Source organism: Moschus berezovskii, chromosome 5 (assembly GCF_049115385.1).
Source record: "Moschus berezovskii isolate FMDL1 chromosome 5, NW_MosBer_1.0, whole genome shotgun sequence".
NCBI classification, from domain to species: domain Eukaryota; kingdom Metazoa; phylum Chordata; class Mammalia; order Artiodactyla; family Moschidae; genus Moschus; species Moschus berezovskii.
In genome coordinates this window covers 94,624,169-94,696,257 of record NC_142464.1, presented here as the reverse complement: position 1 = coordinate 94,696,257, position 72,089 = coordinate 94,624,169, and the positions used below count along the sequence as shown (strand labels likewise).

At 39.2% G+C, this 72,089-nt stretch overlaps 2 protein-coding genes across 3 annotated transcripts in view; both read left to right on the top strand.

Annotated features, from left to right (window-relative positions):
* LOC129561917 (sulfotransferase 1E1) overlaps window positions 1-5,144 on the top strand; it is a 20,325-nt gene extending 15,181 nt beyond the window's left edge. Inside the window, exons 6-7 of the mRNA XM_055434776.2 lie at window positions 1,704-1,884; window positions 5,032-5,144. Coding sequence (XP_055290751.2) covers window positions 1,704-1,884; window positions 5,032-5,144 — 294 coding nt within the window. The remainder of the gene's footprint in view (window positions 1-1,703; window positions 1,885-5,031) is intronic.
* A 38,459-nt stretch (window positions 5,145-43,603) lies between these two features.
* LOC129561867 (sulfotransferase 1 family member D1) lies at window positions 43,604-71,624 on the top strand. Of its 2 annotated transcripts, none has more exons than XM_055434693.2 (7): window positions 43,604-43,751; window positions 53,364-53,489; window positions 54,714-54,811; window positions 60,506-60,632; window positions 62,584-62,678; window positions 68,536-68,716; window positions 71,512-71,624. In XM_055434693.2, the coding sequence occupies exons 1-7, from the start codon at window positions 43,604-43,606 to the stop codon at window positions 71,622-71,624; spliced, it is 888 nt and encodes a 295-aa protein (XP_055290668.2). The 2 variants fall into 2 exon arrangements, with proteins under 2 accessions (XP_055290668.2, XP_088692209.1); XM_088836083.1 differs by having other exon boundaries at window positions 43,697-43,751; window positions 53,364-53,492; window positions 54,702-54,811.
* The last annotated feature ends 465 nt before the right edge of the window (window positions 71,625-72,089 follow it).

Genomic DNA, 72,089 nt, shown 5'->3' with positions numbered 1-72,089 from the left:
ATTTACTCCCTTTTTTGATCAATAATGGCCGGGTTTATATTTCTTCTATATTTACATGAATGAGGAGCAAAAAGAATAAATGTTTTCTCTTGTTTCTGCAATACATCAAGTAAGAGTAAAAGACTTTAACTGTGTATATAGAAATACTATCCTTTTGTGGAAACAAGTAAATAAAAAATACATGAGAATACATATATGATACAATAGATTTATATGGAATTTATGGAGCAAAAATAAAGTTCAGTTCAGTTCAGTTGCTCAGTCGTGTCCGATTCTCTGCGACCCCATGAATCACAGCATGCCAGGCCTCCCTGTCCATCACCAACTCCTGGAGTTCACTCAAACTCATGTCCACAGAGTTGGTGATGCCATCCAGCCGTCTGATTCTCGGTCGTCTCCTTCTCCTCCCGCCCCCAACCTTTCCCAGCATCAGACTGTTTTCCAGTGAGTCAACTCGTCACGTGAGGTGGCCAAAGTATTGGAGTTTCAGCTTCAGCATCAGTCCTTCCAATGAACACCCAGGATTGATTCCTTTAGAATGGACTGGTTGGATCTCCTTGCAGTATAAGGGACTCTCAAGAGTCTTCTCCAGCACCACAGTTCAAAAACATCAATTCTTCGGCGATCAGCTTTCTTCACAGTCCAACTCTCACATGCATACATAACCACGGGAAAAACCATAGCCTTGACTAGACGGACTTTGGTTGGCAAAGTAATGTCTCTGCTTTTTAATATACTATAAAGGTTGGTCATAACTTTCCTTCCAAGGAGTGAGAGTCTTTTAATTTCATGGCTGCAATCAGCATCCGCAGTGATTTTGGAGCCCCAAAAAATAAAGTTTGACACTGTTTCCACTGTTTTTCCATCTATTTCCCATGAAGTGATGGGACCAGATGCCATGATCTTAGTTCTCTGAATGTTGAGCTTCAAGCCAACCTTTTCACTCTCCAAGGAGTAAGCGTCTTCTAATTTCATGGCTACAATCAGCATCTGCAGCGATTTTGGAGCCCCCCAAAATAAAGTCTGACACTGTTTCCACTCTTTCCCCATCTATTTGCCATGAAGTGATGGGACCAGATGCCATGATCTTTGTTTTCTGAATGTTGAGCTTCAAGCCAACCTTTTCACTCTCCTCTTTCACTTTCATCAAGAGGCTTTTGAGTTCCTCTTCATTTTCTGCCATAAGGGTGGTGTCATCTGCATATCTTAGGTGATTGATATTTCTCCCAGCAATCTTGATTCCAGCTTGTGCTTCTTTCAGCCCAGCGTTCCTCATGATGTACTCTGCATATAAGTTAAATAAGCAGGGTGACAATATACACCCTTGACATACTCCTTTTCCTATTTGGAACCAGTCTGTTGTTCCATGTCCAGTTCTAACTGTTGCTTCCTGACCTGCATATGTGTTTCTCAAGAGGCAGGTCAGGTGGTCTGGTATTCCCATCTCTTTCAGAATTTTCCACAGTTTATTGTGATCCACACAGTCAAAAGCTTTGGCATAGTCAATGAAGCAGAAATAGATTCCAACTTAAATTGGAATAGTCAAGGAAAGAATCCCAAAGAAGGTTATACTTAAGCTGAAGTTTAACGGGTAAATCGCTCATTGGAAGCCTACTTTCCAATATCATTGGGGAGGAGAGGGGAAAAATGATTTTCTTATTGTGTCCTTTTTTTTCTGAAACAAAATATGTTTTTCTTCTTAGAATATCAGAAAAGAGGTGAAGAAATTGTTAGAATTTCTGGGAAGGAAGATATCATTTGAGACTCTGGACAAGATTATAAAACATACTTCATTCCAGGAGATGAAGAACAATCCATCGACCAATTATACAACAGTACCAGATGAAGTCATGAACCAAAAAATATCTCCCTTCATGAGAAAAGGTGAGATAGTCATGTTATTTGCCTCCATTGTTACAGGAAGGCCTGAGTTTAAACAGTTACAGGCAAACATCTATTAAAGTCTATTCATGCCTGTGGACCCCACTTGTTTTCTTCAGAGCTGTTTCCATATTTGAGTGATCAGTTCTGCAGAAGTATAAAATATTAATATTACTATTAAAAATTACTATTAGAAACATTACTAGTAGTAATTGACTAGTTTTTCAGAAGCATAAAATACTAGTACTACTACTAATAAATTGCTATTATTACATGTTGATTATTTGGTGCATACAACAAATTACATTAAGAACCACCAGCAGTCACCCCAGCCTCAGTATTAGCACTAATAACACACCCTACTAGCTGTTATTTGTTAAGTCTTTATGCCTTGGTGCTACACACATACATTATACAAATTGTAAATTCTATTTTTTTAAATTCTAATACAAGAGTTAGGAAAAAACTTTGATTATCTCATTTTGAGATGAGGAAACAACCTTAGAACAGTTAGTCAGCTCTTCCCTAGCTAAGTGGCAGGCGTTTGTCAAGACTAAATGTCAAATGTCCAAACATCAAATGGTACACATTGAATATGTACATTTTCTGTGTATTAATTATACTTCTACAAAGCTGCTAGAAAAGCACTAAGTTGAAAAGCACTAAGTTTCAAAGTACTAAGCAGAAAATACTGCTCAACTTGATAAAAATATTAAAATACAATAAGGTGACATCTACTGGGAGGAGGCATGTTCTTGATGAGACACAGTCAGTTTATAAATACATAGGCATATAGGATATGCAAAGTATTGGGACATCCAGTGTTACTTGCATAATCTTCCTCCTGGAAGAAAATAATTAAATTATAAAATAAAAGAATAATCTTCCTCTTGGAACCAGATTGTCAGTGAGAGGGTTAAGGATTTTTTAAACAATTAGATTAACAAACCTGCAACTGGGTTAAAACAGGGCACCCCCAATAGGGAATAACATGCAGATTAAATTTAGGTTACTTATACTCAGATTAGCAGAAGTCCTTCCAATGAACACCCAGGATTGATCTCCTTTAGAATGGACTGGTTGGATCTCCTTGCAGTCCAAGGGACTCTCAACAGTCTTCTCCAGCACCACAGTTCAAAAGCATCGATTCTTCGGCGATCAGCTTTCTTCACAGTCCAACTCTCACATCCATACATGACCACGGGAAAAACCATAGCCTTGACTAGACGGACCTTGGTTGGGAAAGTAATGTCTCTGCTTTTTAATATGCTATCTAGGCTGGTCATAACTTTCCTTCCAAGGATAAGCGTCTTTTAATTTCCTGGCTGCAATCAGCATCTGCAGTGATTTTGGAGCCCCCCAAAAATAAAGTTTGACATTGTTTCCACTGTTTCCCCATCTATTTCCCATGAAGTGATGGGACCAGATGCCATGATCTTCGTTTTCTGAATGTTGAGCTTCAAGCCAACCTTTTCACTCTCCTCTTTCACTTTCATCAAGAGGCCTTTGAGTTCCTCTTCACTTTCTGCCATAAGGGTGGTGTCATCTGCATATCTGAGGTGATTGATATTTCTCCCGGCAATCTTGATTCCAGCTTGTGCTTCTTCCAGCCCAGCGTTCCTCATGATGTACTCTGCATATAAGTTAAATAAGCAGGGTGACAATATACAACCTTGACGTACTCCTTTTCCTATTTGGAACGAGTCTGTTGTTCCATGTCCAGTTCTAACTGTTGCTTCCTGACCTGCATACAGATTTCTCAAGAGGCAGTTTAGATGGTCTGGTATTCCTATCTCTTTCAGAATTTTCCACAGTTTATTGTGATCCACACAGTCAAAGGCCTTGGCATAGTCAATGAGGCAGAAATAGATGCTCTTCTGGAACTCTCTTGCTTTCTCCATAATCCAGCGGATGTTGGCAATTTGATCTCTGGTGCCTCTGCCTTTTCTAAAACCTGCTTGAACATTTGGAATTTCACGATTCACATATTGCTGAAGCCTAACTTGGAGCGATTGGGGGTAGGAGGAGACAGGGACGACAGAGAATGAGGTGGCTGGATGGCATCACCGACTCTATGGACATGAGTTTGAGTGAACTCCGGGAGTTGGTGATGGACAGGGAGGCCTTTTGTGTTGTGGTTCATGGGGTCGCTAAGAGTCGGACACGACTGAGTGACTGAACTGAACTGAACTGATACTCAGATTATCTCAGTTTCTTTCCCCATAATGTCTTCATATATTTTAAAGATAAAACAACAAACTAAAAATAATTTCCATGCTTGTAAAATGTTTCATACTATTGTGTCCTCAGACAGAATCTGATTTTCAAGACACATTTTCTGTCTTATGCTTTTTGGATTATTTCATTGGGAAGGTTTAGAGTTCCGTGGATTAAGAGGACAAGTGAACTACTGATTAACTTAAAGTACTAGTGACTTCTTCCTTTCAGAGGAGAGTTGGATGTGATGAAAAGCAAAGAAGAGCCTGCTAGACTTTTGTAACAGCACAGGTGGTAAATATTTAGGAGCTTCTCTAACTGTTGGTGGCAGTAAAAATGGGGAGGAGGCAATAGCTATGAAGAAAGTCTGAATGTATATAAAGAATTAGATAATCTGGCCTAAAGACAACAGCCAAGCTTATGCAATCGATATCTGCATTCAATTAACCAGGTTATGGAAAATGACTCAAAGAAAATGCAATCTGGTGGGGAAGAAAATGAATTTATTTTTAAACTGGGTGAATTTGAGATGTTCCTATGGAATACAGGTGGCAACATCAGGTAGGCACTTGGGTATGAAGACATAAGTCTGGATTTTAATGTTATCAACATGAAGATGATATTAATACCACAGGAGAGGTAAAACATGGATCATGAATATTTCAAAGGAAATTGGAGAAGAAAGAAAGAAAGGTCAGAGAAATAAATGTGCTGGGGTTTTTTGTATGTTTATTTGTTTTATAATTTTTCAACAAACAGGATAAATCCTTGTTTGCCTTTTCAAATATATAGTATTTATGGGATATACTTATAATTAAGGGTTGCAAAAATAAAATTTGATTAAGTGTTAATGAAAGTGATAGATATTAGAAAATTTCACTATTCTGACTGGAAGACATAATGTTTACTGCTTTCTTTTCGTTTCTGTTACAGGAGTTGTAGGAGACTGGAAGAATTACTTTACAGTAGCCCTGAATGAGAAATTTGACAAGCACTATGAGCAGCAAATGAAGGGGTCCACACTGAAGTTCCAAACTGAGATCTAGGAAGGATTTCTTAATATCTGAGATTAAAGTGTTCTTTCATCCTTCCTCACCTTCTTCATTTTAACTAGTAGAGAATGAATCATACAAAAGATCATGATCAGGTTCACGTGATTATTGAGATCTTAGTATGAAAGAGCAAGAAAGATTTTTTTTTTCTGTGACATTTTCATTATCTCTTTAATATTTTCTTTCCTTTTTTTCTTTATTATAAATATTACACAAAGCTATAACCTATGAGAATGATGTAGGTACACAGAAATTGTTCAAGTTGTTACAGCCTCAGTAAAAATAATCAGACATTCCAAATTCTTCAACTTTGTGTTCACTTTTTTCCCATTTACTATTATATTTGGTATATACATTTAGATTTAAATACATATATGGATAAATATATATTAATAACTGTACATGGAATTTGAAAACCTTGACAAAAAGAACTGAAAAGAATAAACATGAGTATATAACTAGATGTATTATTTCTTGGCTGATATTATCTTTCATTTACTGCAAAATAGCTTTACTTGGAATTTACATTTAGTTCAGTCACTCAGTTGTGACTGACTCTTTGCGACCCCATGAATCACAGCACGCCAGGCCTCCCAGTATATCACCAACTCCCGGAGTTCACTCAAACTCATGTCCATGGAGGCGGTGATGCCATCCAGCCATCTCATTCTCTGTCGTCCCCTTCTCCTCCCACCCCCAATCTTTCCCAGCATCAGACTCTTCTCCAGTGAGTCAACTCGTCGCATGAGGTGGCCAAAGTATTGGAGTTTCAGCTTTAGCATCAGTCCTTCCAATGAACACCCAGGATCAATCTCCTTTAAAATGGACTGGTTGGATCTCCTTGCAGTCCAAGGGACTCTCAAGAGTCTTCTCCAACACTACAGTTCAAAAGCATCAACTCTTCGGCGATCAGCTTTCTTCACAGTCCAACTCTCACATCCATACATGACCATGGGAAAAACCATAGCCTTGACTAGATGGACCTTGGTTGGCAAAGTAATGTCTCTGCTTTTTAATATGCTGCCTAGGTTGATCATAACTTTCCTTCCAAGGAGTAAGCATCTTTTAATTTCATGGCTGCAATCAGCATCCGCTGTGATTTTGGAGCCCAAGAAAATAAAGTCTGACACTGTTTCCACTGTTTCCCCATCTATTTCCCATGAAGTGATGGAACCAGATGCCATGATCTTTGTTTTCTGAATGTTGAGTTTCAAGCCAACCTTTTCACTCTCCTCTTTCACTTTCATCAAGAGGCTTTTGAGTTCCTCTTCACTTTCTACCATGAGGGTGGTGTCATCTGCATATCTGAGGTGATTGATATTTCTCCCGGCAATCTTGATTCCAACTTGTGCTTCCTCCAGCCCAGCGTTCCTCCTGATACACTCTGCATGTAAGTTAAATAAGCAGGGTGACAATATACACCCTTGACATACTCCTTTTCCTATTTGGAACCAGTCTGTTGTTCCATGTCCAGTTCTCACTGTTGCTTCCTAATCTGCATACAGGTTTCTCAAGAGGCAGGTCAGGTGGTCTGGTATTCCCATCTCTTTCAGAATGTTCCACAGTTTATTGTGATCCACACAGTCAAAGGCTTTGGCATAGTCAATGAAGCAGAAATAGATATTTTTCTGGAACTCTCTTGCTTTTTCCATGATCCAGTGGATGTTGGCAATTTGATCTCTGGTGCCTCTGCCTTTTCTAAAACCTGCTTGAACATCTGGAAGTTCATGGTTCATGTATTGCTGAAGCCTGGCTTGGAGAATTTTGAGCATGACTTTACTAGCGTGGGAGATGAGTGCAATTGTGCGGTAGTTTGAGCATTCTTTGGCATTGCCTTTCTTTGGGATTGGACTGAAGACTGACCTTTTCCAGTCCTGTGGCCACTGCTGAGTTTTCCAAATTTGCTGGCATATTGAGTGCAGCACTTTCACAGCATCATCTTTCAAGATTTGAAATAGCTCAACTGGAATTCCATCACCACCACTAGCTTTGTTTGTAGTGATCCTCTCTAAGGCACACTTGACTTCACATTCCAAGATGTCTGGAGTTTAGTGTAAATTTTCAGCATTTTCAGAACTGATTTCCAGATGTCTATAAATAATTCCAATGAGTACTATTTATGTTTGAATATCTTTAGGTAATTTTAAATATTTATGCTTTAAGGTTCCTTCTATCCTCTACACAATGTAATGAAAGTAAGGTCTGTAAACCAAAATTTTAAAGAATGGGACATATACCAATAAAATACAACAAAAACGAAAGTTAAAGAAGAAAAATTGTTTTTTATTTAAACAATATTATTTTGACTTACATCTCTTATTTTTCTATATTCTATTGATCATCTTTTTCCTATAGTGTTTTTATTTTAACAGTCATTACTCCCTTTCTCTGAATCAGAAGACACACAAGATGAAAAAAATCACTATGGGTCTCCAGTAGAATACAACATCATTAATTTCTAAATTTCTAAACACCATTATTAATTTCTAATTTCTAAATACAACATCATTAATTCCAGTAGAATACAACATCATTATTCAATTCCAGAGAGAAATTGATATATGTTTTCTTATTCTTTGAAGAAAAGACTAGGAGTTTCCTAGCCCCTTGTTTAATAATTTTGATTTTTAAGAATCAAAGCTATATTTAGTGTAATATTGCTATAAATTACACAAAAATTGAAGAATCTTGAAACTTTTTAAGAATTTATTGGGTTGGGGTGGCAATTAGAATCTCAGTTTCTGGAGGGAACAATTGTTAATGCATACATACACACAGGTATGTATGAATTATAGCAAATATAAGGGGAAAAAGTGGAAACAGTGACATTTTCTTTTCTTGGGCTCCAAAATCACTGCAGATGGTGACTGCAGCCATGAAATTAAAAGAAACTTACTCTTAGGAAGGAAAGCTATGATAAACCTAGACAGCATATTAAAAAAGAGAGACATCGTTTTGCCAAGAAATGTCCAGACAGTCAAAACTATGTTTTTTCCAGTAGCCATGTTAGAGTTGAACCATAAAGAAGGCTGAGTACCAAAGAATTGATGATTTTGAACTGTGGTGTTGGAGAAGACTCTTGAGAGTCCCTTGGACAGCAAGGAGATCAAATACTAAAGGAATCAGCCCTGAATATTCATTGGAAGGACTGATGTTGAAGCTGAAGCTCCAATATTTTGGATACTTGATGTGAAGAGCTGACTCACTGGAAAAGCCCCTGATGCTGGGGAAAACTGAGGGCAGTAGGAGAAGGGGAGGACAGAGGTTGAAATGGTTGGATGGTATCACTGACTCAATGGACATGAGTTTGAGCCAACTCCAGGAGGTATTCAAAGGACAGGGAAGCCTGGAATAATGCAGTCCATGGGTTGCAAAGAGTTGGACATGACTTAGTGAAGTGAAGTCGCTCAGTCGTATCCGACTCTTTGCGACCCCATGGACTGTAGCCTACCAGGCTCCTCCATCCATGGGATTCTCCAGGCAAGAGTACTGAAGTGGGTTGCCATTTCCTTCTCCAGGGATCGTCCCAACCCAGGGATCAAACCTGGATCTCCCACATTGGAGGCAGATTCTTTAACCTCTGAGCCACCAGGGACTTAGCAACTGAACAAAAACACACATTAATACATACACACACACACATACCCATTCATTATCATTATTTTTTTTCTGAACCATCTGAGATCAAGTTGTAGACATAACCATACTTAAATATGCTTGTGTCTATTTCTTAAAAATAAGGGTACTTTCTTGTATAACCACAACTATCCAAATAGGAAATCAATATTGACACAGTACTATTATCCAATTCATATGGTACATTCACATACATCCAAAATTTTTCATCACAGGGTTTTTAGTTCTTACCTTCTTGTCCTAGATCCAATCTGGGATAACATGCTCCATTTTATTGTCAGACTTGGAGATTTCCTTCAGTCTCAACAGTTGCTATGCGTAATTCTGTGTTTCATGACCTTTGCAGTTTTAGACTATAGAGTTTTAATATCTCCCAATCTTGTCCATCTCAACGCTCAGGACATACAGAAAAATTGTGGATCTCTCAGCACATCACACCAGAGGGCATGTAATGCCCAGCCTCTTCCACACTGTTGTTGTCAAACTTGATCATTTTTTAAAATTGGTTTCTGCCCTGTTTCTCTACCATAACATCACCTTTTCTGTCTTTGCAACTGATTAGCACTTTGTGGTGTTAATAATTCATTCTTTTGCATTTAGCATCCATTGATCATTTAGCCTTAATCCTTCACCACTAAATTAATTGCAAATTCTGTCAATAGTTTCTATTTCTATCATTCTTTGCTTGTTGAATGGCACTACATTATAAGAAAGTAATTTCCCCCTCATTTATTCATTCATGTCAATATGAGTCATGACTGCTTATTTAATTCAAACTCTAGGCTTCCCCAAAGGATCAGTGAGTAAAGAATCTGCCTTCAATTTGGAAACCACAGGAGATGCAGGTTCAATCTCTGGGTCAGGAATAGATTCCCTGGAGAAGGGAAAGAGAACCCTCTCCAGAATTCTTTCCTGAAAAATCCTATGGAAGGAGGAGCCTGGTGGGCTACAGTCCAAAGGGTCACAAGGAGTTGGACAAGACAAACACAATTACAATCCAAATACAATTAAACTCCATGAAAAAGGAACTTTGTTTTATTTGGAGAATACAAAGTCCATGGAACTGAAACTTGTTTACAGTGTATAATCATGAATATTAGATAAATAAATATCTACCTATGTACATATGTATATCTCTATTATTAGCAAGAGTTTTAAAAAAATTCCTTATTTTTACCAATGAAAATGCTATTTTTTTTTTCATTTCTATCAACTCATGAAACCATTGAACGTTGATTTCAACTGAATTATCAAGCGGTGGTTTACTCGGTCAGTCATGTCCAATTCTTGTGAACCCCAAGGACTGTAGCTCACCAGGCTTCTCTGTCCATGGGATTTCCCAGGCAAGAATATTGGAGTGGGTTGCCATTTCCTTCTCCAGGGGATCTTCCCTACCCAGGGATTGAAACCAGATCTCCTGCATTGCAGGCAGATTCTTTACTGACTGAGCCACCAGGGAATTATCAAGTACTTTTGTCCAAATCTCTAAATATTAAGACCAAAGTTATCCATAAAGGGAAAGATTTATTGCACATGTTTTGGAACAACTAGCCATAGGAAAAATTTCAAGCCAGTCTTCAACTTAGCAACTATTTTAGGAAAAGGTCTATAAGAATTAATTATGTTAGTTCAGTTCAGTTCAGTTCAGTTCAGTCGCTCAGTCGTGTCCGACTCTCCGCGACCCCATGAATCACAGCACGCCAGGCCTCCCTGTCCATCACCAACTCCCGGAGTTCACTCAAACTCATGTCCACAAAGTCGGTGATGCCATCCAGCCATCTCATTCTCTGTCGTCCCCTTCTCCTCCCGCCCCCAACCTTTCCCAGCATCAGAGTCTTTTCCAGTGAGTCAACTCGTCGCATGAGGTGGCCAAAGTACTGCAGTTTCAGCTTTAGCATCAGTCCCTCCAATGAACATCCAGGATTGATCTCCTCTAGAATGGACTGGTTGGATCTCCTTGCAGTATAAGGGACTCTCAAGAGTCTTCTCCAGCACCACAGTTCAAAAGCATCGATTCTTTGGCGGTCAGCCTTCTTCACAGTCCAACTCTCACATCCATACATGACCACTGGAAAAACCATAGCCTTGACTAGACGGACCTTGGTTGGCAAAGTAATGTCTCTGCTTTTTAAAATACTATCAAGGTTGGTCATAACTTTCCTTCCAAGGAGCAAGCGTCTTTTAATTTCATGGCTGCAATCAGCATCTGCAGTGATTTTGGAGCCCAAAAAAACAAAGTCTGACACTGTTTCCACTGTTTCCCTATCTATTTCCCATGAAGTGATGGGACCAGATGCCATGATCTTAGTTTTCTGAATGTTGAGCTTCAAGCCAACCTTTTCAGTCTCCTCTTTCACTTTCATCAAGAGGCTTTTGAGTTCCTCTTCACTTTCTGCCATAAGGGTAGTGTCATCTGCATATCTGAGGTTATTGATATTTCTCCCGGCAATCTTGATTCCAGCTTGTGCTTCAGTAAGCTTTACTAAAGAAACCAAGCAATCTGAAATCTCTCATTACTGAACAATAATGGAGGGCTAGGGCAGGGGAGGGGTTGGGGGCAGGAGAAGGGGACGACAGAGAATGAGATGGCTGGATGGCATCACCGACTCGATGGACATGAGTTTGAGTGAACTCCGGGAGCTGGTGATGGACAGGGAGGCCTGGCGTGCTGGGATTCATGGGGTCACAAAGAGTCGGATACGACTGAGCGACTGAACTGAACTGAACTGAACTGAGTCCTTGTTCATGTTAATTTTGGACTGCCACACTTCTCCAGGCTTTAGACAGGCTGAGACTCTGATACTTGTTTTTTTTATTCTGAGACCCAAGCTGACAAAGCTGCCCCTTGGGGGTACATGTTCATTCTCAAGTTAGACACAATAAAGAATAAGAACACCACTGTAAAATGCAGTGCCTCTTACAGTGTCATTGGTGTGTTATCACTTCTACTCACATTTAATTGGCCAAAGATATCATGGCCAAATCCAAACTTACTGGGTAGGAAAGCATATGATCCTTTCATAGGCAAGTTCAATTCAGTTCAGTTGAGTTTAGTCACTCCATTGTGTCTGACTCTTTGTGACCCCACGGACTGCAGCACGGCAGGTCTTCCTGTCCATCACCAACTCCCAGAGTTTACTCAAACTCATATCCATTGAGTCAGTGATGCCATCCAACTATCTCATCCCTTGTTGTCCCCTTCTCCTCTTGCCTTCAATCTTGCCCAGCATCAGGATCTTTTCAAATGAGTCAGCTCTTCGCATCAGGTGGCCAAAGTATTGGAGTTTCAACTTCAGCATCAGTCCTTCCAATGAATATTCAGGACTGATTTCATTTAGGATGGACTGGTTGGATCTCCTTGGTGTCCAAGGGACCATCCAGAGTCTTCTCCAATACCACAGTTCAAAAACATCAATTCTTCAGCGCTCAGCTTTCTTTATAGTTCAACTCTCACATCCATATATGACTACTGGAAAAACCATAGCTTTGACTAGAAAGGCCTTTGTTGACAAAGTGAAGGTCAATTAATATTTACCAAGATTAATATCAGCTACCTTTTTGTAGCTGAGCTTCCCTGGTGGGAATGTCCCCGGTGACTCAGATGGTAAAGCATCTGCCTGCAATGCAGGAGACCCGGGTTCGATCCCTGGGTTGGGAAGATCTCCTGGAGAAGGAAATGGCAACCCACTCCAGTATTCTTGTCTGGAGAATCCCATGGATGGAGAAGCCTGGTAGGCTACAATCCATGGGGTCACGAAGAGTCAGACCTGACTGAGCGACTTCACTTTCACCTTTTTGTAGTCATTTGTAATCAGAACTATTTGCATCTATTTGATATTTGACAGGAATAACTGAATTATCAAGAGTTCAAGAACTATCTAGTTTTATTCCTCACCCCTTGCCATCCCTAAAATTTGGTCATTCATTTTCTTGATAAGAAAATGCTGAATTTATCACACAGCACTCTCATTAAGGCCTCTGAGTCTCTCACTGTTTGGCCCAAAATGTCAGAATCATTTGTGACTCTTGGGCCATGGTGAAAACATCATATTTATCTGAAGAAAAGTGAAAGTGAAAGTCATTCAGTTGTGTTGGACTCTTTGCAACACCATGGACTATACAGTCCATGGAATTCTCCAGGCCAGGATACTGGAGTGGGTAGCCTTTCCCTTCCCAACCCAAGGATCAAATCCAGGTCTCCTGCATTGCAGGCTGATTCTTTACCAGCTGAGTCACAAGGGAAGCACATTATAAATCATTCTTTTGCTTACCTGTTTCATACTAGAAGTTTGTATCTCAAACCCACAATTCTATCTTGCCCTTTCCCTCCTCCCTATCCTGACTGTAACCACTAGTTTGTTCTCATTACACATTGCACAGTTCTGGGAAATATGGTCATTATTTTGTAATAACTTTAAATGGAGTATAATCTATACCAAAGGAGACAGGGAAAGGGAGAAAGGATAAATTAAGAGTATTAATAGGAATTCTTTACCATCTGATCCACAAGAAAAGCCTATTAATAGGAATAGAGTAGGATAATTAGTCAGTTTAGAAATTCCACCGGTGGATTAGAGAAAAAGGGCTATACTGTTTTATAGCTAATGATCACTCAAGAAAAGAATCCATAACCTGGCAATGGGTTTCCTAGTGGCTCAGATGGTAAAAAAAATCTACCTGCCAAAGAAGGAGAGGTGGGTTCAATCTTCCTGGGTCAGGAAGACCCTCTGGAGAAGGAAATGGCAACCCACTCCAGTATTCTTGTCTGGAGAATCCCATGGACAGAGGAGACTGGTGGGCTATAGTCCAAGGAATCTCAAAGAGTCAGACACGACTGGGTGACTAACAATTTCACTTTCAACCTAGCAGCAATCTAGTCTACCTTGCAGGAAGACCAGGTACAACCCAGCACCAGAAACACTCAAACCACAAATCCTGTTAGTTAAAACACAAAAAATAGACAGGAGTCTGAATCTTGTTACATGAAGTCAGGGAATTAATAGTCCTTGAAGAATAGCATTTCTGATTATAGACAAGATAGGACTATAGGTGAAAGGGGACATTATACTGAAACCTGAGATGAATTGTCATATTTCAGTATATATTACCACCCTTCTGCTAATACACATTATAAATAGTGCCATGACAGTCTCATTTAATATAGGGTCAAATGAGAAGTTAATGATGTAAGCCTGGGTGTCTGTACAAAAATAAGAAAGGAGATGGTCTCCTCTCCTCACTTTTGTTTATAAAAATAGCATACTCTCAGACTTAGGGGCAGAGTCTTCTCATCTGCTGGCTAGTATGTCTCACAAGTGTCCTGGATGCTGATAAATTCACTCTTTGCCTGCCACTTTGCCACTTGATGTTTTTTTTCTGTGCTGAAACAAAAGAACCTGAGTTTCAGCAAGTTCTGACACTAGGTGAGTACTTTCATTTAAAAGACAATGAGTATAAGCCCTCTTCTAATTCAGGGTTCATGAGTTCAAGTGCCAATACAAATTTTGGATGGTTTCAAGTCCCACCTGAGAAGGAGTGTAATTTCAAGATAAGGCTAATAGATAAAAGCTACAATACATAAATTAGATAAGCAACAAGGATTTACTCTACAGCACAGGGAACTATATTCAATATCTTGTAATAATCTAAAATGGAAAAATCTGAAAAAAAAAATATAATTACTTTCCTGTACACCTGTAGCTAACACAATATTGTAAATCAAATACACTTCAATTAAAAGAACAATTCTTGGATTGGTTAAGTAGATGTCTCATGTTGCACGAGAGATTAAGATTTTTAATGGTTAAAATTTGCAATACGTACATACATTGTTTCCCCATTGATTTGCCAAGAAGTGATGGAACTGGATGCCATGATCTATGTTTTTTGAATGGTGAGATTTAAGCCAACTTTTTCAGTATCCTCTTTCACTTGCATCAAGAGTCTCTTTAGTTCTTCTTCAGTTTCTGTCATAAGGGTGGTGTTATCTGCATATCTGAAGTTAATGATATTTCTCCTGGCCATCTTAATTCCAGCTTGTGCTTCATCCAGTATGTATTTTGCATGATGTATTCTGCAAAGAAGCTAAATAAGCAAGGTGACAATAAACAGACTTGATGTACTCCTTTCCCAGTTTCGAATCAGTCCATTGTTCCATGTCCAGTTCTAACTATTGCTTCCTGACCTGCATACAGGTTTCTCAGGAAGCAGGTCAGGTGGTCTGGTATTCCCATCTCTTTCAGAATTTTCCACAGTCTGTTGTGATCCACACAATAAAAGGCTTTAGCATAGTCAATAAGGCAAAAGTAGATGTTTTTTTGGAATTCCCCTGCTTTTTCGATGATCCAGTGGATGTTGGCAATTTGATCTCTGGTTCTTCTTCCTTTTCTAAATCCACCTTGAACATCTGGAAGTTCTCAGTTTATGTCCTGTTGAAGCCTTGCTTGGAGAATTTTGAGCATTCCTCTGCTAGTGTGTGAGATGAGTGCAATTGCGCGGTAGTTTGGGCATTCTTTGGCATTGCCTTCCTTAGGGATTGGAATGAAAACTGACCTTTTCCATTCCCGTGGCCACTGTGAGTTTTCCAAATTCCCTGGTATAGTGAGGGCAGCACTTTCACAGCATCATATTTCAGGATTTGAAATAGCTCGGCTGGAATTCCACCACCTCTACTAGTTTTGTTCATAGTGATGCCCACTTGACTTCAGACTCCAGTATGTCTGGCTCTAGGTGAGTGATCACACTATCATGCTTATCTGGGTCATGAAGATCTTTTTTGTATAGTTCTTCTGTGTATTCTTGCCACCTTTTCTTAATATCTTCTGCTTCTGTTAGGTCCATAACATTTCTGTCCTTTATTGTGCCCATCTTTGCATGAAATGTTCCCTTGGTATCTCTAATTTTCTTGAAGAGATCTCTAGTCTTTCCCATTCTATTGCTTTCCTCTATTTCTTTGTATTGATCGCTGAGGAAGGCTTTCTTATCTCTCCTTGCTATTCTTTGGAACTCTGCATTCAGATGGGTGTATCTTTCCTTTTCTCCTTTGCCTTTACCTTCTCTTCTTTTCTCAACTATCTGTGAGGCCTCCTCAGACAACCATTTTGTCTTTTTGCATTTCTTTATCTTGGGGATGGTCTTGATCACTGCCTCCTATTCAATGTCACAAACCTCTGTCCATAGTTCTTCATGCACTCTGTCAATCTAATTCCTTGAATCTGTCACTTCCACTGTGTAATCATAAGGGATTTGATTTAGGTCATATCTGAATGGTCTAAAAATTAATAAAAGCATTTCAATATGTAAAAATGTAGGACATGTTTTCTGCAACAATACAATCTAAAAAGGAGAGATTTTTTTTTTAAAGAAAAAGACAGTGAGTTCAACCTAAAGTTGGCTGTTTCTAAATGTTGTTGTTGCTTTTGTTGCTCAGATGCTCAGTCATGTCTGACTCTTTGCGACCCCATGGACTGCAGCATTCCAGGCTTCCCTGTCTTTCACCATCCCCCAGAATTTGCCCAAGACTCATGTCCATTAAGTCAGTGATGCCAACCAACCATCTCATCCTTTGTCATCCCCTTGTTCTCCTGCCTTCAATCTTTCCCAGAATCAGGGTCTTTTTCAATGAGTCAGCTCTTCTCATCAGGTGGCCAAAGTATTGGAGTTTCAGCTTCAGCATTAGTCCTTCCAATAAATATGCAGGACTGATTTCCTTTAGGATTGACTGGTTGGATCTCCTTGCAGTCCAAAGGACTCTCAAGAGTCTTCTCCAACACCATGGTTCAAAGTCATCAATTTTTCAGTGCTCAGCTTTCTTTATAGTCTGACTTTCACATCCATACATGACTATAGGAAAAACCATTGCTTTGACTAGATGGACCTAAGATGAGCACAGTAAAGGATACAAATGGTAGAGACCTAGTAGACACTGAAGAGACCAAGAAGAGATGGAAAAATTGCATAGAAGAGCTGTGTAAAAAAGACCTTAATGAACCAGATTACTATGATGGTGTGTTTAGTCACCTAGAGCTAGACATTCTGGAGTGCTAAGTCAAGTGGGCCTTAAGAAATACTGCTGTTAATAGCCAGTGGATGTAATGAAATTCCAGCAGAACTATTCACACCCCTAAAGTAGGATGCCATCAACGTTTTGCACTCATTATGTCAGGAAGTCTGGAAGGCCCAGCAGTGGCCACAGGACTGTAAATGGTCAATTGTCATCCCAATCATCAAGAAGGGTAGTACTAAAGAATGTTTTAACCATAGGACAGTTGCACTCATCTCCCATGCTAGTAAGTTCAGTTCAGTTCAGTCGCTCAGTCGTGTCCAACACTTTGCTACCCCATGAATCACAGCATGCCAGGCCTCCCTGTCCATCACCAACTCCTGGAGTTCACTCAAACTCATGTCCATCGAAGCGGTGATGCCATCCAGCCATCTCATTCTCGGTCGTCCCCTTCTCCTCCTGCCCCCAACCTTTCGCAACATCAGAGTCTTTTCCAGTGAGTCAACTCGTCGCATGAGGTGGCCAAAGTATTGCAGTTTCAGCTTTAGCATCAGTCCTTCCAATGAACACCCAGGATTGATCTCCCTCAGAATGGACTGGTTGGATCTCCTTGTAGTCCAAGGGACTCTCAAGAGTCTTCTCCAGCACCACAGTTCAAAAGCATCAATTTTTCAGTGATCAGCTTTCTTCACAGTCCAACTCTCACATCCATACATGACCACAGGAAAAACCATAGCCTTGACTAGATGGACTTTGGTTGGCAAAGTAATGGCTCTGCTTTTTAATATATTATCTAGGTTGGTCTTAACTTTCCTTCCAAGGAGTAAGCGTCTTCTAATTTCATGGCTTCAATCAGCATCCACAGTGATTTTGGAGCCCCCCAAAATAAAGTCTGACACTGTTTCCACTGTTTTTCCATCTATCTCCCATGAAGTGATGGGACCAGATGCCAAGATCTTAGTTCTCTGAATGACGAGCTTCAAGCCAAACTTTTCACTCTCCTCTTTGGTTCCTCTTCACTTTCTGCCATAACGGTGGTGTTATCTGCATATCTGAGGTTATTGATATTTCTCCCAGCAATCTTGATTCCAGCCTGTGCTTCTTCCAGCCCAGCGTTCCTCATGATATACTCTACATATAAGTTAAATAAGCAGGGTGACAATATATAACCTTGACGTACTCCTTTTCCTATTTGGAACCAGTCTGTTGTTCCATGTACAGTTCTGAATGTTGCTTCCTGACCTGAATACACGTTTCTCAAGAGGCCGGTCAGGTGGTCTGGTGTTCCCATCTCTTTAAGAATTTTCCACAGTTTATTGTGATCTACACACTCAAAGGCTTTGGCATAGTCAATGAAGCAGAAATAGATGTTTTTCTGGAACTCTCTTGTTTTCTCCATGATCCAGCGGATGTTGGCAATTTGATCTCTGGTGCCTCTGCCATTTCTAAAACCTGCTTGAACATCTGGGAGTTCACAGTTCACATATTGCTGAAGCCTGGCTTGGAGAATTTTGAGCATGACTTTACTAGTGTGTGAGATGAGTGCAATTGTGCGGTAGTTTGAGCATTCTTTGGCATTGCCTTTCTTTGGGATTGGAATGAAGACTGACCTTTTCCAGTCCTGTGGCCACTGTTGAGTTTTCCAAATATGCTGGCAAATTGAGTACAGCACTTTCACAACATCATCTTTCAAGATTTGAAATAGCTCAACTGGAATTCCATCACCTCCACTAGCCTTGTTCGTAGTGATGCTTTCTAAGGCCCACTTGACTTCACATTCCAAGATGTCTGGCTCTAGGTCAGTGATCACGTTATCATGATTATCTTGGTCATGAAGATCTTTTTTGTACAGTTCTTCTATGTATTCTTGCCATCTCTTCTTAATATCTTCAGCTTCTCTTAGGTCCATACCATTTCTGTCTTTTATTGAGCCCATCTTTGCATGAAATGGTCCCTTGGAATCTCTAATTTACTTGAAGAGATCTCTTGTTTTTCCTATTCTGTTGTTTTCCTCTATTTCTTTGCATTGATCGCTGAGGAAGGCTTTCTTATCTCTCCTTGCTATTCTTTGGAACTCTGAACTCAGATGCTTATATCTTTCCTTTTCTCCTTTGCTTTTCGCTTCTCTTCTTTTCAAAGCTATTTGTTAGTCCTCATCAGACAGCCATTTTGCTTTTTTGTATTTCTTTTCCATGGGGATGGTCTTGGTCCCTGTCTCCTGTACAATGTCACTAACCTCTGTCCAGAGTTCATCAGGCACTCTATCTATCAGATCTCATCCCTTAAATCTATTTCTTACTTCCACTGTATAATCATAAGGGATTTGATTCAGGTCATATCTGAATGGTCTAGTGGTTTTCCCCACTTTCTTTAAGTTTGAATTTGCTAATAAGGAGTTCATGATCTGAGCCACAGTCAGCTCCTGGTCTTGTTTTTGCTAACTGTATAGAGCTTCTCCATCTTTGGCTGCAAAGAATATAATCAATCTGATTTCGGTGTTGACCATCTGGTGATGTCCATGTGTAGAGTCTTATCTTGTGTTGTTGGAAGAGGGTGTTTGCTATGACCAGTGCATTTTCTTGGCAAAACTCTTATTAGCCTTTGCCCTGCTTCATTCCGTGTTCCAAGGTCAAATTTGCCTGTTACTCCAGGTGTTTCTTGACTTCCTACTTTTGCATTCCAGTCCCCTATAATGAAATGGACATCTTTTTTGGGTGTTAGTTCTAAAAGGTCTTGTAGGTCGTCATAGAACCGTGCAACTTCGGCTTCTTCAGCATTATTGGTTGGGGCATAGGCTTGGATTACTGTAATATTGAATGGTTTGCCTTGGAAACGAACAGAAATCATTCTGTCATTTTTAAGATTGCATCCAAGTACTGCATTTTGGACTCTTTTGTTGACCATGATGGCTTCTCCATTTCTTCTAAGGGATTCCTGCCCACATTAGTAGATATAATGGTCATCTGAGTTAAATTCACCCATTCCAGTCCATTTTAGTTCACTGATTCTTAGAATGTCTATGTTCACTCTTGCCATCTCCTGTTTGACCACTTCCAATTTGCCTTGATTCACAGACCTAACATTCCAGGTTCCTATGCAATATTGCTCTTTACAGCATCGGACCTTGCTTCTATCATCAGTCACATCCACAACTGGGTATTGGTTTTGCTTTGGCTCCATCCCTTCATTCCTTCTATAGTTATTTCTCCACTGATCTCCTTTAGCATACTGGGCACCTACCGACCTGGGGAATTCCTCATTCAGTATCCTATCATTTTGCCCTTTGATACTGCTCATGGGCTTCTCAAGGCAAGTATACTGAAGTGGTTTGCCATTCCCTCCTCCAGTGGACCACGTTCGACTGTGGTCCATGTGATCAGATCGACTAGTTTCCTGTGATTATGATTTCAGTGTGTCTGCCCTCTGATGCCCCCTCGCAATACCTATGGTCTTATTTGGGTTTCTCTTACCTTGGGCATGGGATATCTCTTCACAGCTGCTCCAGCAAAGCGCAGCTGCTGCACCTTACCTTGGAAAAGGGGTATCTCCTTAAGGCCACCCCTCCTGACCTTGAACGTGGAGTAGCTCCTCTCTCGGCCCTCCTGCGCCCGCGCAGCCACCGCTTGTTGGAGGTGGGGTAGCTCCTCTAGGCCGCCGGCCCTGGCCTCTGGGGTTGGGTATCTACTCTCAGCAGTGCTTCTTTGCGTGGTCAGTTGCGCCAGGGCCAGGGCCGGCATCTGTCGCGTCAAGGTCATGCTTAAAATCTTGCATGCTAAGCTTCAACATTATGCGAACCAAGAACTTCCAGATGTCCAAGCTGGGTTTAGAAAAGGAAGAGGAACTAGAGATCAAATTGCCAACATTCACTGCATTATAGATAAAGCAAAGGAATTTCAGAAAAAAAATCTCTGTTTCATTGATTATCCTAAAGCCTTTGACTGTGTGGATCATTACAAACTGTGGAAAGCTCTTAGACAGATGGGAATAGCAGACTATCTTACCTGTCTCCTGAGAAACCTGTATACTGGTCAAGAAGCAACAGTTAGAATCATGTATGGAACAGCTGATTGGTTCAAGCTCAAGAAAGGAATACACCAGAGTTGTCTGCTGTCACCCTGTTTGTTTTACCTTTATGCTAACCACATCATGAGAAATGCCTGACTGGATGAGTTACAAGCTGAAATCAAGATAGGCAGGAGAAACATCAACAACCACAGATAACAGATGATACCATTCTAAAGACAGAAAGCAAAGAGAAGATAAAGAGCCTCTTGATGAAGGTGAAGGAGGAGAATGAAAAAGCTGACTAAAACTAGTTAAAATACTAGGATTAATGCATCTGACCCTATTCAATTCAGTCACTCAGTTGTGTCCAACTCTTTGTGACCCGATGAATCACAGCACGCCAGGCCTCCCTGTTCATCACCAACACCCAGAGTTCACTCAAACTCACGTCCATTGAGTTGGTGATGCCATCCAGCCATCTCGTTCTCTGTCGTCCCCTTCTCCTCCCGCCCCCAAACTTTCCCAGCATCAGAGTCTTTTCCAGTGAGTCAACTCTTCGCATGAGGTGGCCAAAGTATTGGAGCTTCAGCTTCAGCATCAGTCCTTCCAATGAACACCTAGGACTGACTTTCTTTAGAATGGACTGGTTGGATCTCCTTGCAGTCCAATGGACTCTCAAGAGTCTTCTCCAGCACCACAGTTCAAAAGTATCAATTCTTTGGCCATCAGCTTTCTTCACAGTGCAACTCTCACATCCATACATGACCACTGGAAAAGCCATAGCCTTGACTAGACAGGCCTTTGGTGGCAAAGTAATGTCTATGATTTTTAATATGCTATATAGGCTGGTCATAACTTTCCTTCCAAGGAGCGTATTTTAATTTCATGGCTGCAATCAGCATCCACAGTGATTTTGGAGACCCCCCCCAAAAAAAAATTAAAGTCTGACACTGTTTCCACTGTTTCCCCATCTATTTCCCATGAAGTGATGGGACCAGATGCCATGATCTTCGTTTTCTGAATGTTGAGCTTCAAGCCAACTTTTTCACTCTCCTCTTTCACTTTCATCATGAGGCTGTTTAGTTCGTCTTCACTTTCTGCCATAAGGGTGGTGTCAACTGCACATCTGAAGTTATTGATATGTCTCCCAGCAATCTTGATTCCAGCCTGTGCTTCTTCCAGCCCAGCGTTCCTCATGACGTACTCTGCATATAAGTTAAATAAGCAGGGTGACAATATACAACCTTGATGTACTCCTTTTCCTATTTGGAACCAGTCTGTTGTTTCATGTCCAGTTCTAACTTGCTTCCTGATCTGCATACAGGTTTCTCAAGAGGCAGGTCAGGTGGTCTGGTATTCCCATCTCTTTCAGAATTTTCCACAGTTTATTGTGATCCACACAGTCAAAAGCTTTGGCATAGTCAATGAAGCAGAAATAGATGTTTTTCTGGAACTCTCTTGCTTTCTCCATGATCCAGCTGATGTTGGCAATTTGATCTCTGGTTCCTCTGCCTTTTCTAAAACCTGCTTGAACATCTGAAGTTCATGGTTCACATATTGCTGAAGCCTGGCTTGGAAAATTTTGAGCATGACTTTACTAGCGTGTGAGATGAGTGCAATTGTGCGGTAGTTTGAGCATTCTTTGGCATTGCCTTTCTTTGGGATTGGAATGAAGACTGACCTTTTCCAGTCCTGTGGCCACTGCTGAGTTTTCCAAATCTGCTGGCATATTGAGTGCAGCACTTTCACAGCATCATCTTTCAGGATTTGAAATAGCTCAATTGGAATTCCATCATCTCCACTAGCTTTGTTGTTAGTGATGCTCTCTAAGGCCCACCTGACTTCAGATTACAAGATGTCTGATTCCAGGTGAGTGATCACGCCATTGTGATTTTCTTCATCATGAAGATCTTTTTTGTACAGTTCTTCTGTGTATTCTTGCCATCTCTTCTTTATATCTTCTGCTTCTGTTAGGTCCATACCATTTCTGTCCTTTATCGAGCCCATCTTTGCATGAAATGTTCCCTTGGAATCTCTAACTTTCTTGAAGAGATCTCTTGTTTTTCCTATTCTGTTGTTTTCCTCTATTTCTTTGCATTGATCGCTGAGGTAGGCTTTCTTATCTCTCCTAGCTAGTCTTTGGAACTCTGCATTCAGATGCTTATATCTTTCCTTTTCTCCTTTGCTTTTCGCTTCTCTTCTTTTCACAGCTATTTGTAAGGCCTCCCCAACAGCCATTTTGCTTCTTTGCATTTCTTTTCCATGGGGATGGTCTTGGTCCCTGTCTCCTGTACAATGTCACGAATCTCCGTCCAGAGTTCATCAGGCACTCTATCTATCAGATCTAGTCCCTTAAATCTATTTCTCACGTCCACTATATAATCATAAGGGATTTGATTTAGGTCATATCTGAATGGTCTAGTGGTTTTCCCTACTTTCTTCAATTTACGTCTGAATTTGGCAATAAGGAGTTCATGATCTGAGCCACAGTCAGCTCCCGATCTTGTTTTTGCTAACTGTATAGAACTTCTCCATCTTTGGCTGCAAAGAACATGGCAAATAGAAGCAGAAAGGTGAAAGCAGTAAGATTTCCTCTTTTTGTTTTTCAAAATCACTACATATGGTGACTCCAGCCATGAAATCAGAAGACAATTGTTTCTTGGCAGGCAAACTATGACAAACCTATACAGCATGTTGAAAAGCAGAGGCATTACTCTGCTGACCAAGGCCTGTATTGTCAAGACTATGGTCTTCCCAGTGGTCACGTACAGTTGTGAAAGTTGGACCTTAAGGCAAAACGCCAAAGATTTGATGCCTTCAAACTGTGGTGCTGGAGAAGACTCAAAAGTTCCTTGGAGTGCAAGGAGATCAAATCAATCAATCTTAATGCAGATCAGCCCTGAATATTCACTGAAGCTGAAGCTCTAGTATGTTGGTCATCTGATAATAACAGATGACTCATAAGAAAAGTCCCTGATGTTTGGAAAGATTGAGGGCAGAAGAAGAAGAGGACATCAGAACATGAGATAACTGAATGGCATCGGTGATGCAATGAACATGAACTTGGGCAAACTCCAGAAGATGGTGAGGAACAGGGAGGCCTGGCATGCTGCAGTCCATGGAGTCGCAAACTGTCAGACGTGACTGGGTGACTGAACAACAAAACAAGTATTACTTTGTATATATGTGCAACATATTCTTTATTCAGTCATCTATTGATGAAGTTTTAGGTTGCTGCCAAATCCTGTCTTTCATAAATAGTGCTGCAGTGAACATTGGGGTGAATGTGTCTTTTTGAGTGATGATTTTCTCAGAGTATACACCCAGCAATGGGATCATTATGTCATAGTTTTAATTTTAGTTTTTTTTAAAAAACCTCCATTAAGTTCTCCATAATGGCTGTATCAATTTACATTCCCACCAACAGTGCCAGAGGGTTCCTTTTTTCCTCTTCATCCTCTCCAGCATTTATTATTTGCAGATTTTTTGATGATGGCCGTTCTGACTGGCCTGAGATGATACCTCACTGTAGTTTTGATTTGCATTTTTCTAACAGTTTATGATGCTGAGCATATTTCCATGTGATTCTTGGCCTTCTGAGTGTCGTCTTTAGAGAAAACCCAGTTTTTAAATCGTGTTGTTTGTTTTTCTGATATTATGCTGATTAAGCTATTTATATATTTCAGAAATTAATCCCATGCCAGCTGCTTCATTTGCAAAAGTTTTCCCCTATTTTGATGGTTGTCTTTTTTTCCTCCTTATGGTTCCCTTGTCTTAAAACCATAAGTTTAATTAGGTTCCATTTGTTTATTTTTATTTTCATTATTCTAAGAGGTGGGTCAAAAAAAAAAATCCTGCTGCAATTTATGTTGAAGAATGTTCTTCCTATATTCTCTTCTAGAGTTTTATAGGGTCCAGTATTTAATCCATTTTGAGTTTATTTTTGTGTTTGGTGTTAGAGCATGATCTAATTCATTTGTTTACATAGAACCTTCCAGTTTTTCCAGCACCACTTATTGAAGTATCTGTCTTTTCTCCATTGTATATTGTTGCCTCCTTAGTCATAGATTAGGTGACCATAGGTGTCTAGGTTTACCTCTGAGTTTTCTATTCTGTTTCAGTGATCTGTATTTCTGTTTAAAATATTTTAAATTAAATAAAATTCTATTAAGTCAGGTTCATCTAATTAGGTTAATGCCTGTGACCAGTCAATAGAAGTTTTTATTTTTATTTTTTCTCTCAATGGATAAATGTTTCACTATTACTGTTTCTCTAATCTAAGTATTCCCTCAGATACAGGAAAGCTTATATTTTAAATTTATAGGCCAATGTTCTGAAAAGGCTTCAAAATTGTATTTTTATTTTTAATGACATATAGATTTGTTAGCTATCAATGTGTACAAAACTATAATGGACTTTAATATCACCACATAACCAACTTAAAATGAGGTTAATATTCTTGAAACCTTATACTATCATATGTTATCTAGATTTCCAGATATGCTAAAGAAGTTTTCATGTGATTGAAAAAAAAAAACAACAGTTCATTTTGGGTCATATGACTCACTTAGTATTTCATGATGGCCCAGCACATTAAGAGAATATTATTCAATATCAATTTGATTCTTTGTTCTTCTTGGAATGTTGACAAATTCATAACTTTATTCATGGCATCTAAAGCAACTTCGTCTGTGGTTTGAAACATGATGCAAATAGTCATGAAAGAGTATTTGAAAGTGATTTTGAAAGGTGATAGAAAGTAATTTTCAAAAGCCTTAAAAATGTGGAATCAAGATTGCCTGGAGGAATATCACTAACTTCAGATATGCAGATGACACCACCCTTATGGCAGGAAGTGAAGAGGAACTCAAAAGCCTCTTGATGAAAGTGAAAGAGGAGAGTGAAAAGGTTGGTTTGAAGCTCAACATTCAGAAAACGAAGATCATGGCATCTGGTCCCATCACTTCATGGGAAATAAATGGGGAAACAGTGGAAACAGTGTCAGACTTTATTTTTTTGGGCTCCAAAATCACTGCGGATGCTGATTGCAGCCATGAAATGAAAAGACGCTTACTCCTTGGAAGGAAAGTTATGACCAACCTTGATAGTATATTAAAAAGCAGAGACATTACTTTGCCAACCAAGGTCAGTCTAGTCAAGGCTATGGTTTTTCCTGTGGTCATGTATGGATGTGAGAGTTGGACTGTGAAGAAAGCTGATCGCCGAAGAATTGATGCTTTTGAAATGTGGTGCTGGAGAAGACTCTTGAGAGTCCCTTGGACCTCAAGGAGATCCAACCAGTCCATTCTGAGGGAGATCAATCCTGGGTGTTCATTGGAAGGACTGATGCTAAAGCTGAAACTGCAATACTTTGGCCACCTCATGCGAAGAGCTGACTCACTGGAAAAGACTCTGATGCTGGTAGGGATTGGGAGCAGGAGGAGAAGGGGATGACAGAGAATGAGATGGCTGGATGGCATCACCAACTCTGTGGACATGAGTTTGAGTGAACTCTGGGAGTTGGTGATGGACAGGGAGGCCTGGTGTGCTGTTCATGGGGTCGCAAAGAGTCGGACACGTCTGAACGACTGAACTGAACTGAACTAAAAATATTTTAGAATACTGTTACCAAACCTGGGTCCTACTTCTTGTTGCTTTAAAGGCAATACTCCAGAGACAAGTGTTGGTAGGGCAGGAAGTGTTGCTTTATTCTGGAGGCCAGCAACAGTGGGAGAAGGTGGACCTATGTCTCAGAATCAACTGCTGGTTGCTACTCAGGGGGAAGGAGGTTTTAAAGGGGAGTTTAAATGGCAACCCACTCCAGTGTACTCTTGCCTGGAAAATCCCATGGACAGAGGAGCTACAGTCCATGGGTTCACAAAGAGTCAGACACAACTGAGCGACTTCATTTCAGGTTAGTACAGATGGAGGAAGGAACAGAATGACACAGTCAGCTCTTACAGTCATCTTGATAATTAATGTAGCAGTCTGATCAGCATCATCTTGGTTATTTTAAGTATAGTTAACCTTTAGTTCCAGGGTTTGTTCCCATTTCTATGAAGCAAGTCCTCAGAATTATGTTAAATGGATCAGTTTATGTCAGGGTTTCAATTTGGTCATCATATAATCATCTTCCTCCATGTGGTGGGGGCTTCTGTGTCTGCAAAACAGCTTACTGGATACAGTTCAGAATATTATCTATAGATGTTGAGGAGTAATTAAAAGTTCTTGGCTATGCTTAATGTCTAAACTATTATTATTTAATCTTGTTGGATTATTTTCCTTGGTTTCTATATTTAATGTCGTTTCTACATTTTCTCACTTCTCTGATTAAAAATTCTTTGGCTAAAGTTTTCCACAGACAAAAGGCAGATAGAGGGCATGGAGGAACAAGGTCCTGCTCTGTTTCAATACTATCATGGACCCATGGCCAGGCAACAAAGGACTGGTAGCCAGGAATAATCTAGAAATGTTACAATGTAAGATATTCAAGTGAGTTAAAACAGGTAGTCATCAACTTTGAAGAATTGAAGTACTTCTTTATTAAGCTTTACAATGTATATGCTGCTGCTGCTGCTGAGTCACTTCAGTCGTGTCCGACTCTGTGTGACCCCACAGACGGAAGCCCACCAGGCTCCCCCGTCCCTGGGATTCTCCAGGCAAGAACACTGGAGTGGGTTGCCATTTCCTTCTCCTCATCTCAATTCATGTCATCTCACCACATCCTGAGAGATTTTAGAGAGGAAAGAGATAACATTAATCTTTCCTAGAGAAGAGAAATTTATTCTTTGGGGAAAGGTTTGGCAATGAGTGACCTGCTACTGCCCAGCTAAATTTCTTTGGGTCTGATTCACCCCAACTTGGATCACTTTGGCCTTGAAAATGTGGGATATTGTCTATTTCTCAATTCCCTATTTAAAACTTCAGGTAAAATCACAAAGCATGAGGGTGAAAGGAAAACCAAGTCATTAAAGAACAAAACAAAATAAAGCTTTAAAAAAAACCACATATGCAAATGCACATATATGCAGTTATATTTTTTAGTGAAAGTTCATGTTTGTTATCTTATTTCTAATATATATTTTGTTTGGACTGGCCAGTAAGACCTTATAATGTGGAGTTGTTTGTGCTTTCAAGAGCTGAGATGATGAGCTCATCAATTCCTTCATTGCTATGGCACTGGAAAGTTGTTTCCTGGATTTTATTAGGCCCCAGGGATCCCAGATGGAGAAGAGTATTGTTAACTCTTTACCATAAAATTCTTATGTTAAAAGAATAAAAAAATAAAAAACTGGCTAATGGCAAATGGCACTTCCTGACTATACACAGTTAATTACTGTATATATAAAAAGGATATAAAAAATAACATATTATTTAACTTTAGAACATCTGTATAAGATGAAGTGAAATTATCTCCAGTCAAAAGCTAAAGTTGCCAAGCACTTATAGGGTTAATAACTTGCTCAAGACTGATTATAAAACAGAGATCAAATATAAAACTTAGACCTACTATCTCTTTTTGTGTGGAACTAACTGCAGAGTGAATTGTTCTTTAGGGTAAAGAGAATGTATTTTTCTGCTGATTTGAGGCAATGTTGATGTTAATAAAGAGCATGAACTTTGAGATTATGATGGTATGAATGGCAGCAATATGATAATAATCCTGGTAATAGTTAACTATTTTGAGTAATTTTTATGTGCCAGACAGCATGCTGCATCTTTATACATGTTAAATTATTTCATTTATGACATTATGACAATGAAAATGACACAATGACAATGGTTTTATGAATTGGATACCATCTACTAAAATGAAGAATTTTTATGCTCAAAAAGACAAAGATGAATTCACTTGCCCAAAGCTACATAGGTGGTAAATTAAAACATTTTTATAACAGTGGTCTTTCTAGTACAAAGCTAAATGCTTCCACCATTAGTGTATTTACCAACATTTGAAGCTTGATTTCAACATTTAAAATTTTGTGTAGTTGGGAAAGCTGCATAAACTCTGACAATTTGTTATGATTATATGAATTTCAAAGCTATTATTGGGCTTCCCTGTTGGCTCAGAGGTTAAAGCATCTGCCTACAATGCGGGAGACCTGGGTTCGATCCCTGGGTCAGGAAGATCCCCTGAAGAAGGAAATGGCAACCCACTCCAGTATTCTTGCCTGGAGAATCCCATGGACGGAGAAGCCTGGTGGACTACAGTTCACGAGGTGGCAAAGAGTTGGACACAACTGAGTGACTTCACTTTACTTCACTTGCCCAAAGCTACATAGGTGGTAAATTAAAAAAAAAAACAAAACACAAAAACAGTGGTCTTTCTAGTACAAAGCTAAATGCTTCCACCATTAGTGTATTTCCCAACATTTGAAGCTTGATTTCAACATTTAAAATTTTATATAGTTGGGCAAGTTGCATAAAGTCTGACAATTTGTTATGGTTATATGAATTTCAAAGCTATTATTATCAAGTTCAAGTGAAAATGTATGTTACAGAAATTACAATGCCTGTAAGTGTTCAATAAATAATCTTCTTCATAGCCCATGCTGTGATGTTGTTCCATGTTGTTTTAGCTAATGAAATTCAATACTTGTAGTATAAGTGAGTGAAAGACACTCAGTCACGCCTGACGCTTTGCAACCCCATGGACTGTAGCCCTCCAGGCTCCTCTGTCCATGGAATTCTCCAGGCAAGAATACTGAAGTGGGTAGCTATTCCCTTCTCCAAGTAATATTCCTGATCCAGAATGTGTGGGCAGATTCTTTACCACATAAGCCACCAGGGAAACCCACTTGTAATATAAGCCCAACTATAATATAGACTAAGATTATAAGCCAGAGTGTGGAAAAGGAACCCAGCCTCATTTCTAGGTATAGAGCAAACAAAGAGCAAAAAACAGTTGAAAGCCCATAATGGAATTATTAATTGCAGAGATAAGCTACCAATGGTCATATGAAAAATAAATATGAGGTAAGCAGCTCAGGGTCAGACAGCTGGTTAATGGAAGAAGTGTGCTAAATGCCTCTCTTCAGCTTCCCAAGGCTGTGCTTTGAAGAGTCCCACAAATAGTTTTCCTAACATTAAAGTATTTTAGCTTTCATCTTTTTAAAAAGGAGCTAATAAATGTGTCATTTTAAGGTCAAGTTCTGCTAAACATCAAAGTATCACTTTTAAAAGAACAATGTATTCATTTATTATAAGATTAATATTCATTTTCTTATGATTAAGGAACATCATATCCTTTGGTACAATATTTCATTATTTTAATTCTGTAATGAGCTTGAGAATGAATAGTTTTGTTCAGGTTAATGTGGTCTAACATTGGCTCTTATCAATGTGAAGGATACTAAATTATTTCTAGGTCATATAATTATCCTCCAGAGATAGCTACATTTCAAGGGACATTTTCAAAGGAGTAAACAAAAGATGTCTGGGGAAAACAGCCATTTTTTCCACATTTTGTGAGCTTTCACCAACTCAGTTTCTCTTAAACAGAGTAAATTATACACCACTCAAGACTATCATTCTTTTAATGATTTTGTGGCTCTGACTCTTAACTTCAGGATATTCATTTAAAGCTTTCAGGAGTTTAAAGGTAAGTTATAAGTTAAATTTGATTGCCTTTCTTCGATGAATCCTTTCAGTGTTTTTAGGAGTCATAATGCTACTTTACAATATTGAACACATGCAAAATTTAAATTCAATTCAGGAAATATTAAAAGACACTGATATTATTAGTTCACCTTCGATGTATGATCCATAATAACCAGATATTGGCAAAAACACAAATATTCCAAAAGTTACCAAAGCTTGTGTATAAATTAAATTAAAACATTTCATTGTGCAATTCTCACACATGAAACAAAGTGAAAAATGCATAATATCTCCCTTTAGAAATGGTTCCAAATGAAATTTTGTGTACGCAGGTAAATATATATGAGTATTGAATGAAAACAAACATTATTAAAAGAAATCATTAGTATAATTCAGTTGTTCTAAAAGTCATTCCCAGTGTTCTTTAGTAATCTTTTCCATGTGTTTATGAAGCACTTTATTGTGTGTGACATTGCACAAAAAATAATACTGATTTTCTATTTTTTTCTACTTTAAATATTTCTTGTATCTCTAATTAGCTAAGTCTCATGGTCAAAATCAAATTATACAACTTATAGTATAGGTCTGCCAACCACCTTACCGTAATTTGGCACTTCTCTTATGTCACCTTGTATTAACATTTATTTCTTCAGTGTTTATATTTAAAAGGTAGTATAGAATAGTGATTAAAATTGCTGGCTCTGTCGTCAGACCATGTGGGTTCAAACTCAGACCTACCACTTACTGATATATTACTTGGACAAGTTACTGAAGCTTTCTCTATGTGGATTTTCCCCTGGGTAAAATAGGGGTAATACAACTTAAATTAGAAGGTTTTAAAAAATGATTAAATAAAATAATACATGCACTGAAAGCAGGGTTGTGTGTTTATATGCATGTGTGTATGAATGTGTATGTATTTTGAATAATTAATTAGAATGCTAACTCCTTGTTGATTGGGTCTATGACCGACTGCCACTTCCCAGTATATCCCAAAGTACTAACTTGATGATCAAAATTATAGCTGTAAGATAAAATAATTAAATTCTTGATTATTCCACCTAGAATATTGGAGTAGTTTCATTTTCATTTCAGGATGCATTTATTAGGACTTCCCAGATGTCTTGAGTAGTGGAGAATCCCCCTGCCAATGCAAGAGGTACAGGAGATGATCCCTGGATCAAGCAGATGCCCTGAAGTGGGAAATGGCAACTTGCTCTAGTATTCTTGCTTGGGAAACTCCATGGACAAGGAACATGGGGGCTACAGAGCCTGGTGGGCTACAGTCCATGGTGTCACAAAGAGTCAGACCCGAATAAGTGAAAGAGCACAAGCACGACAAACACAATTACATTTATTAATCTCATTACAGCAAAGGCCTTGGAATTACAAAGTCAAATATATATTCCACTCTAGGGACAAGAACCGGAATTCTGATTAGGGAAGTAGACGCTGTAAACAGACAACAAAATACTAAAATATATAAAATAACATCAGTATATTCAATATATGGAAATGGAGAAGAAAAAGTGACTAATTTTGTCTTTAGGTCACCAGGAGAGCTTTTCAGAGGATGTGAAACTTGTACAAGTATTTAAGAGAAAAATAAGAGTTGTCTGGATCAGTTCAGTTCAGTCGCTCAGTCGTGTCCAACTCTGCAACCCCATGCACTGTAGCATGCCAGTCCTCTCTGTCCATCACCAACTTCCGGAGTTCACCCAAACCCATGTCCATTGAGTCAGTGATGCCATCCAACCATCTTATCCTCTGTCCTCCCTCTCCTCCTGCCCTCAATCTTTCTCAGCATCAGGGTCCTTTCCAATGAGTTATTTCTTCGCATCAGGTGGCCAAAGTATTGGAGTTTCACCTACAGGATCAGTCCTTCCAATGAATATTCAGGACTGATCTCCTTTAGGATGGACTAGTTGGACTTCCTTGCAGTCCAGACTCTCAAGACTTTTCTCCAGCACCACAGTTCCAAAGCATCAGTTCTTCTGCGCTCAGCTTTCTTTATAGTCCAACTCTCACATCCATACATGACTACTGGAAAAACCATAGCCTGACGAGATAGACCTTTGTTGGCAAAGTAATGTCTCTGCTTTTTAATACGCTGCCTGGGTTGGTCATAACTTTCCTTCCAAGGAGTAAGTGTCTTTTAATTTCATGGCTGCAATCACCATCTGCAGTGATTTTAAGAGAAATAAGAGTATCAGCTCAAAGAGAGAATCATACAAATGCAGCAGCTAGATAGAAGGATATGGATCTATTTCTTTTTTTTTTTTTAATAGGGAGGGTCAGAGAAGTTTAAGTGTAAAAACCATTGCTAAATTCTCTAAACTTTCTCCTTTCAGCATGGGGTTTTAATTAGGTGTTACAGAGATCATGATGGTTAACAAGTGAAAGGGAGGAACTGAATTTAGAGATGAGACTAATTTTGAGACTATTGCCTTAGTACAGTGTGGATGATGATAGGGCAAAAAATTAAGACTTGGAAGAGGTGAGATAATAATAATGACAGTATTAGCAATGGCTATGCTGTGTTCAGTCTTGTCCAGCTCTTTGCAACCTCCATGGACTGTACCCTACCAGGCTCCACTATCCAAGGGGATTCTCCAGGCAAGAATATTGAAGTAGGTTGCCATGCCTTCCTCTGTGTGATCTTCCCAACCCAGGATCAAACCCAGGTCTCCTGCCCAAGAATACTGGAGTGGGTAGCCTATCCTTCCTGACCCAGGAATTGAACTGGGCATCCTGCCTTGCAGCAGATTGTTTACCATTCAAGCTACCAGGAAAGCCCTAACAATGGCTGCTGCTGCTACTGCTGCTGCAGCTAAGTCACTTCAGTCGTGTCTGACTCTGTGCGACCCAATAGACGGAAGCCCACCAGGCTCCCCCCTCCCTGGGATTCTCCAGGCAAGAACACTGGAGTGGGTTGCCATTTCCTTCTCCAATGCATGAAAGAGAAAAGTGAAAGTGAAGGCGCTCAGTTGTGTCTGACTCTTTGCGACCCCATGGACTGCAGCCTACCAGGCTCCTCCATCCTTGGGATTTTCCAATCAAGAGTAATGGAGTGGGGTGCCATTGCCTTCTCTGTAACAATGGCTACCATTTATCAAATATATACCATGTTTTATGAGCATTAATGTTATATCTGTCATTTAATTTTTCCATCACAATAACTCTATAAAGTAAATAAGTTACCACCTCTGTTTTAAATTGATGAATTGAACTTAAGTTTGTGATTTGTCCAGAGTCCTCCTGATAATAAATGACAAACCTGGCATATGAATTTGAACTAGAGACTTTACAGTCTTAACAGCTGAGTTAGTTCATGAAGAGAAGGTGCTTTACTCAGGGATTTGTTGTTGTTTAGTTGCTCAGTCATTCCAACTCTTTTGCAAGCCTGTTGACTCAGCAATGCATCAGGCTCCTCTGTTCATGAAATTTTCCAGGCAAGAACACTTCCATGGGTTGTCATTTACTCCTCTGGGGGATCTTCCCCAGCCAGGGATCAAACTCATGTCTCCTGAATTGGCAGGCAGATTTTTTTACCACTGAGCCATGTGGGTAGCCCCTTTACTGGGGATATTTGAAAGATAAAAACAGATGTGTGAGCGAATTGGTTTTGGAAGTGTCAAGGAGAAGGTCAAATCTAACATGGCACCCAGATTTCAGACTTAAGTGGTGAGGTGAACGTGGTATTATCAAAATATGAGGTATATAGGGATTCTGGGATAAGAACTGGTTTGCTGGAGAGTGAGGTTATTGAGTTAAATTTGCTGTTATTGAACTTAGAATTGGCTGAGAAATGCTGGGGGAAGACAGATAGTAGCATTTGGATACCTAGGCCAGGAGCTCAGAACAGAAACCTAAAAAAATAATGGCAAATCTTATTTTCTGGAGGCATCGGCTTACAGGTGGTTGTTAAAACCATGGAAAAAATGTGCAAAATAACATGAGGAAGCCAACCATGGGATTACAAAGAAAAGCAATACTTCTGTTCTAAATAGGTAGAAATATTTGGGGTATTTTTGAAAACTGAGAATAAAAAGAGTTGAGAGATGGTTCTATACTATCCACTGTATCCTTGGCTATACTGTAGCAAACAAAACAAAACAAAAACAAACACCAAAATATCTATGGTTTAACACAATAAATACTTATTTTTCACTGTCACTGTCTGAGGAAGATATCTCAATCTTGTATCTCAGTGTTTGAACACGTATGCTCCCAAGGCTCCAAGGCAGTAGAGGAGAAGACTGGAGGGCAGAGGCATGGTTTTACATCACCCACAGCCCCTCAGCTAGAACCCAGGTCCATGCTCTCAATCTAACTGGCTAGGGAGACTGAAAGAGAGTCTTGATGCTCAGAAAGAGGTAAAGGTGTTGTGAATGCACCTCACTTGCCCTGTCTAGCCCTTCCTCTATCACCAGTGCCTGGAAATAGTATTTGATGTTCAGGGTGTGTATGTGTGCTCAATCGTGTCTGATTCTTTGTGACCCCATGGACTGTAGCCCACCAGGCTCCTCTGTCCATGGGATTATCAGGCAAGAATATTGGAGTGAATTGCCATTTCCTCCTCCAGGGGATCTTCTTGATACAGAAATTAAACCCATGACTCCTGTGTCTCCTGTATTGGCAGGCATGATTGTTTACCACTGAGTCACCTGGGAAGCCCTTGATATTCAGTAATGTCCAGCAAATGCTATTAAGTAAATAGATCAAAAAAGCAAAGGAGAAAAGTAAAGATATAAGCATCTGAATGCAGAGTTCCAAAGAATAGCAAGGAGAGATAAGAAAGTCTTCCTCAGAGATCAACGCAAAGAAATAGAGGAAAACAACAGAATAGGAAAAACAAGAGATCTCTTCAAGAAAACTAGAGATATCAAGGGAATATTTCATGCAAAGATGAGCTTGATAAAGGACAGAAATGGTATGGACCTAACAGAAGCAGAAGATATTAAGAAGAGGTGGCAAGAATACACAGAAGAACTGTACAAAAAAGATCTTCATGACCAAGATAATCTCGATGGTGTCATCCCTCACCTAGAGCCAGATATCTTGGAATGTGAAGTCAAGTGAGCCTTAGAAAGCATCACTATGAACAAAGTAGGGGAGGTTATAGAATTCCAGTTGAACTATTTCAAATCCTGAAAGATGATGCTGTGAAAGTGCTGCACTCATTATGCCAGAAAATTTGGAAAACTCAGCTGTGGCCATAGGACTGGAAAATGTCAGTCTTCATTCCAATCCCTAAGAAAGGCAATGCCAAAGAATGCTCAAACTACCGCACAATTTCACTCATCTCACACGCTAGTAAAGTCATGCTCAAAATTCTCCAAGCCAGGCTTCAGCCATATGTGAACTGTGAACTTCCAAATGTTCAAGCTGGTTTTAGAAAAGGCAGAGGAACCAGAAATCAAATTGCCAACATTCACTGGATCATGGAAAAAGCAAGAGAGTTCCAGAAAAGCATCCATTTCTGCTTTATTGACTATGCCAACGCATTTGATTGTGTGGATTACAATAAACTGTGGAAAATTCTGAAAGAGATGGGAATCCCAGACCACCTGACCTGCCTCTTGAGAAACCTGTATGCAGGTCAGGAAGCAACAGTTAGAACTGGATGTGGAACAACAGACTGGTTCCAAATAGGAAAAGCAGTGTGTTAAGGTTGTATATTGTCACCCTGCTTATTTAACTTATATGCAGAGTACATCATGAGGAAAGCTGGACTGGAAGAAGCACAAGGTGGAGTCAAGATTGCCGGGAGAAATATCAATAACCTCAGATATGCAGATGACACCATCCTTATGGCAGAAAGTGAAGAGGAACTAAAAAGCCTCTTGATGAAAGTGAAAGAGGAGAGTGAAAAAGTTGGCTTGAAGCTCAACATTCAGAAAACAAAGATCATGGCATCTGGTCCCATCACTTATGGCAAATAGATGGGGAAACAGTGGAAACAGTGTCAGACTTTATTTTCTTGGGCTCCAAAATCACTGTGGATGCTGATTGCAGCCATGAAATTAAAAGACGCTTACTCCTTGGAGGGAAAGTTATGACCAGCCTAGATAGTATATTAAAAAGCAGAGACATTACTTTGCCAACCAAGGTCCGTCTAGTCAAGGCTATGTTTTTTCCAGTGGTCATTTATGGATGTGAAAGTTGGACTGTGAAGAAAGCTGATCGCCGAAGAATTGATGCTTTTGAACTGTGGTGTTGGAGAAGACTCTTGAGAGTGACTTTGACTGCAAGGAGATCCAACCAGTCCATTCTAAAGGAAATCAATCCTGGGTGTTCATTGGAAGGACTGATGTTGAAGCTGAAACTGCAATACTTTGGCCACCTCATGCGAAGAGTTGACTCACTGGAAAAGACTCTGATGTTGGGAGGGATTGAGGGCAGGAGGAGAAGGGGATGACAGAGAATGAGACGGTTGGATGGCATCACTGACTCGATGGACATGAGTTTGAGTGATGGACAGGGAGGCCTGGCGTGCTGTGATTCATGGGGCAACAAAGAGTTGGACACGACTGAGCGATTGAACTGAACTGAACTGAAATATATCAAAATGTGTTATTTCGGAAGGAAGGGAGAGAAACAACCTCTAACTGTGCACATTTTAGACTTTACATTTCTTATGCTTCCTTTTCACAATTAGGAATTCATGAAACTTAACCAAGGTCAACAGGAAATATTGCAGTACTATGAGGCCTGCTGGCTCAGAGGTTAAAGCGTCTGCCTCCAGTGTGTGAGACCAGGGTTCAGTCCCTGGGTTTGATCCCTGGGTTCGATCCCTGGGTTGGGAAGATCCCCTGGAGAAGGAAATGACAATCCACTCCAGTATTCTTGCCTGGAGAATCCCATGGATGCAGGAGCTTGATGGGCTACAGTCCATGGGGTTGCGAAGAGTCAGACGTGACTGAGTGACTTCACTTTCACAGTACAATTATATCATAGACCAGCAGTATCATAAATTTGTTTTTGAGATATGCCAAACATAAAAATTAACTTATCATTATCTACTGGTATTGTGACTTTGTGGTCTTTATAAATCCTCAAATTCTTGGTTAAAAAAAGATAATATCTATTGCAATTATATAATCCTTTTTTCAATAATGTTCAGAAACATTCCAGAATCAGTTTTATCACCAAGCTCTTACAATAGGACAAAACTTCTCTTAAAACTAGGCACTGTGGTAGGTTAGTGGACATCCCTATTCTGATAAATTCTAACCAGAAACCTGGTATATTCCGGACACAGTTAATCACCCAGAAATGACCTGAAATTTGTAGCTTCTTACCCTAATTTGGCAAAGTATTCACACACTCATCACTTTCTTCATTCTAGTCATACAGACCTTACTGAAACAGAGCAGGACCACCATGTCCTCTTCCTGTCTTTTGTCCATGGAAAACTTTAGTCAAAAAGAAAGTTTGAACAGAAACATGAGAAATGCGGGGAAAAAAAGAAAAACAGTCTAAGAAGACTAAATAACAATAGTGTGAACATTAAACGCTTTGCAGGTAATTCAGTGGTAAAGAATCCACCTGCCAATGCAGCAGACATGGGAGAGGTGTGTTCTATTCCTGGGTCAGGAAGATCCCCTGGAGGAGGGCATGGCAACTCTCTCCAGTGTTCTTGCCTGGAGAACCCCATGGACAGAAGAGGCTGGAGGGCTGTAGTCCATACTGTTGCACAGAGTTGGAGACAACTGAAGTAACTCAGCACAGTATTAAACATAGTCAAGGATCTTTAGTTCTTTCTCAAGAGATATAGACAATATTTTGGGCCACATCCTGTGAGCTGTCTTATAGATACTAAAGCAACATGTGGAGAACTACATGATGACCAGACTGTACCCAGGACATAAGCTGCCACAGTGCTGAGAATTGGCCTCAGAGCAATGGGAACAAAGGACGTTGGAACTGAAGATTAACTGTACCTAAAACAATCATGATGACACTGGGCAGATCACCGATGATCAATTTAAAAATGACCATCAGAGTTGACTGTATTTCTACATGTAGCACCCCCCACTTCTGTCTAGAAAAGCTCTCACACTCTGCTTCCTGGGGGGAGTTGGACTTCTGATAGATGTCCACCACCTCCCTCCCACTTACCAGCATCTGAAATTAAGTAAACTTTGCTTTCATCAACCTGGCCTGTTTATTGACTTTAGAGTAGTAAGCAATTGGAACACACCACACACCTTTTTTGGTAACAGATTTAGGTGCCCAATGAGGGACTGTCTCCTGTGCTTTCCTGGTACCTGGCTGTCCTGTGGTTTTCAAGGGGGAGCTGTGGTCATGACAGTGTATCAACCTGCTGCTCGTGGCTAGCTAGCCCTAAGTAAGGGATTTGGGAGATGTTCCTAGCAGCTGCCAAAACCATTTGTTTTGAGGATCTTCCCTATTTCTCCCCTGCTTGGCACTTGCTGGCAACTTACGCTTTTTCTGGGTGGAATGGAAACATATTTGGGACAAGCTGATGAGCTCCAATACTGGGTAAGTCCAAAAATGTGCACTTGGGCAACTCTCCTATTTGTGAGTGTGATTGGGCATTCTTGCTAGTTGGTTCTGATGTCTCTCTGCCACTGAGGACCATTTGTTAATACTATTTGGGCATTCTTGCTAGTTGATTCTGATGTGTATCTGATGTTGAGAACTATTTGGGGCATGAGGTATAATTTGGGCATTTTTGCCAATTGGTTCTGATGTGCGTCTGATATTGAGGACCGTTTATGAGCACTGACTGCTATTTGGGCATTCTTACCAGTGCCAATTTGCAGTTGACAGTGTCTGCCAGATATTAAATCGTAATATTCAATAAGAATTTTAAAATTTATTTTACTTTCACAACATTGTCCTTTATGTCAGTACGTATGAGCTCGGTGACAAAAAAAAGTAACAATAATAACAATATATGGTTCTAGAAAATATAAAATAAAAATCCTGGTATCTAGTCAAGGACTTGCTGTGCATTTTTTTGGTTTTCTCTGACATATTTTGACACAGTGGAGAATATGGCTGGGAAGGCTCTTACTATTTAATCTGTTGAAAAGGCTGACCTTTGCAAAAGCAGCATGGTTGAGAATAAATCTTTTTATATTAAGTGACTCACAGATAGTAAGAATCTGGTAAACATTAATGGACTGAATACAAATTGATGGCCTTTCCAGAAACTTCCCCAGGAAGATTATATTATCTCCTCTAGAAAGCCTCTACTAGCATAGATATATTTCATATGTGAGCACAAAGAGCCTGAAACTCATGGGATGAATTGCAAAACAAGGCAATTTAATGGATCAGGTGGAGGATTGAAAAGCAAGTCAATGTCTCGCTGAGCCTTTACATATTGATTTTAAAAGTATTGACTACATATTTCACAGGAATACCCTGAAACACTTTTCATTTTGATAGTTTTTAATATATTAGAGAAAAATAAAAGATAATTTGGAAACTCGATTTGGAGTAAAGAGCCTGAGTTTAGTACCAGCCTATCAACTATTTCTTGTGGAAGGGAAGCTGTGGGTAACTGGGAAGAAACAAATTAGGGCAACTGGAAACCCGAGGCACAGTATAATAGAAATGTGAAAAGAGAGGCTGTAAGGTGTGAGAAATATTAGGCAGTGGAGCAAACAGTAGCTACTTTGAGAAGTTAGTATATAGGAAAAGGAATCAGAGCATGAATTTAATTTATTACATATTAAAAAATATTTTTTTTATCTGACTATTCCTCCCATCCCAAGATCTTATTTTGGGCAGGAGGAAAGGATGAGGGATTTGGGGAAAATAAAAGCGTCTGAGCACTGCCACACAAATATGTCAGTTTCCTATGTGTTCTGAGGCTGAGTTACTTAAGATAAAATGGCATCTCTTTATGAAATTCTTGTGCTGCAAAATAAATTGGATTTTAACCAGAAAATATTTGTTAAATAGCTTGAACCACAATCTTTTACAAATCAAAGTAAATTTATTTAATTTGAGGAATTAGATGTTACTGTTTTCTTTTTTATTGAGATATAATTGACATATAGCATTATAGTAGTTTCAGATATGCATGCATGCCTGCTAAGTTGCTTCAGGAGTGTCTGACTCTTTGCAACCCTGTGAATTATACCCCACTGGGCTCCTCTGTCCATGGGATTCTCCAGGCAAGAATACTAGAGTTGGTTGCCCTGCCCTCCTCTAGGGGATCTTTCCGACCCAGGGATCGAACCTGCATCTCTTATATCTCCTGCATTGGCAAGTGGATTCTTTACCACTAGTGCCACCTGGGAGGCCCCACTTTCATGTATACAACATAATGATTCAATATTTGTATGTATTGGAAAATAATCTACACAATAAATCCAGCTAACATGCATCACCAGGTATAGTTATGAAATATTTTTTCTTGTGGTGAGAAATTTTAAGATCTACTCTCTTCACAACTTTCAAATATAGTATTATTAACTATAGTTTGTACATGTGTGCTCAGTCATGTCCTACTCTTTGTGACCCCCATGGACTGTAGCCCAACAGGATCTTCTGTCCAAGGGATTTCCAGGCAAAAATACTGGAGTGGGTAGCCATTTCTTCCTCCAGGTGATCTTCCAGATCCCAGGATTGAATCTATGTCTCCTGAATTTCCTTGTACTGGCAGGCAGATTCTTTACTACTGAGCCACATGGCAAGCCCCTTTAGTTTCTAGGTTGTAAATTATATCTCCATGACTTATTCATGTTACCACTAGAAATTTGTACCATTTGACCCTCCCTCACCTGTTGTGTTTTCAGAGGGATAGTAGTCTTGAAGCAGGATCTTATTTTCCTATCCAGGGATTGAATCTAGCTGTCAGCCCACCAGGAGCTACAGGCTAGAGGCAAAGTTCCCTGATACTTACCCCATTTGAAAGCAAAAAACGTTTCAAGGAGGCAAAAAATGCAAAACAGGTACAAAGTTTATTATTAGAGACACAGCATAACGTATGGGAGAGCACACAGAGAAAGTTTATTTCTGTGAGAAGCAGGATACACACCCCCAGAAGAGTGCAGGCATCCTGAATGAGGAGCACAGTAAAATGGTGATTTAAATTGCTGATATAGGGCAGTGCTTCTAGTCTTTGTTTTCATTTGGCCAATAGTTTTGTTACTTTTTTCACACCTGACTGGTCCTTGAAAGTGAAAGTGAAATCTCTCAGTCGTATCCGACTCTTTGTGACCCCATGGACACCAGGCTCCTCCGTCCATGGGATTTTCTAGGCAAGAGTACTGGAGTGGGGTGCCATTTCCTTCTCCAGGGAATATTTCCGACAAAGGGATTGAACTCAGGTCTCCCGCATTGTAGACAGATGCTTTACCCTCTGAGCCACCAGGGAAGTTCTTAGACCCTTCCAAAGATGTGTGTGCCTTTTTGCTAAAATGGATCCCACCACAGAGGCCTATGAGTGCATGTCCACACTTATTATGGGATGGGACTTCCTCCCTTTCTGATGTCTAAGAAGCCTTCCTTTCTATGCATGTGCAGACAGGGAAGTCTTCCTTGACCTCAGGAGTAGGCACCTTGTCCCTAAGTGTCTGGGTGAGAACAAAGCTTCAATTTTACTTCACTTGATAAACACCAGCTGTCCAGCCCAGGGGCCCATCTATCTCCTAACTCAGTTTTGCCCAACCCCTTCCACCTTTGACAATGACCAATCTGTTCTATCTATGAGCTCATTAAAAAAAAAATTACAATCATTTTTTGATTGCACATGCAAGATCATACGGAGAAGGAAATGGCAACCCACTCCAGTGTTCTTGCCTGGAGAATCCCAGGGAAGGGGGAGCCTGGTGGGCTTCCGTCTATGGGGTCACACAGAGTCGGACATGACTGAAGTGACGCAGCAGCAGCAGCAGCAGCAAGATCATACGGAACTTGTGTTTGTCTGACTTGTTTCACTTAGCATAATGCCCTCAAGGTCCATTCATGTTATTGCTGAAAAGAAGATTTCAATATTTTTAATAGTTGAATAATATTCCATTAGATAAATAGATATAGATACAAATATCATATTTCTTATTCATTTATCCCTTGATGGACATGGTTATTTCCATGTCTTGGCTATTGTAAATAATTCTGCAGTGAACATGCGGCTGTATATATCTTTTTAAATTAGTGTTTTCATTTTCTTTGAATAGAGTACTCAGAATTGGAGTCATATGGTAGTTCAATTTTTTTTGATGACTCCATACTGTTTTCCATATTATTGCACCAATTTACATTTCCACTAAGGTGTACAAGTGTTCCTTTTTCTCCACATTTTCCCCAACACTTATTTGTTGTTTCTTTGATCATAATCACCTGACAAGTATGAGGTGATAGCTCTTTGTGGTTTTGATTTACATTTCCCTGACAGTGATTTTGAGCATCTTTTCATGTAACTGTTGGTAATGTATGTGATATCTTTAGAAAATTATTTCTTTAGATACCCTGCTCACTTTTAAATCATATTGTCTTTTTTGCTATTGAGTTGTATGAGTTCTATGTATTTTGGATATTAGCCACTTATTAGATAAATAATTTGAAATTATTTTCCAGGTTGCATATTAATTTTGTTACTGGCTTCCTTTGCTGTGCAGAAGCTTTTCAGTTTCAGATGGACTCCCACTTTTTTTTTTTTTTCTTTTTCTTCTTTTGTTACCTTTGTTTCTGGTTTCAAGTCCAGAAAATCATTTCAAGAGCTTCCAGCCTATGTTTTCTTCTATGAGGTTTACGGTTTTAGATCTTACATTAGAGTCTTCAATCCATCTTCAGTTAAGTTTTGTGTATGGTGTAAAATAATGGTACCATTTCATTCTTTTGCCTGTAATTGTTCAGTTTTCCCAACAGTATTTCATAGAGATTCTCCTTTCCCTACTGTATATTCTTGGCTCTTCCACTGTAAATTAGTTGACCATGCAATGCATTGGTGGAGCACTGTGGTTAAGACACATTCTCCTGACTTTAAAGTTCAGTAGCTTTATTATTTAACATAAGCACATAAATGAATTGTGTGATCCTCTTTAGTTTTTATAATACCTTCTTATGCCACTGATTCATAATATAGAATACTGTGACTAGGCTACTTGATCTAGAGTAGTGGAATATCACTTTATTTAATACAATATTAATTTTTTTCTTAATGTGATTGATGTGGTTAAAACAAAGACCTGCTCCTCTTTGCTTAAAATCTAGTCTTTCAAAAATGGACAACAAGCTGGATATATTCAGGAGGGAGTTGGTGGATGTTCAGGGCATCCCTCTCTTTTGGAGCATTGTTGAGGAGTGGTCCCAGGTGGAGTCATTTGAAAGTCGACCAGATGACCTTCTGATTGCCACCTATCCCAAATCTGGTAAGATCTTTTCATTTATTTGTACTAGCTGATTGGTTATTGATCCACATGTGTAAGCCCAATGATCGGCAGATCATTTGACAAGGGAATATCTAGAGCAGTTGTGGGACAGTTTTAACTTACACAAAGTCACTTCTTATTTTGAAAGGTCTGCAACTGAGTGGAGGCTATATCTGAGAGGAAATTAATGCTATTGGAATTTCTTTTTAAAGTCAAGCAAAAACAAAACTACATAGATAAAGAATTTAAGAACATTAGACTACATATGCACACATAAACTTTCTGTGCAAGTTAATGTTTAAATATTTTGCTTATTTGAATATTCAAACATATTTTGTAAAACAGAGTTTTGCTGTTTCAAACGTATTTATTTTGTGAATATGTTTAGAAGTATGTTGACCTGAGACCAAACTAGGGTGGAGGTAATGAAGATAATGGCAACCTCCTACGAAAGGTCCCTTGCATGCACTGATGCACTTAGCGCCCCTGACCTTGCAGCAGTCCAATTAGAACTAGACATGGAACAATAGACTGGTTCTAAATTGGGAAAGGAGTACATCAAGGCTGTATATTTTCACTCTCCTTATTTAATTATATGCAGAATACCTTATGAGAAACTCTGGGCTGGATGAAGCACAAGCTGGAATCAAGATTGCTGGGAGAAATATCAATAACCTCAGATACACAGATAACACCACATTTAAGGCAGAAAGCGAAGGAGAACTAAAGAGCCTCTTGATGAAAGTGAAAGAGGAGAGTGAAAAAGTTGGCTTAAAGTTCAACATTCAGAAAACTAAGATTATGGCATCTGGTCCCATCACTTCATGGGAAATAGATGGCAAAACAATTACTTTTTTGGGCTCCAAAATCACTGCAGATGGTGAGTGCAGCCATGAAACTAAAAGACACTTGCTCCTTGGAATAAATGCTATGACCAAACTAGAAAGCATATTAAAAAACAGATGAGATACCATTTCACACCAGTCAGAATGGCTGCTATCCAAAAGTCTACATGCAATAAATGCTGGAGAGCGTGTGGAGAGAAGGGAACCCTCTTACACTGTTGGTGGGAATGCAAACTAGTACAGCCACTATGGAGAACAATGTGGAGAGTCCTTAAAAAAACTGGAAATAGAACTGCCATACAACCCAGCAATCACACTCCTGGGCATACACACCGAGGAAACCAGAATTGAAAGAGACACATGTACTCCAGTGTTCATCGCAGCACTATTTATAATAGCCAGGACATGGAAGCAACCTAGATGTCCATCTTCAGATGAATGGATAAGAAAGATTTGGTACATATATACAATGGAGTATTACTCAGCAGTTAAAAAGAATGAATTTGAATCAGTTCTAATGATGTGGATGAAACTGGAGCCTATCACCGACTCGATGGACATGAGTTTGAGTGAACTCCGGGAGTTGGTGATGGACAGGGAGGTCTGGCGTGCTGTGGTTCATGGGGTCGCAAAGAGTCGGACATGACTAAGGACTGAACTGAACTGAACTGAATACAGAGTGAAGTAAGCCAGAAAGAAAAATACCAATACAGTATACTAACGCATATATATGGAATTTAGAAAGATGGCAATGATAACCCTGTATACGAGACAGCAAGAGACAAAGTGTGTAGAACAGTCTTTGGGACTCTGTGGGAGAGGGTGAGGGTGGGATGATTTGGGAGAATGGCATTGAAACATGTATATTATCATACGTGAAATGAATCACCAGTCCAGGTTCAACGCATGATACAGGATGCTTGGGGCTGGTGCATGGGGATGACCCAGAGGGAGGATAAGGGGAGGAGGGAAGTGGGAGAGGGGTTCAGGAAGGGGAACGTACATACACCCGGGGCGGATTCATGTCAATGTATGGCAAAACAAACCAATATAATATTGTAAAATAATTAGCCTCCAATAAAAAAGAAAAAAAAAAGCAGAGACATAACTTTGCCAACAAAGATCCATCTAGTCACAGCTATGGTTTTTCCAGTAGTCATGTATGGATGTGAGAGTTGGACTATAAAGAAAACTGAGCACCAAAGAATTGATGCTTTTGAACTGTGGTGTTGGAGAAGACTCTTGAGAGTCCCTTGGACTGCAAGGAGATCCAACCAGTCCATCCTAAAGGAGATCAGTCCTGAATATTCATTGGAAGGACTGATCCTGTAGCTGAAACTCCAATACCTTGGCCACCTGATGCGAAGAACTAACTCATTGGAAAGGACCCTGATGCTGGGAAAGATTGAAGATGGGAGGAGAAGGTGACGAAAAAGGATGAGATGGTTGGATTGCATTACTGCCTTAATGGCCATGAGTTTGAGCAAACTCTGGAAGAAAGTGAAGGACAGGGAAGCCTGGCATGCTGCAGTCCATGAAATCACAAAGAGTCAGACACAACTGAGCGACTGAACTGAACTGAACTTAGAAGTATTTGGCTCTAAATTTAAACACCTTCTGACTTTAGTATACAATTTCAGAAAGGAGAGTTTAATATACAATAAAAATCAATACTTTTTTAACTTGTCTAGTGGTTCAGTGGTTAAGAATCTGCCTGCCAATGCAGGGGACATGAATTCCATCCCTGGTTCTGAAAGATTACATGTGCAATGGGGCAACTAAGCTCATGATCCACAATTACTGAGCCCGTACTCTAGAGCCCACGTGCTGCAACTACTGAGCCTGCATTCTGCAACTACTGAAGCCCACACACCTAGGGCCTGTGCTGTGCATTGAGAGAAGCCCCTTCAGTGAGAAATCCATGCACCACAACAAAGAGTGGCCTCCGCAACAGAGACCCATGACAGCCAAAAATAAAAAATTTTTTAAAAAGAATCAATAACTTGTATTTCTCAAAAACATATATGACTGAATCACTTTATTGTATACATGAAACTAACACAAAACTTTAAATCAACCATACTTCAATAAAAAATGTGCATTCCTTCAGATCTTTTTATGATCGTTTTCCACTTTACCCAGTGATAGACATATAGAAAGGTATCAGAGAGATGAGGCTGTCTCTTGCCTTTTATCCAGTTAATTTACTCGCAGTGATAATCAACCAACTGTCCTAATTACAGAACTCTGAAGTCAATTTTCCTTTATATTCCTGCTCATTTCTTAAAAGAATTGAGGAAAATAAATTTTTTAATAAGTATATTAACTACCGATCTTTTTTAAAAAATTATAAATATTAAAACGACCTCAAAGCAATATGTTACAAGTCCTAGGAGGAAAGCCGTACAAAGTTTGGGGGATTCTAAAGTGCCAAAATTACAAACATTGCATGAGAATATAGGGTTCCTACTAGGAAGTAAACAAATGTATTATGCAGACCTTCATAGACATGAAAAATATGTTTCTTTTGGCAAAGCTTGCTTTTCCTTTCTCTTGTCACTATTATAGAAAAGAGCTGTACACCAAGCTCAAATTGTTTAGGACCAAATCTACTTTACATTTCTTTGTTGAAGTATAAGCTTAGGAAAGGAAATATAGTCACCGAGAATGTATGTGTTCTTTTGCTTCTGCTTTTTTTGATATATTCACAAGCAGCAATACATTAAGTCAACCTTTGTTTTGTTTTATTTTTAATTTTTATTGGAGTGTAGTTGATTTACGATGTTGTGTTAGTTTCGGGTATATAGAACAGTGAATCAACTATACATATATTCACTCTTTTTTTAGATTCTTCTTCCATATAGATCTTTACAGAGTATTGAGTAGAGTTCCCTGTGCTATACGGTAGATCTTTATTAGGTATCACTATTATATATAATATATATTTATATATATATAAATATATAATGCTGTGCATATATCAGTCCCAATAACTCAATTTATCCCTTGCTCCCCCTTTCCCCCCTAGTAACCATAAGTTTGCTTTCTACAACTGTGATCCTATTTCTGTTTTGTAAATAATGTCATTTGTACTGTATTTTGTTGTTGCTGTTGTTGTTTAGATTCCATATATAAGTGATAACACATAGTATCTGTCTTTGACTTACTTAATTCAGTATGTCAATCTCTAGGTCTATCCATGTTGCTGTATATTGAATTATTTCATTGTTTTTTTTATGGCTAGCCCATAGTCCATTGTGTATATGTACTGCACCTTCTTTATCCATTTCTCAGTTGATGGACATTTAGGTTGTTGTATATATGAGAAGACTCTTGAGAGTCCCTTATACTGCAAGGAGATCCAACCAGTCCGTTCTAGAGGAGATCAATCCTGGATGTTCATTGGAGGGACTGATGCTAAAGCTGAAGCTGCAATACTTTGGCTACCTCATGCGATGAGTTGACTCACTGGAAAAGACTCTGATGCTGGGAAAGGTTGGGGGCGGGAGGAGAAGGGGACAACGGAGAATGAGATGGCTGGATGGCATCACTGACTCTGTGGACATGAGTTTGAGTGTACTCCGGGAGTTGGTGATGGACAGGGAGGCCTGGCGTGCTGTGATTCATGGGGTCGCGGAGAGTCGGACACGACTGAGCGACTGAACTGAACTGATATATGTACTACAGTAGGAATAGTCCATTGTATTAGACCACTAGTGCTCCCCAGGTGGTGCTAGTGGTAAAGAACCTGCCTGCCAATGCAGGAGACACAAAAGATGTGGGTTTGATCCCTGGTCAGGAAAATCCCCTGGAGGAGGGCATGACAATCCATTCCAGTATTCTTGCCTGGAGAATCCCATGGACGAAAAAGCCTGGCAGGCTACACACAGTAGAGTTGCACAGAGTCGGACACGACAAAAGCAACTTAGCATGCACACATATATGTGTTACACAGTCCAATGGAATAGTAGTCCATTGTATATATGTACTACAACTTCTTTATCCATTCTTCTGTTGATGGACATTTAGGTTGCGTTTATGTTCTGGCTATTGTAAACATAGTGCTGCAATGAACATTAGCTCCATGTATCTGTTCAGATTATAATTTTCTCTGGATATACTGGACAAATATATGTATTACAAAAATGTAAATCAATGGAATAGGATAGAAAGCCCAGAGACACACCAACACACTTATGGTCACCTAATCTATGACAAAGGAAGCAAGAGTATACAATGGAGAAAAGATAGTCCTTTCAATAAATGGTTCTGGAAAAACTGAAAAGCTACATGTAAACAAATGAAATTAGAATACTTCTTAACACCACAAAATAACATAAACTCAAAATGGATTAAAGACCTAAATACGAGGCTGGATACTATAAAACTCTTTAAGGTAAATAGGCAGAATACTCTCAGGCATAAATTTTAGCAGGATCTTTTCTAATTCATCTCCTAGAATAATGAAAATAAAAACAAAAATAAACAAATGGAATCTAATTAAACAAAAATAATTTGCACAGCAAAGGAAAATATAAACAAAATGAAAAGATAGCCCTCACAATGAGAGAAAATACAGTATTTACAAAAGAAACAACCAACAAAGGATTAATCTCCAAAATATGCAAACAGCTCATGCTGCTCAAAATAAAAAAAAACAAACAACATAACTATTTGTTAACTTTTGTTTTTGTTTCCATTACTCAAGGAGGTGTATCAAAAATGATCTAGCTGCAATTAATGTCTGAGAGTGTTCTAATTATGTTTTCCTTTAAGTGTTTTAAAGTATCCAGCCTTACATTTAGGTCTTCAATATATTTTAAATTTATTTTTGTATACAGTGTTAAGGGAGCGTCCCTGGTGGCTCAGTGGTTAAAAAAAAAAAAAAATCCACCTGCCAATGAAGGAGACGCAGATTTAATCCCTGGGTCTGGAAGATCTCCTGGAGAAGGAAATGGCAACCCACTCCAATAATCATGCCTGGGAAATCCCACGGAGAGAGGAACCTGGCAGGCTACAGTCCATGGAGCCTGGTGGGCTACAGTTCAGTTCAGTTCAGTTCAGTCACTCAGTCGTGTCCAACTCTTTGCGACCTCATGAATCACAGCATGCCAGGCCTCCCTGTCCATCACCAACTCCCGGAGTTCACTCAAGCTCATGTCCATCGAGTCGGTGATGCCATCCAGCCATCTCATTCTCTGTCGTCCCCGTTTCCTCCCACCCCCAATCCTTCCCAGCATCAGACTCCTTTCCAGAGAGTCAACTCATCGCATGAGGTGGCCAAAGTATTGCAGTTTCAGCTTTAGCATCAGTCCTTCCAAGGAACACCCAGGATTGATCTCCTTTAGAATGGACTGGTTGGATCTCCTTGCAGTCCAAGGGACTCTCAAGAGTCTTCTCCAGCACCACAGTTCAAAAGCATCAATTCTTCGGTGATCAGCTTTCTTCACAGTCCAACTCTCACATGCATACATGACCACGGGAAAAACCATAGCCTTGACTAGACGGACCTTTGTTGGCAAAGTAATGTCTCTGCTTTTTAATATGCTATCTAGGTTGGTCATAACTTTCCTTCCAAGGAACAAGCGTCTTTTAATTTCCTGGCTGCAATCAGCAAAGAGTTGGGCATGACTTAGTAACTAAACAATAACAAATGGTATTTGGGAGCATTCTAAAGACAACTTTTGGAAGCTACCATTATTCAAATAGTTCATCTATGTAACTAACCCTTGAGGGTGAACTTTTTCTGGCATTCAGTTCAGTTCAGTTCAGTTGCTTAGTCGTGTCCGACTCTCTGCGACCCCATGAATCACTGAACGCCAGGCCTCCCTGTCCATCACCAACTCCCGGAGTTCACTCAGACTCATGTCCACAGAGTCGGTGATGCCATCCAGCCATCTCATTCTCAGTCGTCCCCTTCTTCTCCCGCCTTCAACCTTTCCCAGCATCAGAGTCTTTTCCAGTGAGTCAACTCGTCGCATGAGGTGGCCAAAGTATTGCAGTTTCAGCTTTAGCATCAGTCCTTCCAATGAACACCCAGGATCGATCTCCCTTAGAATGGACTGGTTGGATCTCCTTGCAGTCCAAGGGACTCTCAAGAGTCTTCTCCAGCACCACAGTTCAAAAGCATCAATTCTTCAGCGATCAGCTTTCTTCACAGTCCAACTCTCACATCCATACATGACCACGGAAAAAACCATAGCCTTGACTAGACGGACCTTGGTTGGCAAAGTAATGTCTCTGCTTTTTAATATATTATCAAGGTTGATCATAACTTTCCTTCCAAGGAGTAAGCGTTTTTTAATTTCATGGCTGCAATCAGCATCTGCAGTGATTTTGGAACCCCAAAAAATAAAGTCTGATACTGTTTCTACTGTTTTTCCATCTATTTCCCATGAAGTGATGGGACCAGATGCCATGATCTTTGTTTTCTGAATGTTGAGCTTCAAGCCAACCTTTTCACTCTCCTCTTTCACTTTCATCAAGAGGCTTTTGAGTTCCCTCTTCACTTTCTGCCATAAGAGTAGTGTCGTCTGCATATCCGAGGTTATTGATATTTCTCCCAGCAATCTTGATTCCAGCCTGTGTTTCTTCCAGCCCAGCGTTCCTCATGATGTACTCTGCATATAAGTTAAATAAGCAAGGTGACAATATACAGCCTTGACGTACTCCTTTTCCTATTTGGAACCAGTCTGTTGTTCCATGCACAGTTCTGACTGTGGCTTCCTGACCTGCATACAGGTTTCTCAAGAGGCAGATCAGGTGGTCTGGTATACAGTTAGCAAAAACAAGACCAGGAGCTGACTGTGGCTCAGATCATGAACTCCTTATTGCCAAATTCAGACTGAAATTGAAGAAAGTAGGGAAAACCACTAAACCATTCAGATATGACCTAAATCAAATCCCTTATGATTATACAGTGGAAGTGAGAAATAGATTTAAGGGACTAGATCTGATAGATAGAGTGCCTGATGAACTCTGGATGGAGGTTCGTGACATTGTACAGGAGACAGGGACCAAGACCATCTCCATGGAACAGAAATGCAGAAAAGCAAAATAGCTGTCTGAGGAGGCCTTACAAATAGCTGTGAAAAGAAAAGAAGTGAAAAGCAAAGGAGAAAAGGCAAGATATAAGCATCTGAATGCAGAGTTCCAAAGAATAGCAAGGAGAGATAAGAAAGCCTTCCTCAGTGAACAATGCAAAGAAATAGAGGAAAACAACAGAATAGGAAAGACTAGTGATCTCTTCAAGAAAACTAGAGATTCCAAGGAAACATTTCATGCAAAGATGGGCTCGATAAAGGACAGAAATGGTATGTACCTAACAGAAGCAGAAGATATTAAGAAGAGGTGGCAAGAATACACAGAAGAACTGTACAAAAAAAAAGATCTTCACTTTGGCATTTAGGTCTCTTTTTCTACCCCTCACAAATCATCGCTTAAACCAAAACCAGTTGCTGTCATTTAGTCACTAAGTTGTGTCTGACTCTTTGCAACCCCATGGAGCGTAGGCCACCAGGCTTCTTTGTCTTTGGGATTTCCCAGGAAAGAACACTGCAGTGAGTTGCCACTTCCTTCTCCAGGGGATCTTCCTAACAGAAGGATCAAATCTTCATCTCCTGCAATATCAGGCAGATTCTTTACCACTGAGCCATCAGGGAAGCCCAAGTGGAAATCAGACCAAGCAACAAAATGTTCAAGGGTAATAATGATTTGACTCATCTTTTTCTTAGTACTATAATTGTCTATGTAGAAGGTAGAGGAGAGAGACTCATGCTCATGATGTAGGGACAAGGAAGAGGAAGAGTTGTCCACAAGAAAGGACTAAATAGTAAGGAAGTCTAAAGTACTCTAATACCTGGAACCAATCTAAAGTTGCATCTACAGACAGATCATTCTTCAGAAATGCTGTGTGCACAGGTCAGTTATTTAATTTGTATATTTAGTTTCTATCCATGATTATGCAATTTAGAGACTATCATTACACACTGGGTAAAGAGGAAGAGGATAGAAACAATTAATAAGGTTTTTTTCTCCTAGGTACTACAATGTTTGTTTTGTTTGTTTGTTTAGCAGTGCCTCAATACCCCGATCACTGAATGCCATAGACAATTTGGTAGACCATATTCTCATATACTTAGGTCCAGTTCTCAAAAGACCAGTGAGGCACAATCTCAGAAAGATCAGAATGACTTGCTCTGCCCTGCTCATTCAGAATCCCTTGTCTTTTGTTGATGAATGACACATTGTTCTCTTTGGATGCATTTACAGTGTCTTCTTGTTTCCCTTGTTCACCATTCCACCAAATGTTGAACATTTTTCCCTGAAGTGCTCATTTGTCCCCAAACCTAATAATCTTTTTATTTAAATAGGAAATATACAAATTGCTGGTCAGATTCACTAAATTTGACTAATTCCCTCATCCATTTCACCCAGGAGGGTATGCTATTGCTACTTAAATTTTGTCTCCTTAAAAAGTCATGCTTACATCCTTTGCCTGCCTTACTTTAAGGTTATTCTAATCAGATTTTAGACATTTAGACACACATACATATGTACACAATACATATGTATATGTTCAAGATAGATACTGATATTTTCTAAGAAAAGAGATACTGATATTTCCTATCCCCTAGGAAACAAGAATGCAAATGAAGAACACATTAAAAAAATATATATATATTACAGTGCTTCTCTATCTCTATTAACCCTCTCATATACTTTTTAACACAGAAGTTTTGCGTTTCTTTGATTCTTTTTTCCTCAGGAACAACCTGGATTAGTGAAATATTGGATTTGATCTATAACAATGGGAATGCGGAGAAATGTAAACGAGATCCAATATACAAACGAGTGCCATTCATGGAATTAATAATTCCAGGACTTACAAATGGTAATTTCTCTTAATGTTACTTTTCTGCATAGGATTAAATCCCCCTTTTTGTAGTATTTGAAAGTGTTGTGATGGAAAATGATACAGACAGAGCTTGTGCAGTTGAATCATAAGTGTCTACAATAAAAGAGTAAGAATTTGGCTATGTCAATACCCATATTATAGTCAACTTCCACCCAAAGATAATATCTACATATGAGGAAATTTAATGAGTATAGTTTTTCCTGAATAGGACACACAGAAGCTTTCAACATTTAAATAATTGTGATCATTATATGTAGAAAATTCAGTGTTTGATTCATTATAGAATCATGTCTACTATTATGTAGCTGAAGTTCACAGACTAAAAGAAAATGGTGATGGAAATATGCAGTTTTGTGTTATTAAAATATTTAAAACTAGCCATGGATCCCATGGCTTAATTTGATTTTAGCATTTGAACATAAAAAAGCTGGAAAGAGATTTTGAAGTCCTGTAGCTCAATTTCCACATACTGTAAATAAGAAAAAGAGGAAGACAAATGACGGAAAAACTTGGACAACTTGCACTTGACTTCAGTTCAGTTCAGTTGCTCAGTCGTGTCCGACTCTCCGCAACCCCATGAATCACAGCACGCCAGGCCTCCCTGTCCATCACCAACTCCCGGAGTTCACTCAAACGCATGTCCATCGAGTCGGTGATGCCATCCAGCCATCTCATTCTCTGTTGTCCCCTTCTCCTCCCACCCCCAATCCCTCCCAGCATCAGAGTCTTTTCCAGTGAGTCAACTCGTCGCATGAGGTGGCCAAAGTATTGCAGTTTCAGCTTAAGCATCAGTCCTTCCAATGAACACCCAGGATTGGTCTCCTTTAGAATGGACTGATTGGATCTCCTTGCAGTCCAAGGGACTCTCAAGAGTCTTCCCTAGCACCACAGTTCAAAAGCATCAATTCTTCGGTGATCAGCTTTCTTCACTTGACTTACTACCTCAGCAAGCTTTTTATCTGAGGATTTATAGACACTTATAAAGATAATAAGCCCCATTATTAATAAATAAAAAATCCTAGCTCACCAGAATTTATCAGTTTTTACCTTATTGAGGATCTTAGAGGTATATGAGGACATGTAGTCATATATCCATTTCAAGTCACATAGTGGAGTTAATGTTTACAAAGTCTTAGGTTATATTTTAATTAACCTTTATGATTCCATATTTAAAATGTAGTTTAACTTTTATGCTTGCAGGTGTTGAGGACTTGAATGACATGCAGTCTCCTCGATTAGTGAAAACACACCTACCTGTTCAACTTCTCCCTTCTTCATTTTGGAAAAATAACTGCAAGGTAGCAAATTTTTTAAAAAGGAAATTTTATGTTATGATTACTTTTACTAATTATGCAGAAATTAAGATGGGGAATTGCAATCCCTGGATAAATCTTTGAAAAAATAATAATTTTGTCCATATATCCCAAAGATCAAAATAATTCCACTGGACACAAGTGCTATCGATAAAGGATTATTCTCAGTGCCCAAACACTGAGAATCGCTCAGGCTTTCTCTTCTCTAAAATGACTTCTTGTCTAAATCCCTTCACTAATTGCTTGTAAACAATGGATGTTTAAATAAACCAGAACACCTTCATTGACTCAGTGTAATTTTAATTTACCAATATTAACTTATATATACTTTGCAACATACGGCATGTTATAATTTATAACATACAGCATGTTATAATTTATAACATTTCCCTGGTGGCTCAGTGGTAAAGAATCCACCTGCTAAGTAGGAAAGGGAAATTGGATCCCTTGGTTGAGAAAATCCCCTGGATAAGGAAATGGTAACCCACTCCAGTATTTTTTCCCAAGGACAGAGGAGCCTAGTGGGCTGCAATCCATGGGGTGGCAAAAGAAATGGATATAACTTAGTGACTAAATAACAGCAAAATATTACATTGCAGGTTTCAGTTCAGTTCAGTCGCTCAGTCGTGTCCGACTCTTTACGACCCCATGAACCACAGCACGCCAGGCCTCCCTGTTCATCACCAACTCCCGGAGTTCACTCAAACTCATGTCCATCAAGTCAGTGATGCCATCCAACCATCTCATTCTCTGTCATCCCCTTCTCGTCCTGCTCCCAATCCCTCCCAGCATCAGAGTCTTTTCCAGTGAGTCAGCTTTTTGCATGAGGTGGCCAAAGTATTGGAGTTTCAGCTTTAGCATCAGTCCTTCCAATGAACATCCAGGATTGATCTCCTTTAGAATGGACTGTTTGGATCTCCTTGCAGCCCAAGGGATTAAGCACCAAGATAATAAGCACGATGGTGTGATCACTCACCTAGAGCCAGACATCTTGGAATGTGAAGTCAAGTGGGCCTTAGAAAGCATCACTATGAACAAAGCTAGTGGAAGTGATGGAATTCTGGTTGAGCTATTTCAAATCATGAAAGATGATGCTATGAAAGTGCTGCACTCATTATGCCAGCAAATTTGGAAAACTCAGCAGGGGCCACAGGACTGGAAAAGGTCAGTTTTCATTCCAATCCCAAAGAATGCTCAAACTACCGCACAATTGCACTCATCTCACACGCTAGTAAAGTCATGCTCAAAATTCTCCAAGCCAGGCTTCAGCAATACGTCAACCGCAAAATTCCAGATGTTCAAGCTGGTTTTAGAAAAGGCAGAGGAACCAGAGATCAAATTACCAGCATTCGCTGGATCATGGAAAAAGCAAGAGAGTTCCAGAAAAACATCTATTTCTGCTTTATTGACTATGCCAAAGCCTTTGACTGTGTGGATCACAATAACTGTGGAAAATTCTGAAAGAGATGGGAATACCAGACCACCTGACCTGTCTCTTGAGAAACATTGCAGGTTTAGCTAACTACTATATTAATGACTTCATCGGTTGCTCAATGATAAAGAATCTGCCTGCCAATATGAGACACTGGTTCAATCCCTGGGTCAGGAAGATCCTCTGGTGAAGAAAATGGCAAATCACTTCAGTATTCTTGCCTGGGAAATCCAGTGGACAAAGGAGCCTAGGGGGCTACAGTCTATGGGGTTGCAAAAGAGTTGGACATGACTTACAACAATGGACTTGTTATAACAACAATAATGGACTTGTTTCATGCTACCTTTTTAATAAGCATTTTAATTCATATAATGTTTAAGGTGGAAAGTACATAAATGCTAAGGATATGGATTGATGAGTTTTCACAAAGTGAGCATACCCATGAAATTAGACCCCTGAACAAGAAATTGACCAAGGAATTGAATGAGGAATAGAGCCCGATAAAGCTGTATTCCTGTGCACTTCCAGACATGAACCCCCGTTTGCAGAGATAATCACTACTTGTGAATGTTTTCATCATAAGGTGATTTGCCAGTTTTTCCTGTAAAGTTGTTCTCTTGAAAGTTTAGCTTGTTTCATTTAATGTAATATCTGTGGGATCAATTCTTACCATGCTTGCTATTTTGCTTTTGTCTTGGTTTCCTCAATACAGACCTGTTTACATCATGAACTGTGGTATCATAAGCAAAAGTAGCTCACTAGAGATGCACATTCTCAGGCCCAAATCCAACCTACTGAATCAGAAATTATGGGCTTGGGCTCCAGCAATCTGAGTTTTAATAAGACCTCCAAGCATATTTGGTTCATATTAACCTTTGAGAACCACTGATGTTAGGTATTCCAATATGTGCATGTGAATATTCCACAAATTACTTACTCATGGCAAAATTGGTGGACAGTTGGGTTGTTGTTTATTGTCAGTAATAAAAATAGTTCTGCAGTGCACATTCTTATGCAAGTATTAAAAAGCACATATATGTATACATTTCCCTTAGTTACATATCTTGGGATAGAACTGCATCTTAAAGTGTACATTTGTCCAGCTTTAGAAAAAATTTTCCAATTTCTTTTCAAAGCATATACACTAGTGTACACTTTGATCAGTAGTATATGAGCTGAAGTTCTCCATGTCCTCATCAATCCAAAATATAGCTAAAAATATTTACTTTTAGCCATACTGGTAAATGGTGGCAAACTGGTGGCATCTCATTGTGGTTTTACTTTATATTTCCCTAATAATTAATTCTTTCAAGCAACTTTAGTTCAGTTCAGTTCAGTCGCTCAGTTGTGTCCTACTCTTTGCGACCCCGTGAATCACAGCACACCAGGCCTCCCTGTCCGTCACCAACTCTCAGAGTTCACTCAAACTCATGTCCATCGAGTCAGTGATGCCATCCAGCCATCTCATTCTCTGTCGTCCCCTTCTCCTCCTGCCCCCAATCCCTCCCAGCATCAGAGTCTTTTCCAGTGAGTCAACTCTTTGCATAGCTTAGATATCACCTTTTCTGAGGTATGTGTACAAATCCTTTGCCTTTTTCTACAGGGGCTTCTTTCTTTTTAATTATTAAGCTAGAAGTTCTCCATATAGTCTTGATACAAGTCTTTTCATGAGATAGTTTAATTTCTTTATATCTTACTCCATTTTATTTTTTTTCTTTTTAACATTATCAACAATATCTTTTAAAGAAGTTTTTAATTTTGGCGTTGGTGGATATATATATTTTTTTATGATTGGAGCTTTGTGTAATTATTTAAAATGTCATCTTCCAAATCATGAATATATTCTCCCTTCTGTTTGCCTCTAGAGGCTTTATTGCTTCAATTACCACATTTATCAAAATATCTGTTTAATACCTATAACATAAGTAGTAATGTTCTTTTTAAAATTTTTTTGATATAATAATTTTCTTTCTCTATGACCACATTATGCAAAAGTTTAAAAAGTCAGGGACCTCTGGTCCATAGAGCATATAGTCTTACAGACTACATCAAATACTGTGGAAAAGACAGCTAAAATATACTCATATATATATATGTCCGTCCGTCCGTCCGTCCGTTCCGTCTCTCAGTCGTGTCCGACTCTTTGCGACCCCGTGGACTGTAGCCTATCAGGCATCTCCGTCCATGGGATTCTCCAGGCAAGAATACTGGAGTGGGTTACCGTTTCCTTCTCCAGGGGATCTTCCCGACCCAGGGATCAAACCCGGGTCTTCCGCATTGGAGGCAGACGCTTTAACCTCTGAGCCACCAGGGAAGCCCATATATATATTTGTATATGGCATCACCGACTCTGTGGACATGAGTTTGAGTGTACTCCGGGAGTTGGTGATGGACAGGGAGGCCTGGCGTGCTGTGATTCATGGGGTCGCGGAGAGTCGGACACGACTGAGCGACTGAACTGAACTGAACTGATATATATATATATATATGAAAAAAGAATTACATTTCAGCAAGGTAAGTGCCAGCACATGAAGTAAAGATTCTTTGGGGCAAAGTAGTCTCTCTCCATCTCTGTCTATGCTGCACAACTTGCAGCAAGTTAGTTCCCAAATCAGGGATAGAACCCTGTGGCCCCTGCAGTGGAAGCACAGGGTCCTAACCACTGGACTACAAGGGAAGTCCTGAAAGAAGTCTCATAAATGAAAGGAAAATTTTGATCAACATCTTAAAGAAAAAGTAGACGATTTTCAGATTAACAAGGTCATTTTAGGAAAAGAAAACTATACGTCCATAGCCTAACATGTGAAACAAGGCATGAGGCAGATTCCACAAGTGGTTTAATGTGGTTGGAAAATGAATCTGGAAAGCTAGGCAGTCACCAGACCTGTAGATCTGAGAAAGGTGTTCAGAGCATGTCTTTATCACCGCATCTTTAATAGGATGAGCAAAACAGCAGTTGTTTTTCAGCTGTAGTTTTTCTTTTGCAAAATCGATTTTTTATACTTTCCCTTGTGCTATCCAAAATGTCTTTGTAGGTGTGTTTGTGTCGACCTTTGTTTTTCATTCAAAATCTAATTAAAACAAACGTGATAAGGAAGTAAGGATATAGTTTGTCATCTTAAATCTGGAAGTAAAAACTCATAGAAGCTCCCAGAAATACCTTGGTATTAGAACTGGAGAATATCTCTGAGAGCCTTTTACCTGCATTTCTATCTCACTGACTTCATTAAGGAAACAGATGTGGTGTGGTGATGATAAGAAAGCAGTTGATTCACCAGCATGGTCTCTCAGTATTGAAACAGAAAGCAATTGAGAATGTTTGCAAAGTTTAATATTTTCTCAAGAAATTATATCAGCAACAGAGTCCAAACTCTAAACTTTTGAAAAGTCCCTTTCCACTCATGTCACTTCTTTCCTCTTTCTAAGCCTGTCCAGAATACAAGAACTACCAGTGGTATGAGATTATAAAATTTCCCATTTCCTTTCTCCTTCAGTTGGAAAAGAAGAAGAGAACTCAGATTCTATTTAGATGAAAGGAGATTTCTTCCTGAAATACATTTTTACTTAGAAATATGCTTACTGCATAAGTGGCTAGGGCCTCAGTGTTTTCAGGTGTGCTTTCAGGGGATAAGTAGTATTTATAAGTAGTATTTTCAGGGGATAAGAAGGCTTAATGGACTTCATAGGATTTGCCAGCAAGGCATAGCAATATCACTTTTTTTGGGAAATGTGTTCAAAATGTCTGCCTTCAAACATACTTGACATCTTAATACACAAATTTTACTCCCATGTCAATCACTATAAACAGCAATGATCGTTATGTACATTGATTAAATGTACCCAAATAATAGTTTATTTTCAATAAAAGGGAAGGTGTTTTTTCAGCTTTATAAACTTGCTTCTTCCTTTCAGTATTAGTTTTAACAAGTTATACAGAGAAATATTCTAAACTTAAGAGCGAGATTAGTTCATTCTTAAAATTCAATGTTTACTGTAATTCTTATTATACTTAGCTTCCCATGTGTTAAGAGATGTTCTTCTTTTGAAAGACTAAAGACAAATCAGGGAAGTGAGAGATGAGAAGTTTTTGTGTTAATATATAGTCATGAATATACTATGTCAGAATATAAATATAAAGCTTAGATTATGATTAAAAAAAGGAAAATAAACATTCTGCCAGGGTAAGCAAAAAATACAAACAATTAAAGAATATAAATGAAATGATGATTTTCCCTATCTCCCCACAGATGGTCTATGTGGCACGGAATGCTAAAGATGTAGCCGTGTCTTACTATTATTTTTATCAGATGGCAAAAATGCATCCAGATCCTGGTACCTGGGAGGAATTCCTAGATAAATTCATGGCTGGAAAGGGTGAGTCTAAATTTTATTTTGATGATAGAGTTCCATTGTGAAAAATCTTTTTACAAGGAGATATAAGGTTTAAATAAAAATCTTGTATTTATTATAAAACTAATATGTGCCCAACATTCTACTAGTGTATGAGGAAGATAGACAAAGCAGAAGATATAAAACATGTATTCTCTTCCCTTTAAGGACTTTTGGGGAATGTGAGACTTACAAAGTCTTCAATCCTAAGTCTCTGTTTTGTTACTGCTTAGTGACCACTGATAAGCACTTTCTTACTGCTCCTCCCCTTGTATTGTTTTGATTTTGTACGTATCTTTTGGACTTTCTTTTCTTTACCATTCCTCCATTTTTATTATATAAACTGGAAATTCTTGAGTGAAAATTTTATACTCAAGTCTTTGCTCTTCTACAGAGCCTCTTTTAGGAAACATATTCATGCCTATGGTAGTAACTCTATGCTTCTTCCACATCCCATTCTTAGCCTCTCAATCCCTGTCTTTTCTCTCCCTCTCCTATGAACTTCAATACCACTTACCTTCTGTGCTACTTAGTATCTGCCAGCTTGCTCTTGTAATTTTAGTTTTATTTATTTGTATGTGTATTTTTTTGCCCTGTCATAGCAAAGTGCCACACACTGAATGGCTTAAACCACACACATTTATTTTCTCATAGTTCTGGAGGTTAGACACCCAAGATAAAGGTGTACTCAGGGTTCATTTCTGAGGCTTTTCTTCTTGCCTTGTAGGTGGCCATCTTCTCCCTATATCTTCATATGGTCCCATTGTACATGCCTATTGTAATTTCCTGATGGCCTCTGTACCTCCTTCAGGGTTATCCTCGAAGAAAGAAGCATGTTCACAGCCACATGGCTCTATTGGTCTATTTCTTGCCTGTAGGGACCCAGAAGTCTAAGTCTTCTCACATTTCATCCCGCCACTGTCCCTTCAGTGCAAACTGGCAGTGTTTTCACTGAGATAACTAATTGTATCTTTAAGTCACACACCAAACCTCTTTGATGAATGCTGCCAGTCACATCCTTGGTGTTTTCTCCAGAACATGCTTTCTCATGTTTTTTTGCAATATGGATAAGCTGAGAATTTTCTAAATCTTCAATTTCTAGTTCCTTTATGCCTAATAACTACTTCTTCAGTTTATTTCCAAAATCAGTTGTAGTCTGAAGTACTATGGATCAGGACTTCAACATAAGAATTTTAGGGGACACAATTCATCATGTAACAGAAGTATTTCATCCTTTCCAAGATCATAAGTTGGGTGAGAACAGGAGTTGTTTGATATATTTCTTTTATCCTCAGTTCAGTTCAGTTCAGTCGCTCAGTCGTGTCTGACTCTCCGCGACCCCATGAATCACAGCACGCCAGGCCTCCCTGTCCATCACCAACTCCCAGAGTACACTCAAACTCATGTCCACAGAGTCGGTGATGCCATCCAGCCATCTCATTCTCCGTCGTCCCCTTCTCCTCCCGCCCCCAATCTTTCCCAGCATCAGAGTCTTTTCCAGTGAGTCAACTCGTCGCATGAGGTGGCCAAAGTATTGGAGTTTCAGCTTTAGCATCAGTCCCTCCAATGAACATCCAGGATTGATCTCCTTTAGAATGGACTGGTTGGATCTCCTTGCAGTATAAGGGACTCTCAAGAATCTTCTCCAACACCACAGTTCAAAAGCATCGATTCTTCGGCGATCAGCCTTCTTCACAGTCCAACTCTCACATCCATACATGACCACGGGAAAAACCATTGCCTTGACTAGACGGACCTTGGTTGGCAAAGTAATGTCTCTGCTTTTTAATATACTATCTTTTATCCTACCACCCCTCATTCCTGAACTAATAAGTAACCATCCTGTATTGTGTGATGATGACTGGGAATAATGTTGAACAGTTCTTTACTTCATGTAAATATTTTAATTATGTGATCATTTTATGTCTCAATTTAGTGGCTTTTGGTTCTTGGTATGACCATGTTAAGGGCTGGTGGGAGAAGAAAAAAGATTATCACATACTTTACCTGTTCTATGAAGACATGAAAGAGGTAAGAGCAAACTACAATTTCTTCATGTTTAAGGAAACCTAACATTCATCTTTGTATCACACTTTCTTTTCTTTTGGATCTATAAATGCTTCTAGCTCAGAGGTTAAAGCATCTGCCTGCAATGTGGGACACCCGGGTTCAATCCCTGGGTTGGGAAGATCCCCTGAGAAGGAAATGGCAACCCACTCCAGTATTCTTGCCTGGAGAATTGGGAAAGGTATATGTCAAGGCTGCCTATTGTCACCCTACTTATTTAACTTATATGCAGAGTACATCATGAGAAATGCAAGGCTGGATGAAGCACAAGCTGGAATCAAGATTGTCGGGAGAAATATCAATAAACTCAGATATGTAGATGACACCACCCTTATAGCAGAAAGTGAAGAACTAAAAACCTCTTGATGAATGTGAAAGAGGGGAGTGAAATGTTGGCTTAAAACTCAACATTCAGAAAACGAAGATCGTGGCATCTATTCCCATCACTCCATGGCAAATAGATGGGGAAACAATGGAAACAGTGACAGATTTTAATTTGGAGGGCTCCAAAATTATTGCAGATGGTGACTTCAGCCATGAAATTAAAAGACGCTTGCTCCTTGGAAGAAAAGCTATGACCAACCTATACAGCATATTAAAAAGTAGAGACATTACTTAGCCAACAAAGGTCCATCTAGTCAAAGCTATGGTTTTTCCAGTAGTCATGTATGGATGTGAGAGTTGAACTATAAAGAAAGCTGAGTGCCAAAGAATTGATACTTTTGAACTGTGGTGTTAGAGAGACTCTTGAGAGTCCCTTGCACAGCAAGGAGATCCAACCAGTCCATCCTAAAGAAAATCAATCCTGAATGTTCATTGAAAGGACTGATGGTGAAGCTGAAACTCCAATACTTTAGCCACCTAATGCAAAGAACCGACTCACTGGAAAAGACCCAGATTCTGGGAAAGATTAAAGGCAGGAGGAGAAGGAGACAACAGAGAATGAGATGGTTGGATGACATCACCAACTCAATGGACATGTGTTTGAGTAGGCTCTGGGAGCTGGGGATGGACAGGGAAGCCTGGCATGCTGCAGTCCATGGGATTGCAAAGGGTTGGACATGACTGAGTGACTGAACTGAACTGAACTGGACTGGAAACCACAAAGTTCCTCTGTCCATTAGACTCTCCAGGCAAGTATACTGGAGTGAGTTGCCATTTTCCTTCTCCAGGGAATCTTCTCCACCTGGGGATCCAACTGATGTCTCTTAGTCTCCTGCTTTGGGAGGTGTTTTTTTGTTTGTTTGTTTAATCTAGTGCCACCTGGGAAGTCCTCATGATTAATCTACTATTCTATTAATTCAGCCTTGAAATTTGATCTTCTACTTAATCTACTCCTTTCTGCTAATACTGTTTCTTACTCTACTTCAGCCAACTCTCTTGATATATTTGAACTAATTTTGCTTCTATTATTCACTCAGAGAGAATGATCTTCTTCAAATCTAAATAAAAAATATGTCCACTCTCTTTTAATAATCTCTCAGTGACTTCTGTCTCTGCTGCTGTTGTTTAGTCACGAAGTTGTGTCTGACTCTTTATGACCCCATGGACTTTAGCCCACCAAGCACCTCTGTCCACTGAATATTCCAGGCAAGAATACTGGAGTGGGTTGCCATTTCCTTCTTCAGGGTATCTTCCTGACCCAGGGATGAAACCTGTGTCTCCTGCATTGGCAAGTGGATTCTTTAGTCTGGATGAGCCACCAGCGAAGCCCCAAAATATAAAATATAAAATATTAAGATAATTATATTAGTCCCTGTCTGTCTTTCCAATATCTTCTGGTGCCACTTTCCGTTTCTCAATAAATTGAGCTTACCTAAAACATTTTCCTACTATGTTTAGATTAACATCTTCTCAAGCTACATGTCTTAAGTGTTACCTCTCCACAGAGCTCTTTCATGTTCACAATGTCAGATAACTTATCTTTTGTCTACTGCAGGCTCTTTTGCTGCTATTTTTATTTTCATAGTATCAGTTCAGTTCAGTTCAGTCACTCGGTCATGTCCGACTCTTTGCGACCCCATGAACCACAGCACACCAGGCCTCCCTGTCCATCACCAACTCCCGGAGTCCACCCAAACCCATGTCCATTGAGTCGGTGATGCCATCCAACCATCTCATCCTCTGTCGTCCCCTTCTCCTCCTCCCCTCAATCTTTTCCAGCATCAGGTTTTTTTCAAATGAGTCAGCTCTTCGCATCAGGTGGCCAAAGTATTGGAGTTTCAGCTTCAACATCAGTTCTTCCAATGAACACCCAGGACTGATCTCCTTGAGGATGGACTGGTTGGATCTCCTTGCAGTCCAAGGGACTCTCAAGAGTCTTCTCCAACACAACAGTTCAAAAGCACCAGTTCTTCAATGCTCAGCTTTCTTTATAGTCCAACTCTCACATCCATACATGACCACTGGAAAAACCATAGCTTTGACTAGATGAACCTTTGTTGGCAAAGCAATGCTTGTTCTTTTTAATATGCTGTCTAGGTTGGTCATAACTTTCCTTCCAAGCAGTAAGCATCTTTTAATTTCATGTCTGCAATCACCATCTGCAGTGATTTTGGAGCCCAGAAAAATAAAATAAAGTCAGCCACTGTTTCCACTATTTCCCCATCTATTTGCCATGAAGTGATGGGACCAGAATGTTGAGCTTTAAGCAACTTTTCACTCTCCTCTTTCACTTTCATCAAGAGTCTCTTTAGTTCTTCTTCACTTTCTGCTATTAGGATGCAGTCATCTGCATATCTGAGGTTATTGATATTTCTCCTGGCAATCTTGATTCCAGCTTGTGCTTCTTCCAGCCCAGCATTCCTCATGATGTACTCTGCATATAAGTTAAATAAGCAAGGTGACAATATCCAACCTTGACGTACTCCTTTTCCTGTTTTCCAGTCTGTTGTTCCATGTCCAGTTCTGACTGTTGCTTCCTGACCTGCATATAGGTTTCTCAAGAGACAGATCAGGTGGTCTGGTAATCCCATCTCTTTCAGAATTTTCCACAGTTTATTGTGATCCACACAGTCAATGGCTTTGGCATAGTCAAAAAAAAAAATAAAAGAAATAGATGTTTTTCTGGAACTCTCTTGCTTTTTCGATGATCCAGCAGATGTTGACAATTTGATCTCTGATTCTTTTGCTTTTTCTAAAACCATCGACCACTTCTAATTATTTTATGTATATGTTTCTTTATTTATGGTGTTTTAGTCTCCTATACTATTATTGCAAGAATATTGGGGATACAATGTAATTTTTATTATGCAATCTCTAAAACATATAACTTTTATTTTTTCTTCTTCAGTTTAATCATTAGTATTGAAAATAATGCATTCTTCAATTTGATTGAAAACTTATCCTGACCTGATTATTTAAGCAATTCATTTAAGAAATATTTCTCATCTTTAAACTGAATGTTTCTCAGAGAAACTGTCCACACCTAAATTCCTCTGGGTGACTATGACTCATTCATCTCTTATTTGGGAAATCTATTCCACACACTGCCTCTAAAGAAACTACCTTACCCATCTAAGGCAACCCTCTCTGGCAGATTTTCTAATCAAATTCTCAGCTTCTCATGCATCTTGTTCAAACCACTTTGCACTTGCCACTCTGGATTATGGGGTGATATATTACCCTAATTATGGGACAAGAAGCAACAAATAGAGACTGAAGAGGATAAGCATTATCTTGAAAGAGAAATTACCACATTAGGTCATAACAAGGTCTTTGAGCTAAGGAAGTTTTGTTTTTGTTGGTTAGTCGCTAAGTTGTGTCCGACTCTTTGTGACCCCATGGGCTAAGCTTGCCAGGTTACTCCATCCATGGGATTTCCCAGGCAAGAATACTGGAGTGGGTTGCCATTTCCTACTCCAAGGAATTTTAGTCTTCTCAAATATGGGAGGAGAATCTACATCTTCTCTCAGAAAAATCTCAAAATTAATCAAAGGTTCCAGTGTCTCTGTCATCAGATCTACCCCAAATATTACCATTCCAAGCCTTCTCCACACTTTCCCCTCACTCTTCCATGTACTTTCACGTAATACACTAGTCACAACTGGGAATTCAACTTTCATAGTAATTCTTCCACTTGAAGAATTAGGGTGTGTATCATATTGCTACCATATTAAGTTCTGCAGTTATAAGAAGTAGATTCTGTTAGAGCCACCACAGAAATCTCTGATTCTGTTTCCATGAATTGAGATGGATGTCTTAGGAAAGTGAAAGCTCAGATTGCCTTTCTGGCTGAACTCACCAGTTCACTAACATTATGGCTCTCTGTTTCAGTCTGGTTTAGAGCGTCAAGAAGAACACTCCCCCAGTGGGTAGCAGGGCACATGCTATTTGATCTGAATGCAACTCTTTCATTACATCTAGCATGCTGTTCTAGGCCCAGTCCTGATGCACAGAGAAGGAAAGTCTCAAGGAATACATTAAATGGCTCTCTCATCTTCATTATTGTCTCTTTCTCTTCCCTACCACTCCCTGGGCTGTGTTTTTATTTTACTGTCCTCATATACTCAGACTATCAAAATATCTATTTAAGTGTGAGAGTTAGGAAGAATATCTTTTTTCTACTATAAGAGATTTCTCTGAGGGGTATATCTATTCTTTATTTTATTGAGATATAATTGACATATAATATTAGTTTCAGGTGTACAACAGAATGATTCAATATCTGTCTACAGTATAAAAAAACCACCACAGTAAGTCTAATTGACATTCATCACCACACACAGTTATATATATTTTTTCTTGTGATGAGAATTTTAAGATATACTCTCTCTGCAACTTTAAAACTTATAACAGAGTATTATTGACTATGATTAACCATTATTCCTAGTCTCAGAAAACTTTCAGCTTTTCATCATTGAGTATGTTAGCTCTAGGCTTATCATATGTGGCCTTAATTTTACTGATGTATGTTCTTTCTCTATTCCCTTTGTTGAGAGTTCTTAATTGTAAATTGGTGTTAAATTTTGTCAAATATTTTTTCTGCACCTATTGAGATGATCCTGTGATTTATACTCTTGATTTTGTTAATGTGATGTATCACATTGATTGATTTGCAGATGTTGAAACATTTATGCATCCCCAGAATAAATCTCACTTGATTATAGCCTATGATCCTTTTACTGTGCTGTTGAATTTAGTGTGTCAGTATTTTGTTAGGGATTTTTTCACTGATGTTCACAAGATATATTGACCTGCAATTTTCATTTCTGATACTCTCCTTGTCTAGCTTTGTTGTCAGGATAAGTCAGGCTTCATAAAATGAGTTTGGAAGTATTCTCTTAGCTTCTACTTTTTAGAAGAGTTTGAGAAGGATTCATATTAATTCTTCTTCAAATGTTTGGTGGAAAATTATTCTTAATATTAGATATGCTATAAAAAAGAAGATAAAGGGGTTTCAAAATTTCCATCTTATCATAATTATATCTTATCTTAATTATACCTTGCCATAATATCATAGGGCTTCCCTGGCAGCTCCGTCTGTAAAGAATCCACCTGCAATGCAGGAGACCCGAGTTTGTTTTGTCACCATCTATTATTCTACAGGCTAATTCTACTTTTGAAAGTGAAAGGTTGAATATTGACCTATTTTCTTTTCCATTTTTTTAAACAAATCTTACCTCCTCCATCTAGCAGATGGTTGCCTGTTATAATCAAGAATAGGATTATACACTTGGGAAAGGAAAATGAAAAGGCCATATAAAACTATAAAAATATTTCCTCTGCGACATTGATATGTGTTGATCCTTATAAAATGAATTGCCTACTTCATGACTAAATCTACCTGAAATAATCCTGTTTCTTTATAACATTTTTTTAGGATCCAAAGTGTGAAATTCAGAAGTTATTAAAATTTCTAGATAAAGACCTTCCAGAAGAAACTGTGGATAAAATTCTCTATCATAGCTCCTTTGATGTGATGAAGCAAAATCCTAGTGCAAATTATACCACTATGCCAAAATTTAGTATGGACCATTCTGTGTCTCCCTTCATGAGAAAAGGTAGCTTTATATACATTATATATTAGCTTCTATACAGATTGATAGTAAAATTATGGACATTGTATGTAGGCAGATAAGAACAGTATCAAAGTAAATGGGAAGAGATTAAGCATGTTGGGGAGAAAATTTTATGAAAAAATTGTTAAAGGAAATAATTCATGGCAAAGAAATTTATTATTACTGTAAGTTTAACATGTAAGACAAGCTTTCTTATAAAAAATATTTACTCAAGAATCTATGCATTGATAAGTATGGATTTTGGCACTCAATGATGTATCAGAAGAATGACTGTCATTTGTCTGAATTATCTAGATATTATTCATATTTCCTAAAATTTTTGCTGTGGTTAGTAACTAGCTTAAATGATGTTGGGAATACTAAATTAATGAAAGAAAATCCAATTTCTTGAGATTGTTTCTATGATTATGGTAAATCATTGCATAATACTCAAGTATTGAACTCAATGTGTAGTTAACATTTTGCACAAAATATTCCTTTACTGAATATATGTTGAGTTGAATTGTGTGTGTGTATGTGTGTATGGTTGGATGGCATCACCAACTCAATGGACATGAATTTGAGCAAAATCTGGAAGATGGTGAAGGACAGGGAAGGCTGGCATGCTGTAGTTCATGGGGTTGCAAAAAGTCAGACCTGACTGAGTGACTGAACAAAATGTATGTGTATGTGTTTGTCCTTATGATGAGATTGGTTGATAAATTCTGTTAGATGTGTATGCATTAGTCACCTTTGCTAAAACAAACAACCCCAAGAATCTCAGTAGCTTAGGGATTTGTTTTTTGTTTAATATTGTTGTGTGTTGGCCAACTGTGGCTGCGGCAGTTTCATTCATTTCTTTTTGACTCTGATTAGTTTTGTTTGATTGGAGAAGGAAACGGCAACCCACTCCAGTGTTCCTGCCTGGAGAATCCCAGGGTTAGGGGAGCCTGGTGGGCTCCTGTCTATGGGGTCACATAGAGTCGGACATGACTGAAGCGACTTAGCAGTAGCAGCAGTTTTGTTTGACTCTCATGGGCTCTGCATCTTGTGTCTTCTTTTTCTGAAACCCCGACTGAAAGAGCTGCCCTTTTGTGAGATATGCCCTCACAAAAGAGAGAGAAAGATCAAGAAAAGTGTTGGAAACTTACCAGTCCCTTTAAAGTTTCTGTTCAGATATGCTGTATATCACATACATTCAAGTTCAATTGGCCAAAGCATACAAAAAAATCCAAGCCCAAAGTTAATGAGGCAAGGAGGAATCCCACAGCACATGACAATGGGCAGAGGTGTAAAATCTTTTTACAGTGAAGAAGAGAGTAAATATTAATATAATCTAAGACAGTTTTGGAGGAACAGATGTTTTTATGAGAACCGAGAGTCCCTTATACTGCAAGGAGATCCAACCAGTCCATTCTAAAGGGGATCAATCCTGGATGTTCATTGGAGGGACTGATGCTAAAGCTGAAACTCCAATACTTTGGCCACCTCATGCGACGAGTTGACTCACTGGAAAAGACTCTGATGCTGGGAAATGTTGGGGGCGGGAGGAGAAGGGGACGACGGAGAATGAGATGGCTGGATGGCATCACCGACTCTGTGGACATGAGTTTGAGTGTACTCCGGGAGTTGGTGATGGACAGGGAGGCCTGGCGTGCTGTGATTCATGGGGTCGCGGAGAGTTGGACACGACTGAGCGACTGAACTGAACTGATAAAGGGACTATTAAAGGAAATTGTAATTAAAATGTGTTAGTACATTCTAGAGATATTTTTAGGAAGTTAGGAACTGTGCAATGGATAAGCCTTGCTGGGAATATCTGGATCTTGGCCAGGTATGATTTTCTCTCCCAGGGGATGTTTGACAACATTTGAAGTCATTGCTGATGGTCATGACTAGGGGTTTGCTGTCAACTTCCAATGTATAGAGGCTAAGGATGGTGCTAAAACATCCCACAATGCACAGGGCAAGCCCCACCTCCTCCCCAGCAAAGAACTGGCTGGCTTGAAATGGGAACAGTGGAGATTTACATAAATACAATGTCAAAGTTAAGAAGTCCTGGGCCAGATTGACAGTTGTTTTGGCATATTTTCTTTCTTTTTTCTCTAAAACTGGGCTTCCAAATGTGTCTTCTTAGTTGCCCTATGAAAATGACATTATTTCTATCAGATATGCATTACAAGTACTACTTCCTATTTCTTCCTTTAAGGTTTTAGATGTGGTTAGTATCAGGAAGATTTAAAGAACAATGCAATAATAATGAAATAGATTTAATTACATTGAATATAGTAATCTGCCTGGAGAATCCCATGGACGGAGAAGCCTGGTAGGCTACATGTCCACGGGGTCGCAAAGAGTCGGACACAACTGAACGACGGAACGGAACGGAACGGAAATCTTACTTGATCATAGAAGCTTTTTAATAAATTACCATTTTACATTGGAAAAGATAGTTTTAAAATGACTGAAAAATTCTCTGGTCCTTTATTAATCAAGCTCTTGAAACCAAAGAGCAAAGATTTTGAGACATTGGATTTTTCTCTCAGTGATATTTCCTGAAGCTATTCAAGAAGTTATTTCTTTATATAAGTTATTGGAAAAACCCATGGAGATTTATGGATAACTAGGAAGGTCTAGGAGTCTGGGAGTGGGAGTAGGAGTTGAAGAACAGAGTTATGGAGCAGATATGGCATTATAAAGTTAGAGATCTAAAAATATAAGCTGGTAATTAAGTTTAAAATTGATATTAGAAATTTTTAACATTAGTTTAAAATTTATCATCTCATCTTTCTTTTCAGGTGTTTCAGGAGACTGGAAAAATCAGTTTACTGTAGCCCAGTATGAAAGATTTGAAGAAGATTATGAAAAGAAAATGAGAGGGTCTACATTGCAATTTCATTCAGAGATCTAAGAAATACTTGCTCTTTTTCCAGTTGCTTTAGTTATGTGCAATGTTTCTCTATTTACTGATATTAGTGTTTTGTAATAGAATATTCAAAGAATTTCAGTTTGCATATGAAAGATCAACATTGTTTTATTATTTTTACTACCTTCTACAATGTTTTTATTATGCTTTATTATTCTTAGTTCAGTTCAGTTCCGTCGTTCAGTCATGTCCGACTCTTTGCGACCCCATGAATCACAGCACGCCAGGCCTCCCTGTCCATCACCAACCCCCGGAGTTCACTCAAATGCATGTCCATTGAGTCGGTGATGCCATCCAGCCATCTCATCTCATTCTCTGTCGTCCCCTTCTCCTCCTGCCCCCAATCCCTCCCAGCATCAGAGTCTTTTCCAGTGAGTCAACTCGTCTCATGAGGTGGCCAAAGTATTGGAGTTTATTAAATAATAAAATTAAGTCTAAAAATCTAGAATT

Excerpts from the sequence above, each read along its gene's own strand:
- LOC129561867 (XM_055434693.2), top strand. The coding sequence starts at position 43,604 with ATGGACAACAAGCTGGATATATTCAGGAGGGAGTTGGTGGATGTTCAG. Across the intron at positions 53,490-54,713 it reads AATTCCAGGACTTACAAATG|GTGTTGAGGACTTGAATGAC; the intron begins GTAATTTCTCTT and ends TTATGCTTGCAG. Across the intron at positions 60,633-62,583 it reads TAAATTCATGGCTGGAAAGG|TGGCTTTTGGTTCTTGGTAT; the intron begins GTGAGTCTAAAT and ends GTCTCAATTTAG.